The sequence below is a fragment of the Gouania willdenowi genome, unplaced genomic scaffold (assembly GCF_900634775.1).
Source record: "Gouania willdenowi unplaced genomic scaffold, fGouWil2.1 scaffold_54_arrow_ctg1, whole genome shotgun sequence".
Classification (NCBI taxonomy): domain Eukaryota; kingdom Metazoa; phylum Chordata; class Actinopteri; order Blenniiformes; family Gobiesocidae; genus Gouania; species Gouania willdenowi.
This window is the reverse complement of record NW_021145218.1, coordinates 235,876-307,964: the sequence shown is the minus strand read 5'-3', so window position 1 is coordinate 307,964 and position 72,089 is coordinate 235,876. Positions and strand designations below refer to the sequence as shown.

At 40.1% G+C, this 72,089-nt stretch overlaps 1 protein-coding gene and 2 long non-coding RNA genes across 7 annotated transcripts; 1 reads left to right on the top strand and 2 right to left on the bottom strand.

Annotated features, from left to right (window-relative positions):
- Positions 1-12,411: 12,411 nt before the first annotated feature.
- On the bottom strand, positions 12,412-27,277 carry LOC114460602 (serine/arginine repetitive matrix protein 1-like). 5 transcript variants are annotated; one of them, XR_003673685.1, is made up of 2 exons: positions 27,145-27,276; positions 12,412-13,097 (listed from the first exon to the last, which is right to left on the bottom strand). XR_003673685.1 is itself a non-coding variant. In XM_028442511.1 (2 exons), exons 1-2 carry the CDS (start codon positions 27,170-27,172, stop codon positions 12,426-12,428), a joined length of 708 nt encoding a protein of 235 aa, XP_028298312.1. In that variant the 5' UTR covers positions 27,173-27,277; the 3' UTR covers positions 12,412-12,425. The 5 variants fall into 5 exon arrangements, 3 of the variants coding, with proteins under 3 accessions (XP_028298312.1, XP_028298313.1, XP_028298311.1); XR_003673686.1 differs by lacking the exon at positions 27,145-27,276 and adding an exon at positions 13,205-13,446 and having other exon boundaries at positions 12,412-13,122; XM_028442511.1 differs by having other exon boundaries at positions 12,412-13,105; positions 27,145-27,277.
- A 4,075-nt stretch (positions 27,278-31,352) lies between these two features.
- LOC114460606 (uncharacterized) lies at positions 31,353-37,344 on the bottom strand. Its single transcript, XR_003673687.1, has 8 exons — positions 37,256-37,344; positions 34,534-34,603; positions 33,612-33,727; positions 33,487-33,529; positions 33,340-33,405; positions 31,718-31,893; positions 31,576-31,636; positions 31,353-31,500 (listed from the first exon to the last, which is right to left on the bottom strand). It is a non-coding gene; the product is annotated as an uncharacterized LOC114460606 (long non-coding RNA).
- A 1,389-nt stretch (positions 37,345-38,733) lies between these two features.
- On the top strand, positions 38,734-67,595 carry LOC114460607 (uncharacterized). The gene is made up of 3 exons (XR_003673688.1): positions 38,734-38,794; positions 67,119-67,312; positions 67,382-67,595. It is a non-coding gene; the product is annotated as an uncharacterized LOC114460607 (long non-coding RNA).
- The last annotated feature ends 4,494 nt before the right edge of the window (positions 67,596-72,089 follow it).

Below are 72,089 nucleotides of genomic sequence, written 5' to 3'. Positions count from 1 at the left end.
AGCTCAGAGGTTAGAGCACTGGTCTTGTAAACCAGGGGTCGTGAGTTCAATTCCCTCACTCACAGTTGAATTATGAGAATTGTGGAAAAAACAAAATCATGTTGATGGAAATCATAAAAGATCAATATTATTGATTTCATCTAATTCTATATAATTAATAAATAAATAAATGGGCCTAAATCAAACAATAAATAAACTACACATATAACACAGGACAAGTCAACAACAGCTGTGTTGCCAGGTTGGGTTTAGAGTTTTTGAAGGAGACGATGTAGATACATTTATGACAGTTTATGGTAGAATTAGAATATAATAACAGCTCTATCTGGATGGCTCTGTGACAGCTACACATTGTTGAGAGGAAAAAATAAATAAACAGGAAACAGAAGGGTCTCATTCATAGACTTATTAAAAAGTTTATTTCGTCACTTTAAAGTATTTAAAAAGCTAAATGAGCCTCTGTTTAGATAGTTTTAGTAGCACAGGCTACATACCTGAGCTAATGTCAGTAAACTCTACTAAACTTACATTATTAGTTTCATGCTTAAAGATGTTAATTTACAGGTTCTCTGTATGAAAACAGCTGCTGGTTTAAGAGTAAATTAGTGCAGAAAACAAGCTTTTGGTCTGTGAAACCATTAAAGATTGAGAATCAATCATTTCAGCAAAACAGATGATATTATCAGTTAAACATCTTGTAATAAGTGCAGGTAAATGTAGTATCTATATAGAGCCAGGAGGCGGTGGTAGAGCTACAGTATAGATGTGCTGTTCCACAGGTTGGACCATGTGAATAGATTGTAAACTTTCCATGTGACCAGCAGTGATTAGAACTCAGTGAAGGAAAACCAGCAGAACAACAAGGATGCTTTAAAAGCACAGAGTCAGTTAAACTCAGACACAGAGTAGCTCATCTGGAGGACTGGGACCATTCCTGGAGGACTGGGACCATTCCTGGAGGAGGACTGGGACTATTCCTGGAGGACTGGGACCATTCCTGGAGGACTGGGACCATTCCTGGAGGACTGGGACCATTCCTGGGGGACTGGGACCATTCCTGGAGGACTGGTCTGATGTCAGCTGGAAAGTGATGGAGTGTGTGAGGCTGTGAGGGCTTGAAGCACTAGAAATAAAAAGTGTTATTTCTGTGTCCAGTAAATACATTTTGTTAGTTTTGTTTTGTTCTCAGAGGAAAAAACTTCAGGGTTCACTGTTCAGTTACTGTTTATTTTATGCATTAAACAGTGTCATAAATGTATTTACCTCCCTATAGGCTACATGATGGAGCCAGTGCACTACTGATACTATTGGAGTCATTTACAATCTCATTCTTAATTTTTTTTTTCCCAAACTACATTTTAGTCGAGTCATAAAAAGTTACTCAGAGATAATAAACAAATTTACACAAATCGAAAAAGAAACAAACTACAACGCAAAGCCACTCACTGTCACGTTAGCATGTGAAGCACAATACAACAACTTAACTATACACAATGTATCTATAATGACATATCTACAATTACACAAATATAAGCATATATACACACATAGATTTACACACATATTAAACCTGTTCTTTCTTGGTTTCTTTTAAAACACTAAAAACTTAGACATATCTCAATATAAACTGTCAATATAATCTCCTGTATAACATAGGAGCAACAAAGACACAAAAAGGTGATTTTACCTTTAACTGTAACAACAGATGAATTATATGGTATTTGTCCAAATGTTTCACTATGTTACAATGTTTTTGTTACTTATTCACTCGTTTCACGTGGCTTTTAAAACGTCTCCAGCTGGTTTACCAGGAGATTCTAAACATACATCACAATGCAATGAACTCTGGGTAATTCCCTTACAATACGTCTGTGGAGATGAAACTTACTGAAAAGGAACAAGAAGGGCTGAAAAAGTCAGTGGAAGTTCCCTCACACACTTGATGATGTTCTAATAGGAACAGCCCATCAGCCTTGAATCTCTACTTAATTATGCTTTCAAAAAATATATAGAATGTGAATTAAAACTCAATTTGTCTGAATATTTAATAATTAATATTGAATAAATAATGCATTTATCTATGCATTAGATATGATTTACCATCTTGTTTTTAATAAATGAAGCAGGTGATTAACTATAGATGAAGTTAGTGTACTGGTCATGTCCTACATTTTTTTTTCTCTAAGCAGCATAAATGAAAAATCATGGTTTTATTTAAATTTTTTTAACATTAAAGATCTCGTGTTCATCCGTTCTAGTTTTCTTATAAGTGATGTTAACATCTACCTAATAAATCAAAGATGGTCTCTTTGTCTGTGTGTGTGTGTGCGTGCGTGCGTGCATGTGTGTGTGTGTGTGGCGTCTGTTCAACCTGAAACTTTATCAAAGCTTGTACACACGCTAAGTGTGTGTATCTGTAATTTGGTTTTGCAAAATGTTTATTTAATTTTTCCCTCTTGGTATTGAGCGCGGTATGGAGCGTGCTACTTCCTGTTCCAGGTTCATGACGTCACTGCAGTTTGTCTCTGGTGTGAGAGTGTAGATGTCACAGTCTGTGTTTTCTGATGCGTGTGTGTGTGTGTGAGACTGCTTCCACTGAGGAGTGATAATAAAAATACAACAGTTTATTAATGTAAAGTTACATTGGGTTAACTGTTATTTATTGCAATGTATATTATAATCATGTTTTTTTGGAAAATAATTTATTTCTTTTCATATTGACTTTTATTATAATCATGTTTTTGGATAATAAACTATGTTTGTATTGACATTACTGCACCAGACACTATTACTTACTCAAGTTGTTGACTGAGATTGTCTCTCAGATTGTCAAACTGAACTTGTCATGGGAAATTAGTGAAAGGAAGAATAAATTCTAAAAAGGATTTTCTCCAAGAAAAGGAGCCATTCATCATTAGCCTTGACACACACACACACACACGCACACACGCACACACACACACACACACACACACACACACACACACACACACACACACACACACACACACACGATAATCACCCCTGCACTAACAAATGTTAAATAAATATTATTATTTGTATGAATTTATGTCTTTTATCAGATTCTACCTAAACCACCACTTTGGTACAAACTTTATTTATTAATTCATCATACACATGTCCTATGGGATTAAACCAGTAAAATCACACACGCTATTTTACTTTGTACCCACAAATATTCCCTTTCATAACACTACAGATTGGTTAGCACGTCCTCCCCACAGCAAGAAGGTCCTGGGTTCAAGCCCTGGGGTGGACTTGGGTCCTTTCTGTGTGGAGTTTGCATGTTCTCCCTGTGCTGCGTGGGTTTCCTCCGGGTACTCCGGCTTCCTCCCACAATCCAAAAACATGACTGTAAGGTTGATTGGAGTCTCTAAATTGCCCATAGGAGTGAATGAGAGAGTGAATGGTTGTCTGTGTCTGTGTTGCCCTGTGATGGACTGGCGCCCTGTCCAGGGTGTACCCCCGCCCAGCGCCCTATGAGAGCCGGAGATTGGCACCGGCAGACCCCCGTGACCCTGTTAAACGGGAATAAGCGGGTATGAAAATGGATGGATGGATGGAACACTACAGATTATGTAGACAGTTTTTGTAAATCCAACCTTCAAACACATATTCTCATTTGTCCATATTTGACAACTCTACTTAAACTCCCACATGAATACATACTTCTGACAGACACTGTACTCATCAAATCAATTCAATGAATCATAAACAATAAGCACTTTATTAATAGAAAGCTTTATTACTGATATGAAATATGTGATTACAAATTCTAAATTGTTTTTATGAGGTTTGAAGAATATTACAATTTTTTTCGTTTGTGTTTTTTTTTTTTTTGCAAAAAAAAGGTTACATTTTTTTTTCACATTTTTTTACTATGAGGGGACCTGGGAGTTTTTCATTTTTCAAAGTGGGGTACAGTGGGGTACCTGTTGAAAAATGTAATCAGTAACTTACTCTAAGAATCACTATATTATAGTGATGTAACTGATTACTTTTGGATGACTTCAATACCAAACATGCAAATAATGACACAAAAGGATTCTTATTATTTGATTATTACTATTCTCTTTAAGCACTTTTTTAGGCGTATGCAGTGATGCACGTATTCTCCGGTCCAGGTTCCTGACACGCCCACCGCACGTAAATCAACCAAAAGTACGTCATCTGTGAATGAAAGAGGTTTGAAGCGAAGGAGGCGGAGCCATGATGTCATCATTTTTGGGGATGTCTAGAAATCACTGAACATGGAGTTTTCCCAACACTTGTAAATGTCATTGAAATCAGTGAAAATGATAAAGTGCACTTTTAATTTGAAAGGCCTTCATTGATAAACAATGTAACAGGTTGATTTGATCAGATTATTGATCAGATTACTGCAGGGTGAGGATTGGACACATTTTTCTGTCTGAGCCACAGTTAAAATCTCTCTTTTTCCCCTCATATTAACACCAGATTAACGTTTGCTTGTGTGGAAAGTCTGATTTTATTTACTTCTTACATTCCTGCATTCCTTTCATTCTAAGTTCACTGTCACCCACACATACTCAGGTCCTTCCTGACACTCCCATTTGTACAAATGCTCCATTCTCTCCCTCACCATACCTTCCATTTCTTCCTGTCACCACACAACCTCTCCACATCAGTCCAGTCAAACCCCGCCTCATTCATCATTCTCTTCATATACAGCATCGTTTTCTTCTTCTTCTCACATCCTTCCAACTTATTATTCCACCCTAACACCATTGCTTTCATCAGTCTATCATTTCCCATTTGCATCACATGACCCGCTCGCTCCAGCATTTGCTTCTCAATCTTCCACCTTATAGCAGCCTTTTAGAATAGATTTGTGGAAAAGTTCAAGTTTTCCTAGAAGTGAATATTTTTATGCATTGGTTGTAAATACAAATCTATCTCAGCTCTAGGTTTCCCTCCAATAATGAATTACATTTACATCATAAGTAAGGAAATATTTTAAATGGTTGGGATTAATTTTACTTCTAAATGTTTCAAATGTTTGATATTATTTCCTGGTCATTGATTAGTTTTCAGACTCTTAGTGATTAATGGTTTGATTGATTCATTTGCACTGTTTATTTTCAAAAGGAGAAGGTTCTGCACTTTAAAGTTCATTTCTCCTCACATTCCTGATTAAATTAGATTTTCATTTTGTCTCATCTATATTTACATTGCAGTTCTCTGCAGAAAACCATCTTACTGAGTGGAGATGAAATTGTTGCAAATGTACAGCCACTATTTTTTTTCTTCTTTTTGTTCTATAGGCTGAAATGGAAGCAACCATAATAATGAATCATCAGTCTGGTTTGTGCATTCAGTACATCTTTAGAACCTCTTAAATATTTCTAAGTTAATGCAGAATACTTTTGCCCTACGACGCCAAGAGGTCATCAATGATGACTTGCATGTCAAAGAGTTTCTGTAACGATGGCCTGGCCTTAAGATGGAATCACAGGTTAGAACATTTTCTTTAATGTGACCTATTGTTTGGAAGTATATGACCACCTCTTTCACTAGATATTTCAATCATCTGACAAATTCAGAGAGCATTCCATCTCTATGTTGTGTGTAAACTGTTGTTTATGTGACATATTATATTTTTGTCCCCTTCTTTACAGCTACAATTGTTTTTATTTTTTATAGATTTGTTTGGAATTTCACAGAATTTCACACCTCAACCTAAAAACTCATTTCTATGCTGAGTTAGACCAACATATCCCCGTCTTCAGGCTTTGATCAGTTTTGGATTGTGGTACTTTATGTATGATAACAATGGAACTGGGAGTTTTGGTGAACCTCTGTTTGAATTCCCATGACTTTAGACTAGAGCAGTGCTATATAATGAAATCATTACCCACTACAGACATTATAGGAGTTTTTGAATGAATAGCTTTATGCTTTTCCCAGTACAATCTAAAGCAAGAATGCTTTCACACACTCTTCAGGAACAAGATGATGCCAATATTCAACGTGCTGCTGTCCTCGGTACCCACCCAACGTATCTGCATGAAGATGACTCTGGATTTCTAAAGACATGTGATGTAAGTATTTATTTTCATACACTGTATAACATTAGTTACTTTCTTTAGGTGCCACAGCCAGATGAACCAGAAATCAACAACGTACCAGTTGATCTTCTCCTGTCTAGTGCTGGTTCAACAGATACTATTGGCTTCTTCCCTGACAAGGTTGCTGTTGTGCTTGAGGGTAACATAGTTGTGGAGTTCCCCACACTGGCTGAAGGGTATGTCGTGCTTTTCTGACTAATTTATGCACTGCACCTGAGTTACCATAAAAACTTCACCAATACTTGTGACTTCATCCAAAAGTCTTGATGGTCCTGGAAGATAATAAGTTGAGACCTAGAGTGTTGAGCCTCAAAAATGACCTTTTGTTGAATGAGTAACTGTGATTTGACTTTAAATCATGAAAGGATAACACACTTGGTTGTACCACACTGAAAGACTGTTTCTTTACATGCGTTTTTAACATGTTGTTCAACGTGAAGTTGAAATTGTTCCAATTTTAGACCTGTTTGTGAAGTTTACACATGGAAAGAAAGGTCAACCTTTTGCTACACTTATAGAGAAGTTGCTACATATTTTATATTTAAGTTTCTTGTGTTTATTTGGTTGTTTAACGGTATCCTCCACTGTTTTTATAAATGTGGCCTAAAACCTTTGAAATGTCCTTATTAGAAGATCTATTATTTTGTAACATATTCGTTTTATTAACTTTTTATATAGGACTACTTTACCATTTTTGAGTTTGTGCAGTGCCATGTTGAAATGACATCAATGATGATGAAAATCACTTCTTTCAGTCCATTGAGTTGTAAAGGAATGAAAGCATTCAGGATCATTTAGCAGCTTTTTCAGTCAAAATGACAAATTGTGCTGCTTTGGGATGCTCTAAAAATCATCCATTCATCCATCCATTTTCAGACCCACTTGTTCCTGTTTTACAGGGTCGCGGGGGTCTGCAGGTGCCAATCTCTGGCTCTCATTGGGTGCTAGGCGAGGGTACACCCTGGACAGGGCGCCAGTCGCTCTAAAAATCAGTAAAAGTTAAAAAAGTCGATGCAAACCTCTTTTGTTTACCAAACTATGATAAACAAAATCCGTGACCCGGAAAAATCTGTGACCGCAGGAGGCGACAGTTCCAACTCTGTTGATTCATAGACACCATGAAGAAGAGAAGAAGAGCTACGGGTGTGTGTAAATACAGGTCACCAGGACCTGCAGAATCCGGTTCTGCAGGTTGCCTGTATTTACCTGAATATATATATATATATATATATATATATATATATATATATATATACACGAAGAGGAGGAAAACCGGGAGAAAGAAAAAGGTAATGTAATGATGGTTGTACTGTATCAGTTTTTAGCTCAGTGTTCTGTTTAGTGCTGCCACACGCCTCTTAAAATACGAAATCTGTCCTTATTTGGCCATTGAATGGGGCGTCCCGTACTGATCCAAAACGGAACACTGTTTGTTCTGTATTTGCATAAGTCATGTCCGTCAGTCCGTCACACACGCACACACGCACGCACACACACACGCACGCACACTCGCGCGCACACACACACACGCACACAAAAACCTACTAAATCTGAGAATAATGATCAAAATAAAACACAAGAAATACCAAGGCCAGCAACTGTACAAACCCTAAACATGTCCAACTTTAGAGAGTTTTCAGTGTCAAACTGTGGATTGTCTGACATCAAACAGATTCAGTAGAATAGAGATACTTGAACACTTTTCACTTTTTTTTACATGCACAGTCTTTTTCCTCGTACCTCAAATTATTATTGATGGATAACTATTTAAAATACACCAAAAGGTGAAATTCAAATTTTAAAACAAGCAAAACTTCAGAAATAAATGAATAAAAGGCCTAAACTCAAGGTTAATGTTAGACGAGACACAGGGAAGAGTTTAGACGAGCCTGCAGACACTAACAATGTATAACAATGTAAAATATAGGAAAGTACAGCTGTAGTAGGTGAGGTGAGGTTGAGTACAGTAATTTTTTTTGGTTAGGTCTATCTCATTTGGGGGAGGGGGGGGGGGGGGGGGGGCGCCAAAGAAAATCTGGCCTTGGGCGCCACATTGGGTAGAGCCGGCTCTGCACATACTACTATTTAAACTGGACTTCTAACTGGTTAACATTTTTTTCCTGTTCTACTGCATTTATCATAGCTATTGTGAGGCTAATGCAAAGCTATTGCTACCATAATGTCTTTGCTAGGTCAATGCTAATGCTACATCTATCTATAAAAGCAAGGATTCCTGCATTTCAGGGACAGACAGAGCTGAGACTTTCAACATGGCTGCTGCTTGGTTCAAGGATGTGCAACATCAGATTTGCTTGGACTTTATTGACATCGTCCATTAAATATTTCTTAAATAGAGCTTTGCAGATTAACTCAGTGTTAAGAAAATTGTAGATGATGTCACAGGTTTTCTCAAATAAAGCAAGTTCCTTTGCTGCTGATGATGTCATAGGTTCTCTCAGAGTCCCAAGCCCGGATAAAGGAGGAGGGTTGGACGTTTTAGCTAGCAATTCCACCCCACATAACAAACTTTTAATTAAATTTGATATTTTAACATTACAAAACAAAATGTATTTATGTAATGTAGGTCTAAAACATACCTGTCAAGTATGGCCGGGAAACTCCCGTATTTTACCCCTCTTTTTCGCCATCTTCCCATATTAGTATTTTCCCATAAATATCCCATATTTTATTGTAATAATAATGAAAAGATGCCTTACTAAACTGAACGCCATCACAAGCCTCGTGAGAACTCCACCTGAAATGGCCTGAGTGTCAGTCCTCCCTTAGATACAGTATTTCTTACCCTTCCTTAGCGAGGGCCGATGATGGTCACAATTATACAATAAAATAAATTAATTTATCTATAAAAGCAAAAAAGGTCTCTGTGTGTGTGTGTGTATGTGCGTGCGTGCGCGTGCGCGTGTGTGTGTGTGGAGCGAATATCTCCCCTACACGTGTGAGTTCGACCTGTAACTTAGTCAATGGGTTCCAAATACCCCAAGTGTGTGAATCTGTTATTTTGGAGTAATTTGGTGTAGCAAAATGTTCAAAACGTTACATTTTAAATTACGGCCCTCTCAGTAATGAGCGCCGTATAGAACGCGCTACTTCCAGTAGTATGACGTCACACTGTCGCAGTTTGTTTGGGTTCAAAGAAAAAAAAAGGTCAATATTAAAAAAGTTTTTGTACTGCTAAAAGTGATTCAAGTTAATATTTTATGGTTATTTAAAATTATTCCCGTGATTCCAAACTTCCTTTAAATCGTGGGTCATGGACTTCACTTCCTCCTCCGTCTCATGACTGTGGGCGGCGGGTTTGCTGACGGCCATTAGCCGAACATATCACAAACATTCTGCTTCTTCAGACAGAGGAATGTAACATTTTTGTGAATGGATGGGTCCACAACACGGCTCTACTATGATTATTGTTTGTTCTGTGCAAGTGTGAGTGTTTCTTCTTATATTATTCCATGTGTTAAGATGCTAGCAACTACAATGTAAGCACACACACACACGGCTAATGCGCATGCGTGCACTACACCAGGATATACTTGCGACTTTGGTGTTGTAAAACGTTTATTTTTGTGGTACTTCCATGTCTCTTTTTTTTCCTTTTTTTTTATTTCTCAACAACCTGTGACGGATTATGTGCATGACGCGCGTGTGAGGGATAACACGGAGATGGAGGTAGACAGTATTTATAATAAAAATATACTAAATGAGTAAAAGAAAACAAAAAACTATACAATACTTATACAAAAAGTACACAAAACAACAACAGAAATGTACAAAAATATACAAAAAGGCTCCAAAAACACACAAAATGTCTCAAAATAAATATTTATACACAAAATGACAACTGAAATGCACAAAGCTACACCAAAAAAGATACAAAAACACACAAAATAACTCCAGAATCACACTACCACGGCAACAAAAAACTATAATTACAAAAAAAATGCACAAAAAGACAATAGATACAACAATACACATGACTCCATACATTACAGAAAAATACACCAAACAAAAAAAATATAAAAATGAGTAAAAAAAAAAACAAACACATTTATCATGTTCATGCTGAATAGAATTAAACAGGTAAATCTCACTCACACTATTTTACTTTGCACCTGCAAATAAACCCCTTTATAACACTACACAGTAACAGAGTATGTACACCTCTTTGTACATCCAACCTTCATAACACATACTCATTTGGACATTAATGACAACACTACTTAAGCTCCTCCCACTATATGAATGCATACTTCCGACGGGGACTACACTAGTTCATTTAATTGCAAAAAAAAAAAATTAAAAAAACATGCATTGCTGATTTAAAAAGATTGCACTACAGGTAGTGTTGACCTTAGACAGCATGTGCAGACAAGGCAAAAAAAAAACAACTGTGCCAGGAATGTCTGGCCCACAAACCATAGCCTTCCAACATTATGGCCCACAGCAAGATGTAGTTGAATAGCCCTGCACTACATACTACACACCAGTGTGCTGTCTACTCACACACTCAATAAGGCTAACTGAGTTCATAAGTATTTAATTATGAATTATATATTTTTTTTATTTCAAAGCATTGTTTTCCTTTGTTTCTATCTCTTCTTTTTGTCAGTGACACTTTCTCACTTTTATACTTTATTTAGATTAACATCATATTTCCAACTGCACACAGGTGTCATTTATTTTTCATTGTCAATGATTATAAATTTTCCTCATTGTGGGATTAATTATTTTATAGCTTATAGTCTGTACTGTACAGACTTTATTGAGTTTAAAGCCCTCTTCCACCAAAAAAAATAATGTTTTTATTGGTGGTTTATACTGAGATAAATAAAACTGTTGTGAAATGTTTATTCATATTGTGTTATTTTGTGCATATGTACATTTTACTGTCAATACATTAATGAACAGTTGTGTGATGTGGTGTTTTCCCACAAATGAGGACACAAGTCACTTTTATTTCATAGTTATAGTTTTTATTTCATAAATCTATAAAAGTAACTCTGTAAACAACAGGTAAAGTGTGATCTGATCATATTTGATAGTCTGCTGATTTATTTCATTGTTCCTAATAAACTATTGCCTAACTTTAACTTTACCTTTTAACTTTACGCTTTGTTTAAACAAACTGTAATAGATGAGGTGTTTTATTCACATATGAAACATGTATGTTTTATCATTTCTATCATTTGTTGAACTCTTTAGAAATCAACCTGCTGTGCATGTGATTGGTGCACATTTATCTCTACATCAGCAACTTCTGATTGTTCTTCAGATCAGTTTTACATAAAAATATCAAAACATGTCAGGTCTGTGACACAACAACAGATTGATCACTTAAAAGTTATTTTTTTCAATTTAGTTCACTTTAGCTTTCACAGTCATGACAAATCTCTAAACATAAACAAAATAAGCAAATTGATATAATATTTACAGTATGTTGGTCTCACTGGAGCTAAACTTCAGAATCTGAAGAGAAAAAAACACATTTCACACATTTCCTGAACCAGGGATACAGAAACGCATAGATCACAGGGTTAAGCAGAGAATTGAAGAAAAACAGGCAAATAACAAAAATGTAAGATGATAGACTTTTCTCTCCAAACCCTGATGTAAGTGAAACAAGGTAAAATGGAGTTAAACACATTAGAAACACAACAACCACTACACCCAGAGCTCTAGCAGCTTTCAGCTCTGACCTGTTAACCTTCAGTGAACTCTGAAGTGTCACCACTGTAACATGAGAGCGCATGGCCTGGGCCTGAGACACAGCCACCATAAACACTCTCACATACAGGACCACTATGATGCTGACTGGAATGAAGAATGTGAAAATTAACTTCACCAATTGTGTTTGTGTGATTAATGTACATTAGTTTCCTCTGAAACAATATCATGCCCCTGTAAAAAATCCCTTTTAATAATGATAAACAGTTTTAACTTCAAAATAACAAATATAATGTAATTTTCTAGAAACAACATACTCAGCATTTATTAAAAACACTCAGTGCTGAGATCTGATTCTTATTCTCATACATTATATCAATAATCCTTTCATAGGAGTGCTGTAAACATAGTAGAAGAATCAGTGAAGCTGAACACCTGTGACTCATTCTCCATTTATTCGGATTCTATTTATTTTCACATTAATTTTAAACCTTTTTACTGGGATCCATAATTAGGGCCCGAGCACAACAGTGCGTAGGACCCTATTGTGATGCACCTCGTTTTTATTATTATTAATATTCTTCTTCTTACTAAAACGTTATCACATTTTTGAGGACCTACACACATTAAAAATCACAGAGTGCTGGGTGGGTTCATAAATTTAGGCCCGTCAGGTGGGAGCTCGGCCCCTCTGTTGATGGCTGGACCAACGTGTAGGGCACAATTACATTGGGGTGGTGTGGTCAAGCGTGTTGGGGCGATGGGCTTTTGCGGGGCATTCGGGGTCATTGCTGGGTTTACCCGGGGTATGTGGAGGTGTCTCTCCTCTTCGGGTGTGGTTGGGTGCCTGGCTCGTCTCCTGGTGGTCTTTGGGACGGTCTCCGCGGTATATGAGCCCTGGGCGGCCTGGCGCACCAGTGTGGGGAGTGGGTGCGCTTGGGAGATGCAGGTGTCTGTACCAGGGTTGCATGGCTCTTCGGGATGATTTTTTTTGCTGGGAGGTGGTGCTTGCTGTTCTGGTGGGTGGTTTGCGCTTTCAATTGCTGTCTCGTTGTCTGCCGGCAGATGATTGGCTCCGGTCACCCTTGGCTGGGGGCTGCTGCACAACGCCAAGTATGTGCCGTTGGTGTGACTCCTTCTCGTGGCAGCGGCTGTTGGTCGCGCACCGGCGGGGGGGGCGTCGCCCCGTGGCTCATGTTGTTCGGCAGGTGGCGGAGGCTGGGCTGCTGTCCTTCTGCCGCCTGGGGGGAGGGCTCTGGGGGGCCTTGTCCTTGGGGGTTTCCAGTGCCGGGGTGCCCTCAGGGTCTGGTGGGCTCAAAAAAAAAATAATCTGGATAAAATAACCCACACTATTCCTGTTCCTTTAATTTTAGAGGGGTTATTTATCATCAGAACGACTAGTTCAAACCTACTTGAAAATACAAATGCTGAGGGACCCAAGATGTTCCCCCTCATACAAGTTAAAATATGAGGGTGACCTTTCATCAATCTTTCCATCTACTTCAGAACAAGTTCACATGGTACCAGAACTTGTTCACCTGTTACCAAAAATAGTTCACATGGTACCAGAACTAGTTCACATGGTACCAGAACTAGTTCACATGGTATCAGAACAAGTCCATCAGGTACTTGAACTAGTCCATCAGGTACTTGAACTAGTCTACCAGGTACCTGAACTAGTCCACCAGGTACCAGAACTAGTACACCAGGTACCTGAACTAGTTCACATGGTATCAGAACTAGTCCACCAGGTACCTGAACTAGTCCACCAGGTACCAGAACTAGTTCACATGGTACCAGAACTGTCGACCAGGTACCACGACTAGTCCACCACGTACCAGAACTAGTTCACATGGTAAGAGAACTAGTCCACCAAGTACCCGGTGTAGTTCACATGGTACCAGAACTAGTCCACCAGGTACCAGAACAAGTTCACATGGTACCAGAACTAGTCCACCAGGTACCAGAACTAGTTCACATGGTACCAGAAATTGTTCACCTGGTAACAGAACTAGTCCATCAGGTACTTGAACTAGTCCACCAGGTACCAGAACAAGTTCACATGGTACCAGAACAAGTCCACCAGGTACCAGAACAAGGTCACATGGTTCCAGAACTAGTCCACCAGGTACCAGAACTAGTTCACATGGTACCAGAACTAGTTCACCAGGTCCCAGAACTAGTTCACATGGTACCAGAACTAGTCCATCAGGTACTTGAACTAGTCCACCAGGTACCAGAACTAGTCCACCAGGTACCAGAACAAGTTCACATGGTACCAGAACTTGTTCACCTGTTACCAGAAATAGTTCACATGGTACCAGAACTAGTCCATCAGGTACTTGAACTAGTCCACCAGGTACCAGAACTAGTTCACATGGTACCAGAACTAGTCCACCAGGTACCAGAACAAGTTCACATGATACCAGAACTAGTTCACCAGGTACCAGAACTAGTTCACATTTTATCAGAACTAGTCCATCAGGTACTTGAACTAGTCTACCAGGTACCTGAACTAGTTCACATGGTACCTGAACTAGTCCATCAGGTACCAGAACAAGTTCACATGGTACCTGAACTAGTCCATCAGGTACCTGAACTAGTCCACCAGGTACCAGGACTAGTCTACCAGGTACCAGAACAAGTTTACATGGTACCAGAGCTAGTCCACCAAGTACTAGAACTAGTTCACATGGTACCAGAACTACTCCACCAGGTACCTGAACTAGTATACCAGGTACCAGAACTAGTTCACATGGTACCAGAACTAGTCCACCAAGTACCAAAACTAGTTCACATGGTACCAGAACTACTCCACCAGGAACCTGAACTAGTCCACGAGGTACTTCAACCAGTCCACCAGGTACCAGGACTTGTCTACCAGGTGCCAGAACTAGTTCACATGGTACCAGAACTAGTTCAACATGTACCTGAACTAGTCCACCAGGTATTAGAACTAGTTCACATGGTACCAGAACTCGTCCACCAGGTACCTGAACTAGTCCGCCAGGTACCTGGACTAGTTCACATGGTACGTGAACTAGTCCACCAGGTACCAAAACTAGTCCACCAGGTACCAGAACTAGTTCACTTGGTACCAGAACTAGTCCACCAGGTACCTGAACTAGTTAACATGTTACGTGAACTAGTCCACCAGCTTCCAGAACTAGTTCACATGGTACCAGAACTAGTCCACCAGGTACCAGAACTAGTTCATCAGGTAATTGTACTGGTCCACCAGGTACCTGAACTAGTTCACATGTTACCTGAACTAGTCCACCAGGTACCTGAGCTAGTCCACCAGGTACCAGAACTAGTTCATATGGTACCAGAATTAGTCCAACAGGTACCTGAACATGTCCACCAGGTACCAGAACTAGTCCACCAGGTACCTGAACTAGTCCACCAGGTACCTGTGCTAGCCCACCAGGTACCTGAACTAGTCCACTAGGTACCTGAACTAGTCCACTAGGAACCAGAACTAGTTCACATGGTTCCAGAAGTAGTCCATCAGGTACTTGTACTAGTCCACCCGGTACCTGAACTAGTTCACATGTTACCAGAACTAGTCCACTAGGTACCTGAGCGAGTCCACCAGGTACCAGAACTAGCCCACCAGGTACCTGAACTAGTTCACAAGGTACCTGAACTAGTCCACTAGGAACCAGAACTAGTTCACATGGTACCAGAACTAGTCCACCAGGTACTTGAACTAATTCACAAGGTACCAGAACTAGTCTACCAGGAACCAGAACTAGTCCACCAGTTACCAGAACAAGTTCACATGGTACCAAAACTAGTCCACCAGGTACCAGAACTAGTTCACCTGTTACCAGAACTAGCTTACATGGTACCAGAACTAGTCCATCAGGTACTTGAACTAGTCCTCCAGGCACCAGAACTAGTCCACCAGGTACCAGCACTAGTTCACATGGTACCAGAACTAGTTCACCAGGTACCAGCACTAGTTCACATGGTACCAGAACTAGTTCACCAGGTACCAGCACTAGTTCACATGGTACCAGAACTAGTCCATCAGGTACTTGTACTAGTCCACCAGGTACCTGAACTAGTTCACATGTTACCTGAACTAGTCCACCAGGTACCTGAACTAGTCCACCAGGTACCAGAACTAGTTCACATGGTACTAGAACTAGTCCACCAGGTACCTGAACTAGTTCACATGTTACCTGAACTAGTCCACCAGGTACCTGAACTAGTCCACCAGGTACCAGAACAAGTTCACATGGTACCAGAACTAGTCCAACAGGTACCGGAACTAGTCCACCAGGTACAAGAACTAGTTCACATGGTACCAGAACTAGTCCACCAGGTACCTGAACTAGTCCACCAGGTACCAGAACTAGTTCACATGGTACCAGAACTGTCGGCCAGGTACCAGGACTAGTCCACCACGTGCCTGAACTAGTTCACATGGTACCTAAACTAGTCCACCAGGTACCAGAACAAGTTCACATGGTACCAGAACTAGTCCACCAGGTACTATGACTAGTCCACCAGGTACCAGAACTAGTTTACATGGTACCTGAACTAGTCCACCAGGTACCAGAAATAGTTCACATGGTACCTGAACTAGTCCACCAGGTACCTGAACTAGTCCACATGGTATCTTAACTAGTCCATCAGGTACTTGAACTAGTTAACATGTTACCTGAACTAGTCCACCAGGTACTAGAAACTAGTACACCAGGTACCAGAACTAGTACACCAGGTACCTGAACTTGTCCACCAGGTACCAAAACTAGTCCACCAGGTACCTGAACTAGTCCACCAGGTACCAGAACTAGTTCACATGGTACTAGAACTAGTCCACCAGGTACCTGAACTAGTTCACATGTTACCTGAACTAGTCCACCAGGTACCTGAACTAGTCCACCAGGTACCAGAACAAGTTCACATGGTACCAGAACTAGTCCAACAGGTACCGGAACTAGTCCACCAGGTACAAGAACTAGTTCACATGGTACCAGAACTAGTTCACATGGTACCAGAACTGTCGGCCAGGTACCAGGACAAGTCCACCACGTGCCTGAACTAGTTCACATGGTACCTAAACTAGTCCACCAGGTACCAGAACAAGTTCACATGGTACCAGAACTAGTCCACCAGGTACTATGACTAGTCCACCAGGTACCAGAACTAGTTCACATGGTACCTGAACTAGACCATCAGGTACCAGAAATAGTTCACATGGTACCTGAACTAGTCCACCAGGTACCTGAACTAGTCCACATGGTATCTTAACTAGTCCATCAGGTACTTGAACTAGTTAACATGTTACCTGAACTAGTCCACCAGGTACTAGAAACTAGTACACCAGGTACCAGAACTAGTACACCAGGTACCTGAACTTGTCCACCAGGTACCAAAACTAGTCTACCAGGTACCTGAACTAGTCCACCAGGTACCTGAACTAGTTCACATGGTACCAGAACTAGTCCACCAGGTACCAGAACTAGTTCACATGGTACCAGAACCGTCGACCAGGTACCAGGACTAGTCCACCACGTACCAGAACTAGTTCACATGGTAATAGAACTAGTCCACCAGTTACCAGGTGTAGTTCACATGGTTCCAGAACTAGTCCACAAGGTACCAGAACTAGTCCACCAAGTACCAGAACAAGTTCATATGGTACCAGGACTAGTCTACCAGGTACCTGAACTAGTCCACCAGGTTCCTCGAACTAGTCCACCAGGTACCAGGACTTGTCTACCAGGTGCCAGAACTAGTTCACATTATACCAGAACTAGTTCAACATGTACCTGAACTAGTCCACCAGGTATTAGAACTAGTTCACATGGTACCAGAACTAGTTCACATGGTACGTGAACTAGTCCACCAGGTACCAAAACTAGTCCACCAGGTACCAGAACTAGTTCACTTGGTACCAGAACTAGTCCACCAGGTACCTGAACTAGTTAACATGTTAAGTGAACTAGTCCACCAGCTTCCAGAACTAGTTCACATGGTACCAGAACTAGTCCACCAGAGACCAGGACTAGTCCACCACATACCAGAACTAGTTCACATGGTAAGAGAACTAGTCCACCAGGTACCAGGTGTAGTTCACATGGTACCAGAACTCGTCCACCAGGTACCAGAACTAGTCCACCAGATACCAGAACTAGTTCACCAGGTATCAGAACTAGTCCACCAGGTACCAGAACAAGTTCATATGGTACCAGAACTAGTCCACCAGGTACCTGAACGAGTCCACAGGTACCAGGAATAGTTGACATGATACCAGAACTAGTTCACCAGGTACCAGGACTAGTCCACCAGGTACCAGAACTAGTTCACATGGTACCTGAACTAGTTCACATGGTACCTGAACTAGTCCACCAGGTACCAGAACTAATTCACATGGTACCAGAACTAGTCCACCAGGGACCAGAACTAGTTCACATGGTACCAGAACTAGTCCACCAGGTACCAGAACTAGTTCACATGGTACCAGAACTAGTCCACATGATACCAGAACTAGTCTACCAGGTACCAGAACTAGTTCACATGGTATCAGAACTAGTCCATCAGGTACCAGAACTAGTCCACCAGGTACCAGAACAAGTTCACATGATACCAGAACTAGTCCACCAGGTAACAGAACTAGTTCACATGGTACCTGAACTAGTCCACCAGGTACCTGAACTAGTCCACCAGGTACCAGGACTAGTTTACCAGGTACCAGAACTAGTTCACATGGTACCAGAACTAGTCCACCAAGTACCAAAACAAGTTCACATGGTACCAGAACTTGTTCACCTGTTACCAGAAATAGTTCACATGGTACCAGAACTAGTCCATCAGGTACTTGAACTAGTCCACCAGGTACCAGAACTAGTTCACATGGTACCAGAACTAGTCCACCAGGTACCAGAACAAGTTCACATGATACCAGAACTAGTTCACCAGGTACCAGAACTAGTTCACATGGTACCAGAACTAGTTCACCAGGTACCAGAACTAGTTCACATTTTATCAGAACTACTCCATCAGGTACTTGAACTAGTCCATCAGGTACTTGAACTAGTCCACCAGGTACCAGAACAAGTTCACATGGTACCTGAACTAGTCCACAAGGTACCAGGACTGGTCTACCAGGCACCAGAACAAGTTCACATGGTACCAGAGCTAGTCCACCAAGTACTAGAACTAGTTCACATGGTACCAGAACTACTCCACCAGGTACCAGAACTAGTTCACATGGTACCAGAACTAGTCCACCAAGTACCAGAACTAGTTCACATTTTATCAGAACTAGTCCATCAGGTACTTGAACTAGTCTACCAGGTACCTGAACTAGTTCACATGGTACCAGAACTAGTCCACCAGGTACCAGAACAAGTTCACATGGTACCAGAACTAGTCCACCAGGTACCAGAACTAGTTCATCAGGTAATTGTACTGGTCCACCAGGTACCTGAACTAGTTCACATGTTACCTGAACTAGTCCACCAGGTACCTGAGCTAGTCCACCAGGTACCAGAACTAGTCCAACAGGTACCTGAACATGTCCACCAGGTACCAGAAATAGTCCACCAGGTACCTGAACTAGTCCACCAGGTACCTGTGCTAGCCCACCAGGTACCTCAACTAGTCCACTAGGAACCAGAACTAGTTCACATGGTTCCAGAAGTAGTCCATCAGGTACTTGTACTAGTCCACCAGGCACCTGAACTAGTTCACATGTTACCAGAACTAGTCCACTAAGTACCTGAGCGAGTCCACCAGGTACCAGAACTAGCCCACCAGGTACCTGAACTAGTTCACAAGGTACCTGAACTAGTCCACTAGGAACCAGAACTAGTTCACATGGTACCAGAACTAGTCCACCAGGTACTTGAACTAATTCACAAGGTACCAGAACTAGTCTACCAGGAACCAGAACTAGTCCACCAGTTACCAGAACAAGTTCACATGGTACCAAAACGAGTCCACCAGGTACCAGAACTAGTTCACCTGTTACCAGAACTAGCTTACATGGTACCAGAACTAGTCCATCAGGTACTTGAACTAGTCCACCAGGCACCAGAACTAGTCCACCAGGTACCAGAACTAGTTCACATGGTACCAGAACTAGTTCACCAGGTACCAGCACTAGTTCACATGGTACCAGAACTAGTTCACCAGGTACCAGCACTAGTTCACATGGTACCAGAACTAGTCCATCAGGTACTTGTACTAGTCCACCAGGTACCTGAACTAGTTCACATGGTACCTAAACTAGTCCACCAGGTACAAGGACTAGTCCACCAGGCACCAGAACTAGTTCACATGGTACCAGAACTAGTTCACCAGGTACCTGAACTAGGCCACCAGGAACCAGAACTAGTTCACATGGTACCTGAACTCGTCCACCAAGTACCTGAACTAGTCCACATGGTATCAGAACTAGTCCATCAGGTACTTGAACTAGTTCACATGTTACCTGAACTAGTCCACTAGGTACCAGAACTAGTTCACATGGTACCAGAACTAGTCCACCAGGTACAAGGACTAGTCTACCAGGTACCAGAACTAGTTCACATGGTACCAGAACTAGTCTACCAAGTACCAGAACTAGTTCACATGGTACCAGAACTACTCCACCAGGTACCTGAACTAGTCCACCAGGTACCAGGACTAGTCTACCAGGTACCAGAACTAGTTCACATGGTACCAGAACTAGTCCACCAAGTACCAAAACTAGTTCACATGGTACCAGAACTACTCCACCAGATACCTGAACTAGTCCACCAGGTACTTCAACCAGTCCACCAGGAACCAGGACTAGTCTACCAGGTGCCAGAACTAGTTCACATGGTACCTGAACTCATCCACCAGGTACCAGGACTAGTCTACCAGGTACCAGAACTAGTTCACATGGTACCAGCACTAGTCCACCAAGTACCAGAACGAGTTCACATGGTACCAGGACTAGTCTACCAGGTACCTGAACTAGTCCACCACGTACCTGAACTAGTCCACCAGGTTCCTCGAACTACTCCATTAGGTACCAGGACTTGTCTACCAGGTGCCAGAACTAGTTTACATGGTACCAGAACTAGTTAAACATGTACCTGAACTAGTCCACCAGGTACCAGAACTAGTTCACATGGTACCAGAACTCGTCCACCAGGTACGTGAACTAGTTCACCAGTTACCAGAACTAGTTCACATGGTACCAGAACTAGTCCACCAGGTACCAAGACTAGTCCACCACGTACCACAACTAGTTCACATGGTAAGAGAACTAGTCCACCAGGTACCAGGTGTAGTTCACATGGTACCAGAACTAGTCCACCAGGTACCAGAACTAGTCCACCAGGTACCAGAACTAGTCCACCAGGTACCAGAACAAGTTCACCAGGTACCTGAATGAGTCCACAGGTACCAGGAATAGTTGACATGGTACCAGGACTAGTCCACCAGGTACCAGGACTAGTCCACCAGGTAGCAGAACTAGTTCACATGGTACCTGAACTAGTCCACCAGGTACCAGAACTAGTTCACATGGTACCAGAACTAGTCCACCAGGTACCTGGACAGTCCACCAGGTACCAGGAGTAGTCTACCAGGTGCCAGAACTAGTTCACATGGTACTAGAACTAGTTCAACATGTACCTGAACTAGTCCACCAGGTACCAGAACTAGTCCACCAGGTACCTGAACTCGTTCACGTTCCCTGAACTAGTCCACCAGGTACCTGAACTAGTCCACCAGGTACCAGAACTAGTCCACCAGGTACCTGAACTAGTCCACCAGGTACCTGAACTAGTCCACATGTTACGTGAACTAGTTCACATGTTACGTGAACTAGTCCACCAGCTTCCAGAACTCGTTCACATGGTACCAGAACTCGTCAACCAGGTACCAGGACTAGTCCACCACGTACCAGAACTAGTTCACATGGTACCTGAACTAGTCCACCAGGTACAAGGACTAGTCCACCAGGTACCAGAACAAGTTCACATGGTACCAGAACTAGTCCACCAGGTACCAGAACTAGTCCACCAGGGACCAGAACTAGTTCACATGGTACCAGAACAAGTTCACATGGTACCAGAACAAGTTCACTAGGTAACTGAACTAGTCCACCAGGTACCAGAACTAGTCCACCAGGTACCATAACTAGTCCACCAGGTACCATAACTAGTCCACCAGGTACCATAACTAGTCCACCAGGTACCTGAACTAGTCCACCAGGTACCTGAACTAGTCCACTAGATATGAGTAAATAATATTTGCGTTGTAATATTTTAAATTTACTTGCAAATTCAGTGATATTCTTCAATATAGTGTGCAATTAATATTTGTGTATTTTTTGAGTATTATTTACTTACGTTATTCAGAAATATTCTTAAATTTGCAAGTAAATATACAATATTAAAATAACTAAAAAGAAGCATTATTTACCTACTTGATTTATGTATATAACACAATGAGTAAGTACATTTAAAATATTACAAAACATGCAGTGAATAATTAGGGGTATGAGTAACTAAATTCACAATAAATTAAAACAAACATAAAACAACAAAAACATAGGATGAAAAAACACAAAAATGACTTCAAAAATGCATGAAAGACCACACAAATACACAATATCAAAACAAAATACATAAAATTACAACAAAACAACAAAATATAGGACAACAAAAAAAACAAAAATGACTAAAAATATGACAACTAAATAACACAAAATTGTGGCAAAATGTCATTAAAAACATGCAAAATATGATGCTTTTTTAAGTAATATTAAAATAACGACAAAAATATTATTGCATACTACATTGAGGAATATCACAGAATTTGCAAGTAAATTTAAAATATTACAACTCAAATATTATTTACTTACATCAATCAAGAATATTCTAAAATTTGCAAGTAAAATTACAATAACACAATGCAAATATTTTTTACTTACTTTATTCAGGAATATCCTTAAATTTGCAAGTAAATCTACTATAATACAACGCAAATATTATTTACTAAATTTATTCAGAAATATCCTTAAAATTGCAAATAAATTTACAATAATACAATGCAAATATTATTTACTTACGTTATTCAGAAATATTATTAAATTTGCAAGTAAATATACAATATTAAAATAACTAAAAACAAGCATTATTTACCTACTTGATTTAAGTATATAACACAATAAGTAAGTATAAAATATTACAAAACATGCAGTGAATAATTAGGGGTGAGTAACTAAATTCACCATAAATTAAAACAAGCATAAAACAACAAAAACATAGGATGAAAAAACACAAAAATGACTTCAAAAAAGCATGAAAGACAATACAAATACACAATATCAAAACAAAATACATAAAATTACAACAAAACAACAAAATGTAGGACAACAAAAAAAAACTAAAATGACTAAAAAAATATGACAACAACTAAATAACACAAAATTGTGGCAAAATGTCATTAAAAACATGCAAAATGATACTTTTTTTAAAAAATAAATATTAAAGTAAAGACAAAAATACACAAATATTAATTGCATACTATATTGAGGAATATCACTGACTTTGCAACTAAATTTAAAATATTACAACGCAAATATTATTTACTTACATCAATCAAGAATATCCTTAAATTTGCAAGTAAAATTACAATAATACAACACAAATATTATTTACTCATGTTATTCAGAAACATCACTGAATTTGCTAGTAAAATTTCAATATTACAACACAAGTATTATTTACTTCATTCAGGAATTTTACAGAATTTGCAAAAAAAAAAATGCATTATTTCAACACAAGCACTATTTACTAACTTCATTTAGGAATATTTTTGAAACTGCAAGTAAATATACAATATTAAAATAACTAAAAACAAGCATTATTTACCTACTTGATTTAAGTATATAACACATTAAGTAAATACATTTAAAATATTACAAAACATGCAGTGAATAATTAGGGGTATGAGTAACTAAATTCACCATAAATGAAAACAAGCAGTATTTACTCACTTGTTGCAGGAATATCACTGAATGAGTCGTTAAAATGTAGAAAATGACAAGAAAGTCATTTTGGTCACAAACCTTGTTCACTGAGGACATCTACTGGTCAATCTTTACGGGGTGTTTTAAGGATATTAACACTAGCATGACCAGAGTGGTGTCATTTGACACCTATACCTTTAATGTCCAAGCTGGTGTCAGATGGCGGGTGTGAACAACTCAGCTTGTGACCATTGTTATGTTACTGAGGCCACTACTCCCCCCTCAGCTAGGGTGGGGGGTGGCTAGGTAGGTTTCAGGACACAAAGACCTTTTGTATTCTCCTTTGTGTTTCCCATACAGCAGCTACATAGAGGTTGCAACTTATATTTCAACTTTTGCAACAGAAAGTAGTAAGTAGTAATAGTGAGACGGCAACAGTTTGTTTGCATTCTTGGTGAAATTTATTTAATAGAGATTTTGTGAACATTTCTGGCACTGCCACACCTCCTTTATGCATTTGCCACATGCAAACTTGTCACAATACATACAACGCTTGGTGGCACAGTTTTTCCTGCAGCAACACTTCACCTGGCACAATGCCCTTTTCCCCACATCAGGTGTGGGTGGTTGTTGCTGAAGGTTTTGCTCATTCACCTCCTTGGCTGCCATATGAGACTGGGCAAGCTCATTTGCAAGCTCCAGCAAGAAGTCCACCCTTCTCTCCTTGACCCCAGTGCATGCCTGATAAAGCACATGTGCGTTCAGCGCTGCAATGTCAATCATGTTGTAAAACACAGCGACTGGCCAACGCCGTGTTCCTGAACGCACAGTGTACTTTCGAACCATCTGGTCCATGACGTCCACACCGCATTTCATGCTGTTGTAGTCGGTGACTGTGTTCGGCTTTTTTTTCCGAGTAGCCTCAGTCTCCACCACGCTGTGCACGCTACTGAGGAGGCAGACAGTCTTCTTTCGTTTGGGCACATAAACAGTCAGTGTGGCACCAGAGGTTGAAAACACTTGTGTGCTGAATTCCTCACGGGCCAAATTCTTTTTAGCTGAATCTGGAAGCTCCCGGCGAATCTTATTGACTGTGCCAAGGAGGGTGGTCTTCCGGCTGTGCAGTCGACGTGCTAGTGACAATGAAGTGAAAAAATTGTCGGTTGTAACAGTTCTTCCTTTGTCCATAAACGGTTCCATAAGCTTCATCACCACATTTTCAGACAATCTCTCCCCAGGTGGACGACTGGGGTCTTTGCCAAGATATGGGATGATTTTGCACACATACTTGGATTTAAGGTCACATGCCACACAGAACTTGATACCAAACTTGTCCGGCTTCATTGCAATGTATTGCAAGAAACAGCAGCGAGTCTTAGTTGGAAAAAGTTGCTCATCTATGGTGATGTGCCTGCCTGGGTTGTACGAAGTGATGCAGTTGGCAACAAAAGACCCCCAAACGTCAGAGATTGCAGCAAACCGGTCAGTCGCAACTCGTTCACCGCGTGTGTCCTTGTCGTCGAAGCGTAGATGCTGAATGATGTCCTTGAAACGGTTTCGAGCCATAATCCTGTTGATCAGGGGCGGTCCCAGTTTTGCTGACCATGCGTCATGCAGCGATGGAAGGCGGACAATCCCCCACAGAAGCAGGATTGCAATGAACGCCATTAGTTCAGGTATGGCAATGAACCAGTTCTCATGTTGTGTCTGGAGTGCATGCTGGACAGTCCACTCCTGAATGGTCCGAAGCATTTCCACAGTTATGAAGCAGAAGAAACTCTGTAAGCGACTCGTCACCTTTCTTCTGGCCAAAGCAGTTGGCTCTCCATCTGTGACGTGACCTTCAATTGGGCTGTGATGGAGAGGCCTTCCGACCTGTTCTTCACGCCACACTGTGCCGTCTTTTGCCGTCTCTGTCAGCCACTCGTGTGTCTCCAGGCGACCTCTCTTTTCTGAAGGTGGCGAATCCTCCTCATGTATAGGGTGATCATATTTTTGAGATGTGATTAATAAAACATTAAAAACACAACTGCCATAATCAGCAAACAAAAAAAAGGATGTTTAGAAAATTTTACCGGAAGAAATTTCAGAGTCAGAACTCAGCTGAAGGGATATTTCTTCTCCATCGGAGTCACAGGGGTTGGCGTCATTTAGGATCATCTCCAAAGCCTGCTGAGAGCTGTAAACTTTTGACATCCTTGCTTCTCAGTCGCCAGAGTCAGTGAAATATCTGCCCTGAGTTGGCTATTTTTTCACCTTGAGGTGATAAGCCTTTTCAAACTTTCACTATGGTTCAGTACTTCCGCATTGGGTCAAAGGTCAAGAGGGATAATGTCAGCATAACTGATGGTGTAAACAGAGATTGAGATTGTTTTTCCCTGTTGAAGCATTGATTCTTTGTGCATCTTGTGCACTTTCTTCAAATTTGTAAAATAATAGCTTAATAAAATAATTCATGGACCTGGTTAGTGAATGGTGGACCTCGTGAATTTACCTTTTTAAAGTGAGAACTCAAACAGTCCTTTTCACACTCGGAAATCTTGCTTTACCATAAATAGCAACAATACATTTCATTTATAAGCACAAAAACAATAAAGGTAAATAGTGAAAATACAGGAGTAGGAAACAGGAGCTTGGTTGCTTTATTACTGTTTTTCTTTTTCTAATTTTATTTATTGTGGTTTATTAATTGATCACAACACACATGGCTCATATTAATTTGGCCATTCTTATCCAATAATTCCATATAATGTTATTTGGATTAACAAACATCTACCTGGGAGAAACTGGTTTCTCAACACTGGCCATCATTTACACCAACCCCCAAAGTTTGTCACTGCCCAGCTGCACATTCCGATCGAAAGGCTTTATTTACATAAGAGAGGTGGCCCCACTGAGTTGCAAATGAGTGTCATTTGGCGGCCTCTGGGCAGGGCAACAGGAGTAAGAAAACCTTGGGCATGCTAGTGTTAAAGCTACTTTAGTCGTTTAGTGCTGTTATTACTACTGTAGTCTAGATTCTGCACCGCTTTCATCTCAGCCTGAGTTACCATGACTACCTGTCAAACATTGAGCTGTTCTGCAAAGCTGCATTTAATGACTAAATGTGTACACTGACACAAAAAGAGGTGCTTGTGTTCAAAAATAACTCATTAATAACTATAATAAAGACAACAATGTGCTTCTAAAAGCGTGGCGTAGTGTTTGATACATTTATAATGCACAGTAATGGCTACAAAAATAGGGAAATATATGTTTTACACGGTAAACACTGCTTTCAGTTCAATAAAGATAAACTAGCATCAACTACTGCACAAGACAAGACATAAAGACACTTTTAAATGATGCTACACGACCAGAACACGGTAAAAAAAAACTCACTGTGACACACAACGCTCACTGGGGACATCTGCTGGTCAAAATGTACGGTGACATTTACAGATAGAAACTCCAGGTTCTGAATCTCTACTAAAGTAAGTCTTCTGAGCAGACTGTCATCTTGTCTTTCATGTGCTCACACGTCACAGCTCGTGGCCGTTTGCGTTCTTCAAGACGTTACGTCATGACGTGTGTTATGCTGCGTTCAATGAACCTCGGAAACTGTCATTTCTGATCCAGGTGCAGCAGGTCAAAAAAAAAACAAAAAAACATGGCTGACCTGGACAGTATTTACCATAAAGGAAGAACTGTTTGTTTGTGTAATAAAAATATGATTTTACAGAATAGTAATTATTATATTGGTGCAATAAAGCATGACAAAGGCACACAAATAACAAAATAAAATAAAATGAAGTCATTTTAAAATGATTAAAAGAAAAAAACTTGAATCCGAGTTTAAAGAATTAAAATTCTTCATTACAATCATAGAGATTACAGTTAGATAATGAATTGATGACAAAAACGCATGAAAGACAACACAACAAGGCATTAAAAATGATTCACGTTGTAATAAGGCATTAAAACATGACAAAGGCACTGTGAAGTCCAAACCATCCAAAAAAGAATTAAAAATATTGACTTTCTTATTTTCTTTCTTTTAAAGAAAATCATTTTCTTTTGCTGGGCTGTCTAGTTGCGTGGGGCAGGGCCTTAAAAGGGCGGTGCACCATCAGGTCGGGTTGGATCAGCTGCGTAATGGGCAGAGGACATCACCTCAGAGCAGCAGGGCGCACAGCGCGAGCAGAGCCATCCAGCTGACATTAGAGTGCAGTGTATGAGAGAGGAGCAGAGACGGTATGTTAATCATTGGGTTAATGTACGTTAAGGATAAAATACTCTGGGTAGGCGTGAGTTTGACAGACAGGTCAGCGCGTGTTTGACAGGCAGGCGTGTACAATGCACTAACTGTGCAGCAGATGGAATGGTCTGATCAGTGAGACGTCATCCTTTCTTAGTAGAATATTTGATTTGAGTAGTGTTTAAGTTAATAAAAGAACTATTTGGTTAAATAACTAAAGTAAAATGATCAAAAGTAAGTCTTTAGTTAAAGATAAAGAAAAAGTTCCAGGTGATGTCATAAGTTGAAAATTATTATAGTTGGTTTAAAGTGATTGATATTAATACTTAACACTTAGTAAAATGTGTTTATAATTTAATTAATAAATTAACAATGAATAAATAAGTAAATACATTAAATAAATAAATAAATAAATAAATAAATGCAATTCAATTGAAAAAACAAGTGTTTCCAAGTTTAAATAAATTTCAAACTAAGGATTTATAATAACTATTTATAAATTAAGTACATTTTAGGTTTGATTTTTAGTTGTGTATTGGTTTATTAGGTGAGTATAATTTGAGCATACTGTTTAATATTACAAAAGCATTTAGTTTAAATCAGGAAAATGGATCAAATTAACTAAAAATAACAGTGCTGGTTAATTTAGATTTTTTTAATTTAAATGCAGATATAAAATCCCAGCATGAGAAAATTGTTAATTATGCTTTGATTGTAACTTTCCCTCTTCTTCCTTTGTCCAGGTTAACAACCTGTTTGACCTGCTGAACCAATGGACAGTTAAAATAAACTCTCAACCAAGCACAGAGTTGTTCTCAGCGTCCTCTGTCTTCCTCTCTGGTCCTTCAAGTTGGGCCGTGGTGTTACAAACACATACAGACTGGACAGACACACAAATAATAAAGTAAAATAAAATAGTCATTTTAAAATGATGAAAAAAAAAACTTAAATCCTAGTTTAAGGAATTAAAACTCTTCATTACAATCATAGGGATTACAATTAGATAATGAATTGATCCATTTAGATGAACTTTTCCACAGCATTGTATTTTTTATCACCATGACAACTGATGAATTACTGTTTTAAAAAATATAACAATTACAATCAGACACAGGAGATACTTTTACTTTCTGACCTTTTGTTAAACCATCAGGAAACATCCACTAATACACACAATGACATCACAAACGCACAAAAAGGAAAACAAAATGCATACAATTATGAGAAAAGACATAAAACAACAAAAACATAGGACAAAAAAAATAACTTCAAAAAAGCATGAAAGACAACACAAATACACAATATCTAAACAAAATACATAAAGTTACAGCAAAAATTAATTAAAATATGACAACTAAATAACACCAAATTGTAAATAAATAACGCAAATATTATTTACTGACTTTATTCAGAATTATCCTCAAATTTGCAAGTAAAATTACAATAATATAACGCAAGTATTACGATTATGGCATAAATATAATGGTAATTGTAATATTAAAAAATCTGTTGCTGTTGTATTTCTAATCAAATTGTAATTGTGTTCAGATAATTGACATTGTAATTGTCATGAAAATTCTACAAAAATTGTCAATTACAATTGAACGCAAAACTGGGGAACCATGTTACAGTTCTATGTACAGTTCTACACATCTGTAATTAACAATTATTCAAATATATTTAATATCACAAAAAATGTTGGTCACTGTAATTGTAAATTAATTGTAATTGAAAACGTAATTTTAACTGAAAAATGTAATTGAGCCCAACCCTGGATCAGGGGTTCTGAACTGGTCTCACCATGGGACCCACATATTACCACAGTCAGTTAGTTTTTCAAAAATAGCAGCTGAAAACACACATATATATATAGAACATTTTTAAATATAAATCTATATCATGTGCAACATACATTTCACAGAATGTCTGTCAAAAAAAGTTTCTTTCAAATTAAGAGACAAGTCAACATGAGAGACATTAGGTATTTATTTATTTATTTTTGACTAGCTGTCTGCGACCCAACCAGTACAGGTTCAAGACCCACTTTGAGTTCCGGACCCACCAGTTGAGAATAGCGGACGTAGATTATCCAGTGTTTACCAGTTATATAAATAAAGAGAATTTTCAAGCCTTTTTCTTTATCTACAAACCTTTTCAAAATAAAATAGTAACATGCTGACTTTGTGATAAATAGTAAATAACACCGTTTAAATAAATCCAGTGATGTTTGGTTGAACCTGAGGAATTATTTACATTTTATTTTTTATTGAAAGATATTTTAACTTATTTTGAAAAACAGGTGTTGCCGCTGGGTGGCGCTGCTTTATATACTTGGGTTGGACGGACACGCCTCCGTTTCTTCTTCTCCACTTTTCTCCAAGTTTGGAGCAAACATTCCTTTACACAGGTGGTCGTGATGACGTAGACAGCCTTCATCATCATCATCATCATCATCACTGTCCGTCTTACTCATACTCAGCTTCATTTCCCTCCATAATATTTCTTCTTCTAGTTTAACGGTAGTCATCATCCAGCTCTGTCCGTCCTCCATTTCACTGCTTTGTTCCTGACTCTAGCTGGTTGCCAGATACAACCGACGATTCTCCGCATGAAATATGTTGAATATCCACAGAAATGCCCCAAAAACCATCCGTTCATCATCTAAATAAAACATAAATATCACCTTTAACCTACGTTAAACTGTTTAATCACTAAGTTAGTTATTTTATAATCTCACAATCAGCGGGAAAATACTCAACCTGGCAACCACTCAACTGTTGCGGTGACGTCACAACCAACTTTTTTTTATAGACTTTATGACAAACCAGACAGAATAAATGTGTTTAATGGTGATTTAAGAGTGAATAAAGTAGTTACAGTCTGAAGGATTTGGTCTGTGGATGATTTCATGGATTTCAGAGATAATTTGTTGATTATAAATTAATTTATGATTAAATTATGATGGTTTGTTCTCTGAAACAACAGCAAAAAATCTAATTAATAAATATTTAATGAGCAGTGAAAGTAAAGTCACTGTAGATCACATTAAATCAACAGTTGCTTTTACTTTATTTGAAAAAAATGTTTATTAAAAAAGAGAATTAAATTATTTAAGCAGACATTGAACCATAATGTTTTTCTTCTTCCTTTGAAAAGAAATATATTTTAAAAGTTATTAACTCTGATTTTAGTGAAAATATTCGGAAAAAACGGTTTTAAAAAATTAATTCGGAAAACGGATTTCAATTTTTTAAAAATCGGAAAAAGAATTAAAAAACAATAATAATTCGGAAAACGGCTAAAAAAAAAAAAATTATTTGGAAAACTGATTTATTTTTTTTTACTGACTACAATGCTCCTTTGTAATCTATCAAAAACACTCACTACCAACAGTATTCAGGTCAAATATCTGATCAAACGCTTCACTTTGACTTTATTTAATACAAAAATACAAAGATGTTTTACTTTAGGAACGACACGTCTGGGATCTTTCCCACCGTCTGAAACAGAAACAGTTGCTACTTTAGACATCAGCACATTTAAACCATGACGTAGATTGTTTAGAGTCGTGTCACCTTTAACTGAGTGAAGATATGTGCTGCTTTGTTCAAGTCCCACTCGTTGTCCTGCAAACACCTGCAACACACAGACAGCGTTTACCAGTGAGCTGTGACATTCATCCTAGTCTGGTAGACGTCATTAGGAGAGGACACCTACTTCAGGGACCATTCCAGGTTCATGTCTGACTTCAGGGAGAAGGTGCTGAGCATCTCCTGCTGTGGGGCAGTGAGGGTGGGCACTGGTCTGGAGGAAGGGGGCGGGGCACAAAAGCTCTGCTGATCTGCTCCGTTGTAGCCATTCTGATGAAGAGCTGGTCGTTGATGATGCACAAACTGTATGAACTGTAAGTATGAACGAGGACCACAGGGTTCAAAGGTTAGAGACTTTCTATGGTGTTAATATTACAGTAATATAGGTCACACCAAGGCTGTGTCCCTATAGTCCCTCCTATCTCCTTTCCTATCCACTGTCCTTTAACACCTGGAAGTGTTTAAGTGGTGGCTGTGATAAAAGAGCGTTTTCTGAGGAAAGGAGGCGTGGCCGTAGGATTATTACATCACCTAGTGGAAGTGCGTCTGATCGTCAAAACAAACGTGATCACCTTTTCCTAACTCCTCTCCTAACACCTTTCCTTAACTCCATGACATCTTCCACAGGGTTAAGGAAAAGTGGATAGGAAAGGAGATAGGAGGGACTATTCAGACACAGCCTAAGCCTTAGTTCATCTTTAGTTTGACTGTGAGCAGGGTTTGGGGTCAATTACATTATTCAGTTACAATTACATCTTCAATTACTCATGTTCAATCATGATGACAGTTACATTTTATCCAATTACAATTATTTTTTTATCCTCTGAAAGTCAGTTACAATTACATTCTCAATTACTAAAGTCCAATTACAATTAATCACAATTACTGATCCTGAAATAAACAACCTATTAAAAGTTAACACTAATACACTAAATATCTATCATCTCATTTATTTCCTATATATTAGAAATAAGCTTCCTAATCAATGAAAATATAGGTTTTAATATTTTTAAAATGATAAAATATGTGAAAGTTTGATATGAAACATATTGTTAACTACATGTGTATAGAACTGTACATATAGAACTGTAACATGGTTTACCAGTTTAGCCTTAAATTATAATTGACAATTTTTAGAAAATTTTCATGGCAATTACAATTAAATAGTCAATTATCTGAACTCAATAACAATCTAATTACGATTATGACAGCAACAGAGTTAAAAAAAAATGACAATTATAATTATGCTATAATTGTAATTAATGATCAATTAAGCAATTATAATTATAGTGTTGCTACAATACAAACAGATGTTGGTTTGATATATTTATTAAAGTTGTTTGTTATTATTATAATTATTATTATTATTGATATGAGAAATAAATATGGTAATAACTGGAATATTTTGAGATTATATTATTTAATATTTACTACCACACAAAAGTAATAAAAAGTGGTATCGTTGAGTACCGATACTGATTTACGAGTAATGAGTATTGGTTTAAATGTGAAAGGTGCCCATCCCTAGTAATCTCTACAATAACAATGGTTGTTGTGTAAAAACATTATTGTTTATCATTTTATTTTATGGACAAATAAATATACATTAGGTAAATATAGGAATACACAGAAAACACATGTGGTGAAACAGTATTTACTGTTTGTTCATTCCAGTCATACTAGTGGAGGCAAGCATTATCTGAAGCTACAGCTGATAATGAGCACTTTGGTTTTACGTGTGTAACTTACCCAGAATCCACTGCTGGAACTGTGATGAAAACCTTGTAGATTCTTTAGATTTATCATCTACAACAACTGAAAAACCCAGGAAAGCGTTAGTGAGAATAGATGAGTTGCAGTGGATCTTCTTAAAACCATGACGACTATGATACTGACCTTCTTTGAAGACTCCGCCCACTGTGAATGACAGCAGCGTATTCTGTGAAAACAAAGCAGTTTGGCTGAGAGTGAACAACATAAATGATGTAACTCAGTGTGTGGCAGATCAGACGTGAACTCACTGTGTAGGCGTTTACGTCCACGGTGAAAGAGATGATGTCATGCTGGGTTTATGGCAGCTCGTTGAGGAACGTCACCACATTCAGTCATGTGTGCTTCAGCAGATGGAAACGCATCGCTAGGGCAGTTAAAAAACAAGACAAACATCAGGTGGGCTCCATCATTACTAGGGTTGGGTATCGGTTACTACTCGCTACTTTTTCAACACTTCTGGTGCAAAATTATTACTTTAAACTAACTTCAAAATATCAAAATGACCTTTTATTTCCAGAGTCAAATTTAACACATTTAACTCAAAACAACAAATAAACTATTATTAGATAAACTTAACATCAGCGTTTCCCACACATTCATTTATTTATGGAGGATAATGTCACGCACCTTCTTTCAGGCCATGTTTTGTGTATGTGCTACGGTTAGAAATGAGGTCATTGATCAATGATCTGAGCAGCAGCAACAACGTCATGTGTATCAAGTAATGTGTGACACCGACATCTTTGTTCTTATTGGGCCCGCTTACTAGCGTTTCCATGGGAACTGCTCCCATTCTCGTTCCAGGTTTCGGCACCAAACCCTAATCATTACAAGTCATACGTTGTAATGAAACAACACAATTCTTAAGATCTTAAATATTTAAACCACATTTTAAGTAATAATAATAATACATTATGAAACCAACTGTAATCAATGAATAATAATTCTAACCACAAAAATGTAAACTGTATATAAAAGTATCACCTGGTGCTTCCAGCCTGTTAACCCAGTAACACAAACCATTTAGATTGTGTTTTAAAAAGCAGTGATTGATAAATACTTCCACTATATAAAACAACACATTCACAATCCAAGGTGTTTCCTTTGAGATGTCAAAGGAAGTGGTCAACATTGTGAATAATCTAAGGCCAAAAGATGTGGTGTGGTTACCTGTGTCTGTGTGAATACTGTTCAGATCCAAAGCTTGTTGTGATCCATCAAAACGTTTAGACATGCATTGCTAGAAAAGAGATAAAAAAACATCTTTAAAACAGTTTAAAAACATTCTTTTAAATCAGGGATGATCATAGTTAACTATTTAACCATTAACAGACAACAACTTTGACCAATTAAAGCTCTTATTAAATAAATATTAGCTCTAGTCCAGATGGCCATCCTTGACTATTGTAGGAAATTTAAATTATAAACTCAGATCTGCTTTTTTTGATGATGTGGACATAGACTAGTTTTTAATTCACTCTCCATGTTTAAAAAAGGTGTCATAACTTGTTTTTTTTTCTCCATACATTTATGTGTATAGTAATTACAGGTAATTACCTGTTTAAAGGATGATGTATCATGCCTTATATTACACTTTATATGATTAAAAATGTTATTTAAGCATTGGATTGACACCTCAAGTTAAATGTTGTTTGTATTTAATGAGCAGAGAAATGTTGCACTAAGTGTTCTACTAAATAAATGGAGAGTAAAGTTATTTGTCTGGTCTTTTTCTTTTTTTTCTGCTGATCAGAAAAATGATCTGATCCGTGAATCAAAACCGTGATACGATCAGAACCGTTCGTTTTTTGATCCGTTGCACCACTACTAGTCAGCATGTCAGCATTACAGACACCAAAGAATTATTAAGTGCTTAAACAGGTCAGAAATACGCTCCGTAATATCACCCAGGCCTAATGTAACCAAAGCAGTAACGTTTTATCTTATAAAGGATATGATTGTATAAACTGTGTGAAATGAGGCGTTTAAACACTGTTTAAAGTAGGATTTTATTATTATGAGTGTGTTACTCAATAACAAACAAATCACTAGACTGATATGATGCCTTGTTATGTAGCAAGTGATGCTAATGCTACACCACTTTAGTTAAACAAAGTAAAAAGACTGAGACTAAAATAACTTTTTTATGAACATTATAAATTCAGTTAATCACATGAAAGTACATTATCTTACTAAGGGTTATATTAAAAGCTCATTTACAATACATTTCAATGTCCAGTACAAACAATGACAAATTAAGTCAAAATAGAATGCAATTCTATATTTATTCATCTTTTGTTATCCAAAACCATATGTAATTACTGCTTATTACATTTCCAGATGACTGATTGTAATACCAGAAATTTACACATACTGCAGCTTTAATGTGCTATAGGTTTCTATGTAAATAGCGCAAAACTCAGTTACTCTCCTGTGCCTCTAGCTATGGCTGGACAAAAAAAATCGATTTAATCGATTCATCGAATTTGTAGATAAGAACAATTTTTATTTAGCAAATTTTAGTTAAAAAAATTATTTATTTATTTATTTATTTGTTTACCCTTTGAGTAGGCTGTGTGTGTGTGCCACATGTTTAATTTTTTTGTCGGGGAGTAGATTAGAACAGCACCGCTCAATCCACCACTTTGTATCCCTGTCTTTATATTATATTTGTATTTTTTGGCACTTAAAATATTTGTACATTATGTAAATTATATTAAGAATTGGAAAAACTGTAATTAAAACTTTTGACCCCAAACTTAATGAGTTAAAAACATGTTTAACTCATTTAGAAAATGTGAAAGCAGCTTTAAATATATACTTTTGTGAATGAAAAATGTAGTTCTACAAAAATAAAACTTTACTTCATAACAAACTTAACCTGAAAACCAGAATCCAGACCAAAAATGTAATCCTGTAATGAAATCTGTAACAAATTTGTGTGCTTATGTTACGGGCCCCGGCTGGCACGGTGTCCACGTTAACAAAGAGAATGTCTGTAAAGTACATGTAGAGTATAAGAGTAGGAACCACGCTGCACAATCGTCTTTTCCCAGATTGCGTATATTAATTCTCTCTTTGAAGCTCATTTATAATAATACAGTTCAGTGCTTTCAATATCCAGTACAAACAATGATGAATTAAATCAAAATAAAGTGCAATTCCATGTTCACTCATCTTTTGTTATCCAAAACCATATGTAACAACTGCTTATTACATTTCCAGATGACTTATTGTAACAACAGAAATTGACACATACTGCAGCTTTAATGTGCTATAGGTTTCCATGTAAATAGTGCAAAATTCAGTTACCCTTCGGTGCCTCTAGCTATATATATTAAAGGTATTGTAGACGATGTTTAGCTTCCGGGTGGATCATCAAGACTATTGGTCCTCCTAATTGTCAATCATGTTTACTAAAGGCCGTCGTACGTGCTCGTGCCCGGTGCGCACCGGGTCCTTTGAAAATAGATTTTCACTTACCGGTGGCGAGTCTGACATAGTGGGAAAAGTGCAAATCTTCTTTTGTAAGGTAAGCTTGTATGACCGATGTCCACACCAACTTGTAAACAGAGCTGTGCACGAGGAAAACGGGGCTCGTGCACGCTCTCCAGCACACGTAGCCGTGTTGCGCATGCGCGTTTTTTTGTTGTTTTTTCCAAAATGTGGAGAGGGCGTTTTTTTTTTTTAAACATCGTCCACAATAGCTTTAACTATAGCGGGAATTACACTAAATATCGCGAGACTACCGTGGCGAGGCGGCTCGGCTCTACCGCTGTTAAAGTCTATAAAACTGACGTCACAAGTTGCACAACTTATCAAAACAAAGTGACTTATAAGTAATACAAAGCCTAAAGCTTTCATTAACAGTTGTTTTAAACCAAGCACTAACCTGTAAAGTACATGTAGAGTGTTAGAGGAGGAACCACGATGCACACTCGTCTTCTCCCAGATTACGTATGAGCGGAAACAGGAAGTGAGTCCACACTAATGTAACCGGGGAACTGCAATCTATAGTGCCGAAGGTTCCGCTTCTCTACAATAGTATTTTTACAGGACTACTTTTACTAAGTACACAATAATAATAATAATAATAATAATAATAATAATAATAATAATAATAATAATAATAATAATAATAATAAGTGGCATCAAAACAATTACTTATAAAATAATATCAAATGTAGTTACATCTTTTGAGTGTACCATACTTTCATGTAAACAAAACAAAAACAAAACAAAGCTCAACTGTCTTACTATAAATATAAATATACCTCCTGTCCTCCATGTTTTATGTGATTGTGTTTTCATGTTTCTTGGACGGAGATGAAACTGAAATGCAAATTTCCTCTTGTGAGACGAATAAAGGATCTCATTTAATAAACATTTGATGTAAGAAATCATTACATGTGTAGATATTATTTAACAGTTTAAATTGACTTTCTTTGGCTTTCAGCAAACACAAATATATCATCAGAATATTTTTACTAAAATCAGAGTTAATAACTTCTAAAAAAAAAGAATTTATTTTCAAAGGAAGAAGAAAAACATTATGGCTCAATGCCTGCTTAATTAATGAAATTTCCTTAATATATATATCTGTATAATAATAATAATAAAAACAACAACAACAAAAAAAATTTAAACAAGGCAAAAGCAACTGTGGATTTAATGTGATCTACACAGCGACTTTATTTTCACTGCTCGTACAATATTAATCTAAAATATATATTGTTTCTGAGAACAAACAAATAATAATTTATTCATAAATTAATTTATACTCAACAAATTTCCTCTGAAATCCATTAAATCATCCACAGACCAAATCCTTCAGGCTGTAACTACTTTATTCACTCTTAAATCACCATTAAACACATTTATTCTGACTGGTTTGTCATAAAGTTTATAAAAGGTTGGTTGTGACGTCAGCGCAAAAGTTGAGTGGTTGCCAGGTTGAGTATTTTCCCGCTGTATGTGAGATGATAAATAACTAACTTACTGAAGAAACAGTGAATAACGTTGGTTAAATGTGATATTTCTGTTTTATTTGGATGATGAACGCATGGTTTTTACGGCATTTCTGTGGATATTTAACATATTTCATGCGGGGAATCGTCGGTTGTATCTGGCAACCAGCTAGAGTCAGGAACAAAGCAGTGAAATGGAGGACGGACAGAGCTGGATGATGACTACCGTTAAACTAGAAGAAGAAGAAGAAAAAGAAGAAATATTATTGAGGGAAGTGAAGCTGAGTATGAGTAAGACGGACAGTGATGATGATGATGATGATGAAGGCTGCAGGAGGAAAGCTGTGCTGGAGGAGCTTCGTCATCCCGACCATGTGTGGGACGGAATGTTTGCTCCAAAGATGGAGAAAAGCGGAGAAGAAGAAACGGAGGAGTTTTCAGATGTGTGCTCTGTGAAGGAAGAGGTTAGAACACTCCGTGTGTTTCCATTCATTCACTCACTCACTCACCACATTCATCCGCTGTTACACACACACTGGAGACTAGTTTAACTGGTGACCCACTTCATTCACACTCACATTTCTCTATCAATATGTGACGATGTAAAGGTGGAACAACCTGTGTGTACTCAGTGGAACACAGAGAACAAACTACAGAAAAACACACTTTATGTTAATGAGCTAAGGAGTGGGCAGGGACCGTCTACAAAGTCACACCCCCAAAGGAAGCGTCAACAATAACACCAATAACCCTGTGGACAGTCTTTATTAGGGCTCTCTATTTACTATAGCAAATATAGTTAAGAAGATACTTTATCTGATTTATGTTTTCATAAATATCCAGTATTAATGTCAATAATTAGTCATAACTTAAGAAATAACTGTAGTACCATGAGACCAACATCTAAGTACTACAGAAGAAAAATAACAAAGATACAGTTTATTGTTTTTTATTTTATTATTATTTTATTTAAAGTTTGTAAATAACCAATACTGTAATTAATAGTCATTTCATCTATTATCCTGTAAACCAGGGTCTCAACTGGTCTCACCCTGTGACCCACATTTTGCCACAGTTATTAAATCACAACCCACTTTTTTTAGAACTCAACCAACCAAAGTTAGTCTTTCAAAAATATCTGTCAACAACACACATGTATAATATTTTTAAAAATATAAATCTATATATTTTACTGTGCAACATGCATTTCACAGCTTGCCTATCAAAAGAAAAGTTTATTTCAAAATAAAAGACAAGTCCAACATGAGAGACAGCTGTCTGCGACCCACTTTTGGAGCCTGACCCAGGGTTTGCCCCAGAAAACGTGCTGTCTGGGGGTAGTGAAGCCCACCAACAGCCCATTGTGTTTTTGTAAAAAAAAAAAAATGTTTAAAGTTGAGAGGATTTTTGAAATAATGACTTATGTGTTATTATAAGCCATTTATTAATGATACTTAAACGTAGAGTCTTACAAAAAGTCACAATCTTGAAATACGGTTTTAACACAAAAAAAAAAAAAAAAATACAGTTAAAATAAAATAATATCAATTGTTTTCACTGAAGTTAAATCCTAGTGAATGGTCACATTTCAAAGTAAAATAAATGAACAGTGAAATGTAGTGCAATATTTAGCAACACTTGTAAAAAACAGAAACTATTACACTTTTTTGAGAAAGTAAAACAAAACGTAGCAAATTTTCCCTTCTCATTTTTGACTAAAACTGGTTGCTCAGGCCCCCCAACAGCAGCACTAGCCATGCTGCAGCCGTGCTGACATCAGCTAACTCAGTGTTATGATGAGGCACTATAAAATTCATTTTATTTTTTCCCAAATTTCGTTTTTTTTTTTATTTTTTTTTTTTTCCAAGTTCCATGTTTTCCACTTTAATTTTTTAAAATTCCGGGGGGTTTTTTTTTAGAAATATTATTTTTTATTTCAGAAAATAAATTATATAATACAAAATAAATACTAATACATAAATAAAAAAACATAATAAAAAAAATGTATGTCAAAAATGAAGTAAGATACATTTAAAAGGTAGATTTAAGTTGTAATGACAATGATTATTATGACTTAGGGCTGGGCGATATATCGAATATACTCGATATATCGCAGCTTGTAGTCTGTGCGGTGTTGAAAATGACCATACCGTTAAACTCGCGGACTTTTTTTTTTATTTTTTTTTTTAATTATTTTTTTTTCTTCTCTTGTCCTGTCCAGCATCGAAGATTACTTAGGTTATCAAGTTAAGCTTATTTTATTTTTTATGCTTGTTTGTAGATTAACTTTTACATACTCGCGGACATAACTCTTCTCACACCCTTTCTCTCTCACAGAGAGACAAAACAAACGCACCTAGTTACCACAAACGTCAGTCTGTCGCGCATGCAACGTCATAACGTCTTCGCCCAGCAGAAAGGTAGCAGCAGCAGGTGATAACGGTTACAATGGAGGAGGACGAATTAATGAAGAAAAAAAAACAGCACAGGATCCATCGTCTGGCGGTGGTTTGGTTTCAAGAAGGAAGATGTTGAACAAACAACGGTGAAATGCAAAATCTGTCGCAAAAGCGTCTCTTCAAAATGTAGCAGTACATCAAATTTATATCACCATTTAAGAAACCACCCGCTAGAGAATGAAGAGTGCTTGAAACTCCGCTCGACAACATCTCAGAGCGGTGCAATATCAAAGAAAATTCCGAAGCAACCAGCACTCACGCAACTGAGTCTGGCCTCCTCTATTTCCAGGTCAACACCGTACGACAAAAACAGTCAAAAACAGAAGGAGATAACGTGCGCAGTAACCCACCACATCGCCAAAGACATGGTCCCGGTTAATGTGGTGGAGAAGCCCGGGTTCAGAAAGCTCATCAACACGCTTGACCCAAGATATAATCTGCCGGGTCGCAAATATTTTGCAGAGAAAGCGCTGCCTGAGTTGTACATTAAAGTGAGGGAAGAGCTGGCCAGTCAGCTTGTAAATGTGACCCACTTCTCAACAACTGCCGACATATGGAGCAGCCGAACATGTGAGCCATACCTCAGTTTGACGGTCCACTATATAGACAATTGGGAGTTGAAAAGCAAGTGCCTTCAGATGAGTTTTCTTCCTGAGGATCACACTGGCGGGATCATCGCACAAGGCCTGCAAGATGCTCTCATGTCATGGAACTTAAATGAAGCTCGTCAGGTGTGCATCACCACTGATAACGGCGCTAACATCGTCAAAGCTGTGAGCCTGAACCACTGGACACGTCTACAGTGTTTTGGCCATCGCCTGCATCTTGCAATTGGTGAGTGTTTACCACTGTGATAAAATATTAATTATCTTTATTAATATATGAGAAATGTTGTAATAGCCTACTGCATGATCACAACACAGAACTTAATAATCTTATATCTATGCAATTAATGTGCGAGAGAGCATGCGCAGCACCAACTGAATGAAATTGAAGAGTACGTACAGCAATATGCAAAAAAAGATGCAAGATTCGTGAACTGCTGCGACCACATTTGGACAGACATAAACCATCCCCTCCTGATGGATATAATTTACTTTGTACATATTGAACAATTTAATATTATTATTTCATATTCCTGTATTTTATGTTAAGACATTTATCTGTGCTTCTTGTTGATGTCACGCTTTGGCAATGTTAACATATGTTTCCCATGCCAATAAAGCTGTATTGAATTAGAGAGAGAGAGAGAGAAATATTTTTTTTAAAAAGTGCATACTATACTAGCTTAGGCACCTTAGAGTTTTTATAGTCTTACATGTTCTTTCTTTTTCTGCATTAGTGTGTCAGTAGACTGCTCTTTATTGTGCATTTTTAAATATTTTGAAACTTATTTTTTGATAGCATCTTCACTTTTACACAGTACTATATGAATAAATAATTACCAAGAATTAGTTTGGTGTTAGGCTGAGTGGATTTCTTCACAATTACTATACCCTTTTAAATTATTATTTTTAAATGTTTGTTTTAATTCTCAGAGAGAAGCATGAAGGACCCCCGTATTGACCGTGCTGTTGCTGTGTGCAAGAAGGTAGTGAGCAGCTTCTCTTTCAGTTGGAAGAGGAGGAGAGACCTGGCCACAGCGCAGCAAGAGCTGAATCTCCCTGCACACCAGCTCATCAGTGAGTCTCCTACCAGGTGGGGATCCCGAGAGAAGATGATTGAGCGGGTACTGGAGCAGGAGCAAGCTATTTCTCAAGTCTTAGCTGCAGACAAGAAAACCCGGCATCTCGTTCTCACCTGGCAAGACCTGGAAGTTCTAGAGTCAGTGCACAAGGCTCTCAAACCTCTCCTGGAATTCACCGACGCTCTATCCGGTGAGAGCTATGTCACAGTGTCCTATGTCAAGCCTGTTCTCCATCTCTTCCAGTCCAGCCTCTTGGCACGTCAGGAGGATGACACCCCACTGACCCAGTCTATCAAAGCCTCCATCCTGGATTACCTGCGGGAGAAGTATTCTGATCCTTCCACTAACGACCTGCTGGACATGGCAGGCTTAGTGGATCCCAGGTTCACGATAAAATACTGCACAGAAAAAAAGGTGGAGGACATCAAGAGCAGAGCCATAACCGAGATGGAGGTAATGCTCTATGAGACTGACCAGGGCACAACTGAGTTGGCTGCTTCACTGCCTCAAGATGCAACAACGGTATCACAGCCAGAAGAGCCACTAAGGAAGAAATCCCTGGGCAGCCTCTTTAAAACTGCAGCAACATCTTCCGCCACACTGTCGCAGAGAGAGCTTATTGAAAAAGAGTTGTCGGCCTACTTGCAGTCTGATAGTGCTGACAGTGAAGCAAATCCATTGCAGTGGTGGAACGACCATAAGGAAATGTTCCCAAACCTGAAAAATGTGGCAAAAAAATATTTGTGTGTGCCCACCACCAGTTCCCCCTCAGAAAGGGTATTTAGTACCAGTGGTAATATAGTTACATGCCATCGAGCATCTCTTAAACCTGACGCTGTTGATAGGCTTGTGTTTTTGGCACAAAACCTCTAAACAACCTGGTATTCACTGGTTGTTGTTACAAAAGGCACAAAATACAACTACATATTTTTTTTACTTTTTATTTGTGCCATATATTTCATACAGAAGAAACCAAAACTAAAGCTGCAAACTTTTCCATAATGGACCTGATTCACCTTTTGTGAATTGTTTTATGTTTAGGTATTGTCTTTGAAGCCATAGGATTGTAAAATTAAAAAACTAAAAGGAGGGTCCTTTTTATAAATACCATACACTTTCTTTTCCACCATTTGATTTCCTATTATGCAGCTATTTTTTATTTTACTGATTTTGAAATGACCTGTGACATCCTGCACAAAAGTGTATTATATATATTTTTTTAAATATCTTAGTGGCATTATGCACAAAAGGTGCACTTAAATTTAGTGTTGTTTTGAAATGTCATCTTAATGACAACATGCACAAAAGGGCACTATTTGTTTTTAAAATATTGTAGTGGCATTATGTACAAAAAGTGCACTTTAATTTTGTGTTTTGAAATGCCATGTGAGTTGCATCCTGCACTAATGTCTTGTTTTGAAATGTCTCTGTGACAATTTTGCACAGAACGTGCACTTTCTGTTGACAATTTTATGTTTGAGCCACTCACTGTTTAATAAATACAGTTATGTCAACTTTGACTTAGTTGTGATATCCCCTTTTTTGCATGAAAGTTTAAAATTGACATATATGAATGCAGTATGATCAAGAATGTTTTAATGTAGACATATAGAATCATCATACTGGTGTGATTTTGTGCATCAAAGTGTTAATTCAAGGGTAATGCAAAATATCGAGATATATATCGTGTATCGTGACATGGCCTAAAAATATCGCGGTATTTATAAAAGGCCATATCGCCCAGCCCTAATTATGACTGCTCATTTTTTTTATTATTTATGTGATTTAAAAATGTATGAGAACAGCATTAATGTCACAGTCACCATATTTCCCCTCAGGGATCAATGGTTTGCTGAATCTGTGCAAACCATTGTTAGTTTATTATTTATACTAACATTTATTTCACACAACGTGACATGTTAATTTTAATCCTTTTATAGTAAAGTGTTAAATCTGACCATAAACAAATCTGTGACTCTCTGTGGTTTTATGACAGTAAGACGTGTTCTTTGTATTTTGTCTATTCTTTATATGGAGTAGTTAGCTATAGCTTTTAGCTCAGTCTGTGTGTCGGTGTGTTAGCTTAGCATAGTTAGCTTCAGTTGAGTTTCCAGTTCATAATCGTTGCTACAGGTACATCTCTGTCCCTGTGTTTGTGGATCTGACGGAGGAACTTGAATAGGTTCCCTTTGTTGGATGGTTGTTTGGTTTTAACCAAGTAGTGGTCTATGATGTATCGCTGCACGGTAGCTTCAGATAGCTGAGAGTAGCACCTCACACACACAGACGGTGGTGTCTGAGGAGGGCGGTGGCGGTGCACGTCAGAACGTTCCGCTCCAGAGAATAATCAGTTGTTGACAACAAACAGGGGCAGTTTTGGCCCGTGGAACACGTTTTTCTTGGGGGGGCATTCTTAGCTAAATTGAGGGACAAATGGCTCGTGGTACTCGCTAATTTCCGACATGGAAATTTATTGTTTATATTGAGGGATGACATGTTCTTACCGGTGAGAATGTTTTTGACGATGAATCATAAACGATAAAATATCGCACATTCCTAATTGCCACATGTGGAGAAAGCTAAAGTTGTTAGCTTCACCACCGACATCTGTAGCTCAGACCATCGACCACTGTCCTTATTGAGCCCAGCTGTGCACTGGGTACACGCTGACTATTGAGAATGAGGAGTTGTCGTCACGGCCTAGAGCTCCTCCCCCGCCGCCATGTTGGCAGAAGTCCCGCGGCAAAACAGATTGTTTACATGTGTTTTTAACGCGGTAGTAGCGGAGGTATTGTTTTTGTATTATTATTGTAATTTGTGATGTAGTGTCTGTGGAGGGTGAGTGGGGGGATTGGAATTATATACTGTAAGTGTCTGCTTCATCCATCTCCTTTTTAAACCATGCACTTGTTTGTATGCCTGTAAGTTGTTTTGTGTTGTGTGCAGGTTTGAAATAAATTCTTTACTTACTTACTTACTTACATCTTGCATTCACATTTTTAAGTACCCTTGCCCATTGCCCATTGTGCCCAGATCTTTGTCCACTTTACAGCTCCAAACAAAAGCAAATTACAACTAAATAGCTAAACATACACAGCTTTAGCCTACATTGAAACATGTTGGAAACGTTTATGTACATTGAACATCTCATTGCAATGTGGTGTTTACGAAACATGCAGTTAATTACTTTGTCATTTTGGTCAAGAAGTGTCTGCTAAATGCAATGTAATTACAACACACTAAAACACATATGTGAAGAAACTTACTTTTGCCAGTACAACGCTGTTTTCACCAGCTGGAGGCTTGTAGATGACCAAGTCCTGGACCCAGCCGCAGCAGAAAGTCTCGTAACTTTCCAGAGACTTGTGGCTTTTGAACTCCTGCATTGTGTAGTAACTTACACCAAAAACTACGTAATTTACGATGTCCATGTATGTGCAGGGAGGTAAAAGGTCCAGGTCTCTGTGCCATTTTGCTGCAGATAGCTCGTACGGGTCGATGTTGTGAATGTCCACTAGCTTCTCCAAATACCTCTTTTTTGCGCTTGGTATCAGTTTGTTCCTGTAAGGTCCCTTTTCTTTCGCCTTCTCTTTTTGCATTGCTTTTCTTCTTTTTCCTTGTCGTATTCCTCTATGCAAAAAGTAAGGCTCTGGCGAATGCGTGAAATTCTGGGGGCGTCTACCACCATCATGGCTGACGGGCTCAGACCCCCCCCAAAACAACCCAACTCATCACGTGACTCCTCACTCTCAATACATTGCAGAGAGTGGTGTTACATGCACGTGAGATCAGAGGTTCAAACACTGCTGATGCAATCAAAAACACCATGGAGGAGATGCTGCATGACTGGAAGATTGACAAAAATATGGTCCCCCAAGGCCTATTGGATTTATTTTGATTATTTTTCAGGGTCTTATAATTTATTTTTTATTTATTTTATTAAATTGTAGAATACTGCAGATATGTTATGTTTAAGGTTAACATTGATGACTATTAAATGAGTCAGTTTTTCTCATACCTACTGTTGGTGACTATTGTTCTCTGTTTGAGTGACATCACTTGATCAAGCCTTTGCTAACATTTAACACTACAAAATAAGTAATTATTATTTTATGTGATTAAAGAATAAAAAAATAGTACGTATGATTAATGCTAATATCAGATCAATATCGGTATCGGCCGATACGCAAGGATGCAATATCGGAATCATATCAGAAATGAAAAAGTTGTATCGGGACATTCCTATTAGACATTGTAGTTACATGTAGCCCAACATTAACACAGAGCCTTTAATACATCACAACTGTACTTGGTCCACGTTATAAACATCATTATTTGGATGGAATTAAACGGTATAATCACAGCTTCAATGCATTTTGTGTTTTAATTAGGGCTGCACCATTTTCACAAAAAATCTAATTGCGATTTTTCTGACACATATTGCGATTTCAATTTGATTTACAATTTTAAAAAAATATTTCATACAATTAAAATGCATATGAGTTTTGTTTTTGTTTTCCAAAATCTTTTTTTTACATCATTTTTTTAAAACTCCGTTTCTTTTTTTTTTTTTTTTTTTTTTGAAATAATTAACTTTTCTGAAAATTTTAGTTTTAAACTCCTGTGAGGAAACAAAATACTAATGAATAAAAAAACTCTATAATTCCTTTTTTAGCACAATTGTTTTAGTTTTGTTATTATGTAAAATAATTTTGTAATATGTTGCTCAAATGAATACATGAATGAAAAATAAAGTAGATACAATTAAATGGAAGATATAAGTTGTACTGTGAGGAAACAAAAATAAATACTAATATAAATATAAATAAACAAAAATGTATGTCAAAAATAAAAATGTAATTTAAAATAATGAGTAAGATACAATTAAAAGGTATACATTAGTTGTACTGACATGGATTATTCTGACTGCTCCTTTTTAATTTAATATTCATGTCATATAAAGATGTAGGAGAACAGCATTAATGTCACTATATTTCCCCTCAGGGATCAATGGTTTACGGAATTTGATCAGGTTTATTGATTAAGTTTTGATCAACTTAATTTAAATGAACCTAATTTAAATGATCCTGATGACATCATTCCAGACCGTAATGATTAAACAAAAGTAAATGTGCAAGACATCATGTGTAAAAAGTGTTTTTTTTACCACTAGAGGCTAGAATATTTACAGTATCAGAAGTTATCAATAATCTACAATGTTTCAGACTCTACAATCACTGGTATTGATGGTCTAGTCCACAACAACAGAACAACTTTATCCAGATCTTCTGTAGCTCTGATGAGATGTTTAAGCGCTCTGAGCAGGTGAAGCTTATTAAAGCTGAGTCATGGGGCAGGGCGGGACGCTCTGGGCTGGCGAGGGTCGCCTCCTGGACCGCTGGGGGATGTGGCTGGTACCTGGCTGCACCTGGGGAATGGGGGGTCCCGCTGTGCTCCGTGTGGCCGGCATGGTTTGGAGGGTGCCGTGGGGTGGGTTTCCGGCTGTGCTGCTCGGCGCATCCCTGGGGCCTGCAGTGCCGCGTGTTCGTCTGCGCCATCTACCCTCTCCGGTGGCCCGCCAATGCGGACGGGCCGGGCTCATACCAGACAGGCCTCCTACATGGACACTTCACGTCACTCACTCCCAGCTGGTCTTGCTCACCCACTTGTTACACCACACACACATACCCAACCCTTGGGGGGCTGGATGGTGTGGCTAGGAGTGGAGGGGGCCGCCGCCTGTGCTACTAAGTAGTGGCGCGCGGGCGGCACTCTCACATCTGGCTGCCCTACTAATTCCTCCATATTTAAGTACACCTCAACACACCACCCCCCGGAGGGTGCGACCACCACTTCCACCCTCCGGAGCTATTGCACCACATACACATATATACACATAGGTCGGATGGGGAGCAACGCTCCCCTCCATCCACCTTTTTTTGATAGCACTTCATACATTCACTAAATGCACACAGTCACTCAGGGGATAGGGAAGTGCCTCTCCATTGGGGAATGGAGAGGCACCATAGCAGGGTGGTGGGTCGCTTCACACATTTGGACCTATCGGGTGGGGACCCGGCCCCTCTATTGATGGCTGGGCTGTTGTGTAGAGTACAAATACATCAGTAGGATGCGGTTGGGTGTGGCGGGGCGGTGGGTCTCTGGGGGTAGTGGAGGGGTGTTGCTGGGGGCTCTCTTTGCGAGGTCTCTCCGGGCGGTGCCGGCCTGGTGGGGCGTGGGGGTGCCCCTTCCCTTCGGGTGGGGCTTGGTGCTTGTCTCGTCTCCTGGTTGCCTTGGGGGCGCTCCCCGCGGTGTGTGGGTCCGGGGCAGGCGAGGTGGGTGCGCTGGTGGGTGCTGGCGTTTGGGGCGGGGTTGCTTGGCGCTGCGGGTTGGAGCTCTTTGCTGGGGGGTGGCTCTAGCTGTTCCGGTGGTTGAGGTCGGTATCGGCCGCTTGGTAGGTCTGTCCTACTATCTGCGGACTGGCGGGTGGGTGAGTGGCTGCTGCTCCGCACCGGTTGTGTGCCGTTGTGGTGCCTCTTCCCCGCGATGGCGGCAGCCGGTCGCTTGTGCGCCAAGGGGGGCATTGCCCCGTGCCTTGCGCTGTCCGGTGGTGGGTGGAGCCTGGGCTGCTGTTCTTGTGCCGGCTGGGGCTGTGCGGTCCTGCTGGGTTGTGGCCGGTTCGTGGGCTGGGGTGGGTGTGCACCCTACCATGTGTGGCACTGGGTGGCCCCGGCTTGGGCGGCGCCCTCTGAGCCGAGCTCTGCGGTGTGGCTGGGCCCTTTGGTGGGGGGGGGCTGCCTAGTGCTAATCGCGCGGGCGACATCAAGGAAAGGCAATCTGGCGCACTCTGGGGTGCTCGGTCGGTGCGCCTGGGGGCCAGCAGGGCGACTTGCAGCGTCCCCTTGGTGCTCAAGGCGGCTATGGGCGTGGTCGTCGTCCCTGGGGGGGCTGCTCTGGGTGCTACTCTTGGTGCTGCTTCTGTTCCGGCTCTTTCTGGCCTGGGGTCCGGTCCCTGCTGGCTCTGGGCCCACCGGCTGCCCGTTTGGCGCGGCTCTGGCCGTCTGCTGGGAGTGGGCCTTGGCTCCTCTGCTGCGGTTGGGGTCGGTGGCGGGATGCGCTGGGTGCTCGGCTGCTTGGGGCTTCCTCGGATGTATGTGTGTGGGGGGCGGTGGCTGCTTCTCGGCCTGGAATCTCGGGGGCGTCTGGGGGCTGCTCGGCCATGGGGGGGTGGCCTGGGGCTCCTTGGCCCCCACTCTATCTGCTGGCCTGGCTGCATCTGCGGGCCCAGGGCAGTTCCTGGGTTTGCGGTAGCGGTTTTTGCACATATACTGGTCTACGATACACTGGCACGCCTTGGGATGTGGGATAAAACTCACACTGGGCTTAACTTTAGACACGTTAATCCCAAATACCTGCTTTAGGTATTACAGGTATTACCACTCACTCCTTCCCCCTGTCCACAGCCACCACCATTATAGCTAAGCTTCACACTTATCACCATACATAATATGCACATGCACTGTTAAACTTCACTTCTCACTCTCACTGTAAAATAATCTATTCTTCCTCACCCTTTTTATTTTCTGCCTTGAGTCTCTCCTCCCTGCTCCCTTTCCCCTCCACCTAGGTGTAACACTGCTCTCCCTTTTTATATCCTCCCTATAATAAATGTTTCTTACCCTTCCTTAGGGAGGGCTGGTGATGGTCAAAATTAATAATAAAATAAATCAGTTTATTTCATTACAATAACAAAACATGCATTGCTGTCTCATAATGATTGCACTTCTTGTAGTGTTGACCTTTGACAGCATGTGCAGACAAGTGAAAAAAAAAAGCCAAGTCTTGTTTTCACGGAGCACAGCAGCGCTATGGGAAACAGACAGAGCGTCTCAGACATGTTAAAGTTAAACAGGCACTGGTGGCTCTGATTTAGGCACCAGTGATGATTTGTGTAGTTTTTTGCCAGGTTAGACGGTGTTTAGGTGGTGTTTGAAAAGACCACGAAGAGAGTTGGAAGGACGATTCTGCATAAAAAACAATCTTTCCTTCAGGGCGACAGCGTTTAAACCCAATTCTGTCCATTTCCGCGTTCAACAGTAGGTTCCGTTTTTATTGTTCGATTTTGTGATGCCATCACAGTGGATTTTATAGGGCCCTAGTGTAGTTGTTAGCGCACTCAGAGACAAAGGCACTCCAAACGCTCCAAGACTCCAGAAGAAAACACCTCTCCCAACACTCTCAACCTTCTCTCACTTCTCACCTGTTCTGTCCACTCCACCTGAGGTCAGGTGTAGTTCTACAATTAGACACTAGATGGAGCCCCAACATAAGTATTAGGTCTAAGCTCCTCCTTTTACTACTTTGACTGAAAATCTATCACACCTGTGTGTTTGGACTCTCAGATAATGCAGTGGAGGAGCTCAGAGATGTTGTTAGTGTCTTCAGATTTATTGAATTATTATGGTTTATTTTCAGCTCCTAAAAGCACGTATTTAAGTTAGAATATAGGTCATGTTAAAGTACACAATCTGATTCCATGTTTATATGTATTTTGACCCAAATGTAAGTTAACTCTACAGCCATAGTGTTTGGCTTTACCAGTTTGTTTGCTTAGTGACATCTTAGTCAAAATACATTAAGGTACTATTTGATCCAATCAATATATGTATCATACCTGTCAAGTATCCCGTTTTGGCCTGGAAACTCCTGTATTTTACCCCTCTTTCCCGCCATTGTCCCGTATTAGTATTTTCCCGGAAATATTCCGTATTTTACTGTAGTAATAATTAAAAGATGCCTTATTAAACTGAACGCCGTCACTAGCCTCGCGAGAACTGCCACCTGAAATGGCCTGAGTGGCAGTTCTCGCAAGATTAGTGCTGACAGCGGCAACAAACCCGGAAACAACTCGGAACAGAGATGATGAATGAAGACGTTCTGGTGAAAAAAACAAAGAACTGGTGTAAATACGTTGTAAAATGTGACATAGAGTTTACCTTCCTAAAGACCATCAGGATCTGACACAGTTACACGTTCTGTTAGATTAATAACTGAGATTTTAGCGTCTACCACAGCGTAAGAAACGACATAAGTCACCATCATCAGCCAATCACAAGCTACACAAATATACACTGTTTATAAAGTGTTAAATAATGTAAAGTCTGTAATAAATGTGTCGAATAAGTCATTAGTGAATACCAGAGAACCACATGAGTGAGTATGAGAAATTATAATAAAATATATAATGAAAATAAAATGTTAATGTCTGACTTAAAGACAAGCAATGTGAAATTAACCATAAATATGTAACGTGTTGACTTGTATATAAACTGTAAGTATATTAAATAAACACATGTGCTTCATATACACATTTATGTTTTTATTTAGGCTGTTTTATAATTTAGGAATTAGGGCTGGACGATATATCGAGATTCAAGATGTGTCGAGTTTTCTATTTTGGCGATATAGAAAACTACAATATTTCATATCTATATATGCATGTATATATTATAGCTTATGTATCAAAATACTAGTTTTAGGAGTCGCTGTTTTTACTTCTCAGAACAACATGTAAAGCTCAGTTAGATGGTTAATGAGTGCACATATTGATCTGCTGTTTGTTAATAATTGCCACTGTGTGGCATTTTCCACCAGCAAATTTAACCCAGAATTGTCTTTCTGATCAGACTTTATTTGATAAAATTATCTAGATTTATATCGTTTATCACCATTTAGAGAAAATATATTGAGGTAGTTGAGTTTTGCTCCATATCACCAACCCTAGTAGGAATGTTCACAGTATTTCAATGCTACCAGATTCTAATCATATCATTGTATTTAGTAAGTGGTTGACAAGTGGGTATTTTAGATTTATTCTACACCTATCTTAAAATATAAGGGATGCTGGAGCTTGGTTGGGCAGGTGGGACGGTTGGTAGTGGGCACCAGAAAATGTACCTTATTTTCAAATCCAAAAATTATGTATGATATACTGTATATTGTGATTTTATAGTGTAGTTTAGGGTAAAACGAAGAAGAATAAAATTAATAAATATGTTTATGGGTAAAATACATTGTTAATAAGTTAGACTTTAATAAAAATGGTTAAAATGTGTACACCAAAGCACATGATTTGATTTTACAAATAGAAATAGTTATTGTTGGTATATTTAAAAACATTAAATAGCAGAACATTAATTTATTTAATAAATAAAATATTTAAAATAGGAAAAGCTCAGGTGGTTCATTTGTTTAAAAACATTTGATTAGAACTCATTCTTCCTTTCTCTCTTTTTCATCCTTTTCTTTAAGGTTTTCAACCTGCTACAAAACCTACAACAAAACTGAATAAACTTTTAAAAGCTGAGGTGATCTCACGTCTTACTTGTGTTCCATCCATGTTCTTTCAAGCTGGACAAGCATTGTAGAAAATAAGCTTAACAAGTATCTCGTATGGTATTCTGCAAATTAAATACGGTTTAAAATTAGATTTAAATTAATTAATTGAGAAAAGAAGTAAAGAAAGTTTTTTACAAATTTCCATATTTTTTTTTTCTTTTTTCCTTTTTCTTTTTTCTTTTTTTTTTTCTTGTCTGCACATGCTGTCAAAGGTCAACACTACAAGAAGTGCAATCATTATGAGACAGCAATGCATGTTTTGTTATTGCAATAAAATAAATTGATTTATTTTATTGCTTAATTGTGACCATCACCAGCCCTCCCTAAGGAAGGGTAAGAAATCTTTTATTATTGGGAGGATATAAAAAGGGAGAGCAGTGTTACACCTAGGTGGAGGGGAAAGGGAGCAGGGAGGAGAGACTCAAGGTAGGAAATAGAAAGGGTGGGGAAGAATAGACTGTTTTCCAGTGAGTGTGAGATGTGAAGTTGTAGAATATATTGTACTTATTATGTTGTGTAATCAAGCCAGTATAGTGATATGTGTAAAGCTTAGCTATAATGGTGGTGGCTGTGGACAGGGAGAATGAGTGAGTGGTAGGACCTAAAGCAGGTATTTGGGATAAACGTGTCTAAAGTTAAGCCCAGTATAAGTTTTATCGCACATCCCAAGGCGTGCCAGTGCATCGTATACCAGTATATGTGCAAAAAACCGCTACCGCAAACCCAAGAACTGCCCCGGGCCCGCAGATGCAGCCAGGCCAGCAGAAAGAGTGGGGGCCAGGGAGCCCCAGGCCACCCCCCCACAGCCGAGCAACCCCCTAGACGCCCCCGAAATCCCAGGCTGAGAGGCAGCCACTGCCCCCCACACACACATCCGAGGATGCCCCAAGCAACCGAGCACTTAGCGCATCCCGCCACCGACCCCAAGGCCCCCCGCCAGCATCCCACGTCCCCACACTGACCCACACCCAAGCACCCAACCCCCGAGGGGAGGGCCCAGAGAGCCCCCCGCCCAAGACTCCAGCAGCGGAGCCAAGGCCCACGCCCAGCAGACGGCCAGAGCCGCGCCGAACGGGCAGCCAGCGGGCACTCGCCGGCGTGTCCAGAGCCAGCAGGGACCAGACCCCAGGCCAGAAGGACCCGGAACGGAAGCAGCACCAAGAGCAGCGCCCCCATGGACAGCGACCACACCCATAGTCGCTGAGGGCACCAAGGGGATGCTGCCCCCAGGCACACCGACCAGGCACCCCAGAGCGCGCCAGATCGCCTTTCCTTGATGCCGCCCGCGCGATGAGCCCTAGAAAGCCCCCACCCCACCAAAGGGCCCAGCCACATAAGGCGCCGCCCAAGCCGGGGCCACCCGGCGCCGCACCCACAGGCATGGTAGGGCACGGCCCGCACCACCCGCCCCGGAAGACTCCCGCGAGGACCGGCCCGGACAGCCGGCCAGGCCCGCCGGACCCCAAGGGCACCACCGCAGGACAGGGAACCCCCAAGGGCGAGCCCCCGGGCCAAACCCCAGCGCACGACCAGGCCACATCCTAGCAAGACCGCACAGCCCCAGGTGGTGCAAGAACAGCAGCCCAGGCCCCGCCCCCACCGGACAGCGCAAGCAACGGGGCAATGCTCCCCCCGGCGCAAGGGCGACTGGTGGCCGCCACCGCGGGAGCGAGGCACCCCAACGGCACACAACTGATGCGGAGCAGCAGCCCCGCGCCAAGTACGCAGAACCCACCCACCTGCCAGCCCGCAGATAGCAGGACAGACCTACCAAGCGGCCGATACTGACCTTAACCACCGGAACAGCTAGAGCCGCCCCCCAGCAAAGAGCACCATCCCGGAGTGCCAAGCAACCTCGCCCCGCAGAGGCCAGCGCGCCCACCCCCTACACCGACGCGGCAGGCCACCCCAGACCCACACACCGCGAGGTGGGCACCCCCATGCCCCACCAGGCCAGCACCGCCCGGAGAGAGCCCGCAAAGAGAGCCCCCAGCAACAGCCCCCCAGAGACCCACCGCCCCGCCACGCTCGACCGCACCCTTCCGATCCCCACACGGCGGCCCAGCCATCAACAGAGGGGCCCGGCCCCCTCCCGACAGGCCCAAATGTGTGAAGTTACCCACCACCCTGTGGTGGGAAATGGAGAGGCACTTCCCTATCCCCTGAGTGAATGTATGTGTTCATCTAGGCATCCAGCCTATGTGTATATATGTGTATGTGGTGCAATAGCTCCGGAGGGTGGAAGTGGTTATCCCACTCTCCGGGGGGTGGTGTGTTGAGGTGTAATTAAAATTGGAGAGACTAGTAGAGCAGCCAGAGGTGGGAGTGCCGCCCCCTTGCCACTACTTAATAGCACAGGCGGCGGCCCCCTCCACCCCCAGCCCCACCATCCAGCCCCCCAAGGGTTGGGTATGTGAGTGTGGCGCAACAAGTGGGTGAGCCAGACCAGCTGGGAGTGAGTAATGTGAAGTGCCCATGGAGGAGGCCTGTCTGGTAGGAGCCCGGCCCATCCGCGTGGCAGGCCACCGGAGAGGGTAGATGGCGCCGACGGGCACGCGGCACTGAGGGCCCCAGGGACGCGCCGAGCAGCACAACTGCAGACCCCCCACGGCACCCCCCCGGACCATGCCGGCCGTACGGAGCACGGCGGGACCCCCCAGGTGGAACCAGGCACCAGCCACATCCCCCAGCAGCCCAGGAGGCGAACCCCGCCGCCAGCCGGCCCAGAGTGGCCCGCCCCGCTAGAGCAGGCGGCGGCCACACCAGGGCCAGCGCAGGCCCGCACGACACCACAGGTGGGCGGCCCCGGCTCCCCCGACGAGAGAGGACGCCACCAACCACCCAGGCAAGGCCACCCTGCCGGCCACAGACCGACAGGCAGGCGAACCCATGCACCCCCAGCCAGGCACCGCAACCCCACACCAACGTCGCCAGCAGAGCACCCCCCTCCCACGGAGGCCACCCCTAATCACCCACGCGCCGACACGAGACACCCCCGACGCCAGCACAGCCCGGAGGACAGCGGGCACCAGCCCCACTCCACCCAAGGTGGCGCGGCACCCCGCTGAACCGTGGCCAGTCCCATGCATACGGCGGGGGGCGCCCCGAGACGCCGAACCCAAAGACTCACCCCCGGGACACCCTCGCCCAGACACGGCACCCACGGGGCCCGGCGCCCCTAGCCAGCAGACCAACCACTCCCGCAGCGGATCTGCCAGGACAGGGGCCACCGGCCGCGCCCCCACACACACCCACCCAGCACGACCCAGGGGAGGCCCCAACGCGGGCGAGGTCCCACAACTCACCCTTCCCTCCCCCCGAAGCTACACAAGTCGGCCCCTGCGTTCCTCTAAGTGAGCCCCCGGGGAGGGAGGGGGGCGGGGCGGCCTGGGCCACCGCACCAGCGGCACCCTTAGCGAAGGCACGCCCCAGGGAACCAGGCCCAGGCGCCCAGACTGGCCGGCGGAGCAACTCACTCTATATTTTATTTTGTTTGGTGTATTTTTCTGTAATGTATGATTTTTGGAGTCATTATGTGTATTTAAAAATAAAATAAAAATTAGGCCAAGATTCACGGCTCTGCCCTGCAAACACCATAAAAGTTAGCAAAAATTCATGGTTCGCTTTTGGTGTTCCACTTCTCTAGATGATCTGCAGTGACTTTGAGCCCTGTCAGTGAAACGGCCTAGGAAAAGTGTGTTAACATAGGACATTTGTTTCATATTAAATTCTCTTCACACTGTAGGGGGCGCTAACGCGCCAATGTCCATTTTTTCACATTGAGCTGGTTTAGGGCTGGAGGTTTAACAACTGATTCACAAATGTTTGTTTGGTTCCTTCTCTGTGTTTAATCTCTAACTGTTCTACAGGACTCTGGAAGCCAGAACAAAGTGACACCTCAACGTTCTCAGGACCATGAAGCTCAGCCACAACAAAGAAACAAATCTAAGAGAAAAACTTCAGAGCAAAGAGTTCAACAGCAGAGCCAAGCTGGAGTTAAAGCTAAACATACATGTGACCAGTGTGGGAAGGCCTTTACCAGGAAATCAAACCTCACTGAACATCAAAGAATCCATTCTGGGTCAAAGCCATTTAACTGTGACGAGTGTGGAAAGAATTTTACCCAGAGTTCTACCTTAATAAATCACAAAGTCGTTCATACTAGAGTTCAAATGTTTGAATGTGATGAATGTGGAAATACTTTTCGTCATTCTGGAAACCTCAGTCAACATGTCCTCATTCATCGTGGAATCAAAGCTCACAGATGTGAACAATGTGGAAAGACTTTTGCACAAAGATCATCTTTAACGAGTCACATGCAGACTCACTCCAGAGCAGAGTTGTATCACTGTGACCACTGTGGGAAAATATATAAACAGAAACAACACCTCACTGAACACCTGAGATCTCACACTGGACATGAAGTGTGTCCCTGTGACCAGTGTGACAAAGTTTTTATAACATATCAACAGTTAAAATGTCACCAAATCAGCCACTCATCAGAAAAACCTCATAAATGTGACACATGTGGAATGTCTTACAAGTGGAAATCTCACCTTAATCTCCACCAACGAGTTCATGAGAAGAATGTTCTCAGATGTGATGAGTGTGGGAAGACCTTCAGCACTTCATCTGTTCTTCACTCACATCTCTGTGTGGATGGAGACATGGAGCAGGAATCATCTTCAGATCCCAGCAACACACGGATGGTGACGACACCTTCTGGTTCCAGTGTTGGACTGAAGAACCCAGAGATCAGGCTGCACAGGATTCCAACATAAACCTGCTGTCAGCTGGAAAATGGACACCAACAGTTCAAGAAGTTGTTGATCTTTGAAGGTGTGGTCTGAAAGAAAAGATCAATACAATGATCAGTTTGAAAAGAAGCAGGAAGAAGTTTCCCTTTGTTCACTTTCTTTACAGGATATACATTATATAGCTTCTGTATTCATACATGATGTATATGAAGAATGATTTACATTATTATTATTATTATTATTATTATACACTAATGACAGATTCTATATCAGGGCTGTCAAACTCATTTTAGTTGAGGGTTCAAATACAGATCAGTTTGGGCTCCAAAGGGCTGCAGATTATAGGAAGACTAGCCCGAGTTTATACTTCCACCTATAAATGAAATGTAAAGTATGTAAATCACCAACAATACAATAAGTGACAGATATCAGTTCCTGTAGGATCTTAGTGAGTAACTATACTTTAAAATTGGAAAATGTTGTTGAATAATTTAGGAAAAATTTGCATAACTTTCAAAAATGAAGAGTTCCTGCAACAATTTGTGTTTAAAATAACTCCATCATGTGATGTCAGCATGGGAAAACTGTGAACCCTGCTAATATTGTGGAGTTTCCTTAATATTTGTTTATAGAGAGGCTGAGAAATCTACAACTGAATTAGAGAAAGCGTGTGACGTGTCTGGCAGATTTTTGACTGCCGGCACGTGTGCCACGCCCAGCAGAGCTGTCAGATCCACCAAGCCAGCCACGCCCACACCAAACCAGCATGTCGCAGCGAGCCCAACAGACCTGACCGCCCCACCAAGTGTAACGAACCCCCCACCGATTATTTTCTCTGTAGTAAGGTGTCCCAAGTGTGTGAGAGCATGTTGCCCCCCTCGTCCCTGTTCATGGCCTTCTTCGCACGCTTCCTGATTTCAATGGCCTCTTTATCCAACGTTTGTGTTTGTTTTCTTCTGCCCCGATGATCCTCTCCCCGTCTCAATCTATAACGTGTATGTTTCTCTTGCAGTGGTCTGATATTGCAGATTTGAGGTTTTCCTGTAGTGCTGTTTCTTTTTGCGATCCTGTGAGTCGTGTTGCTGTTTCCTTCTCGCATTCCTTCTGGTGTTCTTTTTTCCTTGTGTGAAATGGTCTTCCTGTTTCCCTGATGTATGTGTTATTGGAGGAGTAGCATGGTTTTTGTTTTCCCCTTCGATTTTGTCTTTTGGGTGTACCAGGAGCTGTTGATGACCCACTTGCGGTACTGGCAGCATGTGAGTGCCTGCTGGATGTGTTGCTCCTCCTGTTGTCTGTCTTCCTCTTCCGTAATGAAACTGGTCCTTTCGTATAATGTTCTGACCACAGAGTTTGTGTATAGTTGGGTGTTCTGAAGTCCAGTGCAGGTACTGGTCGGTGTGGGTGGGCTTTCTGTAAACTGTGATTTTTATGCTGCCGTCGTTCTTGTGGTGAATGTCAATGTCCAGAAATGGCAGTGTTTTATAGTGCTCCTCATGCGTAAATCTGATGTTTCCTGTGGTGTCCATGGTGTTGAGATGGTCGGTGAGGCGTTGGGTGTGTCCAGTCTTAATTTTCTCCAGTATGTCATTGACGTATCGTTTCCAGAGGGTGGGTTTGAGAAGTGATGGTGCTGTGATAATGGCTCTTTGCTCCAGGTCCTCCATAAAAAAACTGCTCATTATGGCTGTGAGTCCTAGAAGGGGTTTAATAATTTCCACCAATGTTTTGGATAAGTTGTATGTTATTGAGCCGATACTGTCTACTATGGGTCGCAGAGGGTTGCCATAGATATGGGGGGTGATGCTTGCTGTGGGTACGAGATGATTAAAAGCTTCCTTTGTTATTTTTATCTCCATTAGTGGTTTTAACACGTCTTTCAGATTTTTTTTCTGTGGGTTTTTTTTTAAATTTCATATATGTTACGCCCGGCGGGGCGGTCAGGTCTGTTGGGCTCGCCTTGACATGCCGGTTTGGTGTGGGCGTGGCTGGCTCGGTGGATCGGACTGCTCTGCTGGGTGTGGCGCTCGTGCCGGCTGTCAAAAATCTGCCGGCTGACCACTGTTTGGAATAACGGCTTTTAAAATAACGGCGTTATGTAACGGCGTTTGTTTTTCAGTAACGGGGTAATCTAACTAATAACTTTTTACGCCGTTACAACGCCGTTATCGTTACTGAACGTTAAATGTGGTGCGTTACATGCATTGATTGAATAAACTGTTATCCAAAAGCACCCCTGGCTTCTTACTCAGCTGTTGTGAGGAGGTGGGTTAAAAACAAGGTGAGCGATTATGATTGGCTAAGGCGACGTGCCAGCACATGCGACACACACGCACAAACACAGCAGATTTGATGAATCAGCAGAGATGGTGAGCGTGGAGCAGTCTGATGAAAAGTTGTCATTTTTAAGGTGACGATACAAACACTACTTTAAATTAATTATGGTCAAAGACAAGAACGTGTATGTGAAGTGTTCATTATATCCAGGAGTGAAGACTTTGTCCACATCCATTGTAAGCAACTCAAATTTAATGAAGAACCTCACAACGACACACGCATCTAAAAAATGTGAATTCTTTGACATAGAGCAACTTTTTTTTTTAATAGTAACGCAAATAGTTACTTTCCTTGGTAATGAGTTACTTTTATTATAGAGTAATTTAGTTACTAACGCAGTTACTTTTTTGAACAAGTAGTCAGTAATTATAACTAATTACTTTTTTAAAGTAATGTTCCCAACACTGCGGCTGACACACATGTTGTCAGTAAGACACTTCTGAAGAAGGCGAGAGACATCGCTGAAACTGTCAAGAAGAAAGGAAAAAAACATCTACTCCTACACTTAAAAAAGAACCATAACAAATAAATAAAACGTCTATAGTAGTAAATTGAGACATGATGAACGTTTTTGAGCTGTGAATTAAAGAAAACATGAATAATTGTAGAAATTATAAACTGTCATTTTTACTTTCTCCTGCAGGTTAAATTAAATCCTCTCAAGGGCCAGATTTGGCCCCCAGGCCTTGAGTTTGATACATTCTATATAAAAGATGTGTTTGTATACTGTACATAATAATCATTAGTAGTTTTTTATAGAATGTAGAGAAGGTGACTAACATTCTAATAGTAGTAATGATCAGATCCTAACTTGTAGATGAATATACATGCTGTGTTAATGCAGACCATCTTCATCATGTACCTTTGAATCTGTTTCTTTTCTCTGTGTTTATAAAGGGTTCATATTTTTAATGAGTTTTAAATGAGTATCTAATACATCACATAATAGTATTTTCTTGATTTTAGATGTGATGTGTTTTATATAAAGTATGTTTTTCTACAGTTGAAGTGAATGTGATGAAATGGTTCCTGACAGGGAAACCCTGCCTAAAGCCTGTGAATGGATCATGCAGTGTGCTGAATGAATATCAGGGGAAGGGGAGCCCAAAGTGTCCAAACACTCCCATTTTATCACCATATTTACATTTCTATCAACTCTGTGATTACAGCTCATAGATTTATTCTAACTCTGAAATGTTCTTTAATCTGTTCTTTAGCCTGTCCAGCCTTTCTTTAGAACTTACAATGTTCTATGTAACCATGATAAATCCTAAAGTTCTTCTTAAATCTTCCTTCTGACATAAAGTTTGAATCAATGTAAATGTAATGATATCAAATCTCCAGTGAAGCTTTGTTCCTTTAAATAAAGACGTGTTACTGTCTGTGCTGGATTTCTTTGAACAGAGAAACATGTCAGAGAGAGGGAGAGCTTTTCATTGGATAGCACATAATCCTCCATCAAACACACATGGTTCCCATGAGAAGAACATCCACTGGATGGATCTAAGAACAGGAAGTGAAGGTTCCTCTGGAAACTGAGTGTTTAGTGAAGCTGAAGGAGTTTAAAAATAGACTTTTAGAGTAACCGCTGCTTTCACATCCAGTCATGATGTCTTTCTAACAAATTCTGATAAAATGAGTCAAACAAGTGCAGAATTCTTTAGTTTGAGATTGTTCCTACATTAATAAGGCTTTTTATTTAAATTTAGTGTTGTATCAACATCTGAGACAGTGAAAGAGTTCATGTTTTGGTTCTAAAAGGATATGAATTATTCCCAATGAACAGCACTGATTAAAAGGGGGCGGAGTCTCCCTGTATGTGGACTCAGAGTGGAGGTGTGTCCAGGTTAATCACATGTCTAAGTGTGTAAATGAATATAATATAAAGTTGTATATACAGAACACCAGGGTGGTGCATTGACACACTGAAGAACACATTAGCTGACATGTTTCATAACTCTGATGATTCAATAAAATACAAAGTGTTTGGAGTGACTTCATTATTAATATTATGAATCCAAACAGACACATAAAGACTTGTGATGTTCTACATCCAATGTACAGCTGTGGCCTGTTCTTAGTCATTCTAAAGCCAAGCAGAGTCACATTAGACACTGACACATCCATCATTAACATTTGGACACATTCAGCTGATTGGAAAGTAGATGGAGGATTATTTAGAAGTGATATCAGTGAACAGCTTCCAGTTACAAACCAGAGCTGGGCTTAGATCTATCAATGTGATCATCCAAACAATGTCTATGATGTCTTTATGTCCACATTAGTGATGCTACATGAGAAAAACTGTCCTTTAAACAAAGAGCAGGAATCAGAAGCTTTAGAACAAGCCTTGGATTACTGAGGCCTTAGAGACTGTATGCACTAAGATAAATGTCCTGAATAAAAGCTTTATAAACCTAAAGAAGCAGAAGATAAGCATACATGATATAAAAACCAATGAGTGAACATTATGAAAAGTTTAAAATAATATGATATATATTAGGCAGTGGCTATCCGTACGGTTGACGTATCAATATACTGACATTTTATCTGTACACAGCGCCCCTAATTGGCTAGTTTAGGTCACGTGACTAAGACTAAACCTAACCCTAAGAATTGTTGTGATATAGAGTTATAACCTAACCCTAAGTACTTCGGTAAACGTTCCAGTAGCACCTGTATTCCAGTAGCAACCGTACGAATACACACTTTCTATATATTAACCTGAAAACTTAAAACAGAATAAGAGTAACATTAAAAAACATGGACTGATGTAATCATCAAAAAGAACAACAGATTATGTAAATAATTTGATAAAGAGTAATGATGTAGTGAAAGAATAACAGATATTAATCCTGAATTTAACAGGTATTTGGTGAATGTTGGATACGACCTCACTAAGGAGATTGTTGAGCCAAGAAACACAGATGAATTCCAAAAAAGTCGAGTCAATAAAACTTTATTTTCATTGTTTTTTCATTCTGTAGATTAAAAATAAATAGTTCACATTGTAAAAAAATACATCATGAAATGTCAACTTATTGTTTTGATATTAACTTTTTATTAATTCAAGATAATATAGAATATATAGTAAAATAAGTCAAATATGTCTTCAATAAATCATTCCAAAGTGGTTTATTTGTAATAAATAATCAAACAGTGAAAGTGTTCCATGTATTAGAGTGTTAATAAAAGCAGCTCTAACTACAGACCAGTATCATTGCTTCATCAGCTTTCAAACATTAGAGAAAAAGGCTTTGTTCATAGACTTGATAATCCATCCATTTTCTGACCCACTTCTTCCTTTTTCAGGGTCACGGGGAGACTTGATAAGTTGATTAAAAACACAAGTTGTTGAGCTATCAACAGTTTGGCTTCAGAATGTATCATAGTATGTGATTAAAAAGCTGTAAATGTGTGGTATCAGAGGAACAGCCCTCTTATTAAAAGTGATCAGAATGAGTTTGCTGCGTGGCAGCAGCCTGAACTTGTTGCTAGTTCAGCATGGACATCACAAGCTGAGCTGCAGGAGAAGAAAAGCTACCAAGACCTCCTGAAAACAGCAGTAGGTAGTGATCCAGCATTCTGTCCATCATCCATCAATAAACATTTCATTACTGCTAAACGTGTGTGTGCGTGTGTGTGTGTGTGTGTGTGTGTGTGTGTGTGTGTGTGTGTGTGTGTGTGTGTGTGTGTGTGTGTGTGTGTGTGTGTGTGTGTGTGCATGTGCTAAGGTTACGTAAGTATTGGATATATGCCTGTAGGTAATCAGATTACTATAGGATCATTATGAGGGGACTTACAGTATGTTTGTAAATGCTTGCACACACATTAAAGCACATTGCACAGAATGTAGTGGATATCTGGACAGTTGGTGATAAAGAGGAACTGTGGACTGACATCCCTAAACAGCTCTGAATGTTGGAACATGATCACAATTGTTCAGGGTCACATGCCAATGGAGCAGCTCACTGTGAAGACTGAAGGAAACAAAGAACCACAATGGAACCTGCTACTGTAGAGTCATTGCAGCCCAATATGTATCAGCTTTATTGATTAAAGCTGCTGTAGACGATCATCCTTTATCAGATAAGGAGTTGGTCTCATAGATCAATAAATCACTGAAGATCATTTACCAGAAAAAAGATGGAAAAGGTTGAATTTGTCAATGGAAAGTTTGTTTTGATGTCCACTGTAAAGACTCTCTTATTGACATTGTCAGAACAGATTTGTGGGATGTGGAGTCCTGTAGACCAGTGGTTCTCAACCTTTTCAGCCCACCACCCCCAAAATAATGGTTCCATAGAGCGGGGACCCCCACTGTAGCTGAAGGTGGTTGAACACAGACATGAACATTAAAGAACAATCATGTGGAGACAGGACCATCTATGAGGGGGAATAAAGGAGAGATTTTTGGGGTCCATCCATAAAGTCGGTAAAATGATGGTTTATTGTTCTATGAATCTGTGATTAACACATTTATTTATTCATCTTAATATTGATATCATTAGCCTCTGCTAACTAGCTTAGTCTCTGCTAACTCGCTTAGCCTCTGCTAACTAGCTTAGTCTCTGCTAAATAGCTTAGCCTCTGATAACTAGCTTAGTCTCTGCTAAATAGCTTAGCCTCTGCTAACTAGCTTAGTCTCTGCTAAATAGCTTAGCCTCTGATAACTAGCTTAGTCTCTGCTAAATAGCTTAGCCTCTGCTAACTAGCATTTGTCTCTAAAAGTAGTATAGGAGGAAGAGCTTTCAGTTATCAGGCCCCACTTCTCTGGAACCATCTACCAACCACGGTTCGGGGGGCAGACACCCTCTCTACCTTTAAGGTTAGGCTCAAAACATTCCTCTTTGGTAAAGCTTTTAGTTAGGAACCAGCTCATAGTAAAGATGCAATAGGCATAGACTGCCGGGGGGGGGGGGTCTGGCATGCTCGGTTGGAGAGAGGTTGGAGGGGGCGTTAAGAGAGAGGTCATTTAGGTTAGAGAGGGACCGGAGAGGGTCCCATTCCTCTTTCAAACACTCCTTCTATGGCTGCTTCTTCCCTTGTGTGTTTGCTCCTGTACTCCTTCTGGCTTTTGTCTTGCAGGTCCGTGGGATCCTTAGTGTGGAGTTACAGAGTCTCAGCGGCTCTGTCTCCACCCTTTCCTCTACACACACCCAACACAGCATAACGTGGATGGCTGTTCATCATAGGAATGGGATCCACACAAGGTTCCTGCTGCTTAACAGAAGGTTTTCCTTGCCGCCATGATGAATTCATGTTGGGTGTGGGATACATATGTATGTGTATATACGTATATATGCATATGTGTGTATCCATAAAATGAAGAGTCCGTCCTTAAGACTGCTCTACTGTAAAGTGCCTTGAGATACCATTGGTTATGATTTGGCGCTATACAAATAAAGATTGATTGATTGATAGCTTAGTCTCTGCTAACTAGCTTGACCTCTGCTAAATAGCTTAGTCTCTGCAAACTAGCTTAGCCTCTGCTAACTAGCTTACTCTCTGCTTAATAGCTTAGCCTCTGCTAACTAGCTTAGTATCTGCTAACTAGCTTAGTCTCTGCTAACTAGCTTAGCCTCTACTAACTAGCTTAGTCTCTGTTAAATAGCTTAGCCTCTGCTAACTAGCTTAGTCTCTGCTAACTAGCTTAGCCTCTGATAACTAGCTTAGTCTGTGCTAAATAGCTTAGCCTCTGCTAACTAGCTTAGTCTCTGCTTAATAGCTTAGCCTCTGCTAACTAGCTTTGTCTCTGCTAATTAGCTTAGTCACTGCTAACTAGCTTAGCCTCTGCTAATTAGCTTAGTTTCCGCTTAATAGCTTAGCCTCTGCTAACTAGCTTTGTCTCTGCTAATTAGCTTAGTCACTGCTAACTAGCTTAGCCTCTGCTAATTAGCTTAGTCTCTGCTAATTAGCTTAGTCACTGCTAACTAGCTTAGCCTCTGCTAATTAGCTTAGTTTCCGCTTAATAGCTTAGCCTCTGCTAACTAGCTTTGTCTCTGCTAATTAGCTTAGTCACTGCTAACTAGCTTAGCCTCTGCTAATTAGCTTAGTCACTGCTAACTAGCTTAGCCTCTGCTAATTAGCTTAGTTTCCGCTTAATAGCTTAGCCTCTGCTAACTAGCTTTGTCTCTGCTAATTAGCTTAGTCACTGCTAACTAGCTTAGCCTCTGCTAATTAGCTTAGTCTTTGCTAAATAGCTTAGCTTCTGCTAACTAGAGTAGTCTCTGCTAAATAGCTTAGTCTGTGCTAAATAGCTTAGCCTCTGCTAACTAGCTTAGTCTCTGCTAACTAGCTTAGCCTCTGCTAACTAGCTTAGTCTTTGCTAAATAGATTAGCTTCTGCTAACTAGCGTAGTCTCTGCTAAATAGCTTAGCCTTTGCTAACTAGCTTAGTATCTACTTACTAGCGTAGTCTCTGCTAAATAGCTTAGCCTTTGCTAACTAGCTTAGTATCTACTTACTAGCTTAATCTCTGCTAACTAGCTTAGCCTCTGGTAACTAGCTTAGTCTGTGCTAAATAGCTTAGCCTCTGCTAACTAGCTTAATCTCTGCTAACAAGCTTAGCCTCTGCTAACTAGCTTAGCCTTTGCGAAATAGCTTAGCCTCTGCTAACTAGCTTAGCCTCTGCTCACTAACTTAGTCTCTGCTAAATAGCTTAGCCTCTTAGTTGACTTTGTCACATTTTATTTGACATTAATAATTAATAATGGACATTTACAAATATTGTACATGATATGAGTGATAACACGTGTTATACAATAGATGTAACTTAATATTTTTACATGTCCTTTGGTGTACCATGGGTACATATAGTTAGTGAACCACTGTCCTAAGGTACCGAGGTTTTATATTTAGAAATAATGTAAAATTAATGGTTCTCACAGAAACTAGATTGTGTTCTGGGTTTTTATAATTTCAATTAAACATTTATTTTGTATTTTTCTATGAAATAAGTAAAGTGAGATTACACATATATATTTTACATGATTAACTATAAATAAATAGTTTTTATAAAACTTTTTCCTGTTTCACTTTGTACAGTTTAGAAGTTTACTAACATAATGTCACTAATTTAATGTTGTCTTTCTATTATTACACTTACAGCCAATACATGTTGTTCTCTAACTAACATGTGCTATTGTTCACAGATTGTGCTCAGGGATTCAAACCAGTGAAGATTCAGAGATACCAGTACACCTGTGTGGCAGGTACAGCCTTGTGCAGCCACGTGGCAGCTCTACCGTACCAGACGGCCCACTACTCCCAGCTGAGGATTACATCTGTTCTCCCAGTGTTCAGCTGTACAGAGACTGAACAGAAGTGGTACAAAGCAGTTACCATGGTAACCAACCTTTTAATCACACGTCTTTCTTATTTATGACATGACTTGTTTGTGTGTTGTTTTTCACAGAAGTAACTTATATAAAGGCATCAACTACACTCTACCAGACATCTCTACTCTGAAAGTTCAGGACGTGTATGATGGACTCACTGCTGATGAAGCTCCATGATCACTATGATGGACGTCTCCAGTGATGTTCTTCTGGTATAATCCATGTTTGGTCAGGTGTAAGAGGTAAGTGTGCTGTCATACCAGCTGCCAACAAGGACAGTCCCCAGGCCCCGCCCACATACAGTAGCCCCTCCTCCCCCACAGCTGCCACTCTCTGATTATAGGCTGGGACCCTCTACCTGTGCATTCCTCTGCTCTGAACATCAACACCATCATATGGCGTCTCTTGAAACATCTTTGGTGACATCACACAAACTGAGAACATCACAGTAGAGCAGAGTTCCAGTGCTGAGTGGCACCAACTAAGGAGGTGCTGCATTACCCCCACCATATTCAGAGAGGTCTGTCACACCAGGGGGGAAAGCTCTGCTGAAAACCTCACCAAAAGGCTTCTGAGACCATCCAGTCAGACTGATGACTATGGGGAGACATTTGTCTCAAAAACATTCACAAATAGATTCACAATTTTTACATGTGTTTTTCAAATCCACAAATATATTTACAATTTTGACATGTACTTCTTAGATTTTCACGTGTTTTTCAGATTTTCACATGTTTTTCAGATCCACAAATACATCAACAATTTACACACGTGTTTTCTCATTTCTGTGTGTATTTATCATGAATTATCATGTGTAAATCCTCAACTGTGATTGTGGATTGAGCAAAGTACGTTTGCGGATCGGCCCGGAAATATAAAGAGAACCAATCTTACAAATTAGGAAATATAAAAACAAGCAATAATAAAAATGTGGAAATATAATGAGAATCAAAAATCAAAAAAATGTACAAAAGTAGTATATTTGTTTTCCATTTTGTGCTTTTTCTGTTTTGTCTTTGTCTTTTCTGTTTGTGTTTTGACATTGCTTTTACTTCATGACTCAAGCTGTCGGTAAAAGCAAAGGTCAATTCAATGGTCATTCTGCCCAGGCTGACTAGTCGATACCTGATCACATGATTCCTCTTCTCTTGGAGGGAAAGTTAAAAATGGGAGACGTGGATGAATTGAGAAGAGGCGTTCAACGACAGTTATTTGCAATATCTCGGTATGTGGAGGAAAATTCTCCAACGGACTATATTTTAAGGTTGGTGGAAGATGTCATGGAAAGTCTTGGAGAAATATCTGCGCTGACAAATGCAGACATGGACGAAGCTGTGTGGTGCAATCTTGAGGAGGTAAGTGTAAAATACGATGCCGTCATGTTGTCGGTCAGCTTTGTACACAAGTTTTAAGAGGGACAAAAGCTACATCATGACTCTGATTCACATATTAGGCATTCAGCCCTAATTAGCAGCCACAGCCAAAGTTAGCCCCTGCTATGGGCAGACCTGTGTTCAGCTCACACAAACGGACAGATTAGAGCTCAGACACACAGTGTGTCCCAGAGCAGGGATTAGGATGATCCATGGTCTTCTTAAATCACAGGGTGTACAATTGCAAAGTGAGTATTGATGCTGGATTTTTCCAGATCAAAGATGCAATTTAAAATGTACCAAGTATATAATTGACCCAATGGAAATAAATGTAGAAGTGATACATCAATGAAATATTTCAATATTTTCTTTGAAATGCTGTTAATAAAGATTTCCTTTGCAGACAGGTTCCTGGGCCCTGGTAGTCCTCAGTGTTTAGAGCTATAAGGACAACTTCAGGGCCTGAAGACCTGTCAATGAAATAAAAACATTTATATCATTGTAATAACAAACCATGCATTGCTGTCTTAAAAAGATTGTACTTCTTGTAGTGTTGACTTTTGACAACATGTGCAGACAAGGTAAAATAAATAAATACAGTACATGATGTTAAATATGAATTTCATCTCTTTATAGATGCAGACAGGCCTGGAGTGGCTAATCAGGAGGACTGGGACAATTCCCAGTGGGCGGGTCTGATGATTGAGCTGTAAGGGTCGGTGTCACGGACTGAGTTTACCTCGTACTGAGATCAATTATGAGTATATATGTGTATGTAACCCTAACTCTAACCTTAACTTAATCCAATAAACGAATAAAACACGTATCTGTTCACTTTGAAAACAAAAATAAACAAAACTGAATTATTATTTTTTAGCAAAAATTCATTTTCCGTAGTGTGCGGTATTATCATAAATGATCTCAGTATGAGGTAAACTCAGTCCGTGACACAGGTGTTCTAACACTCAGATGATCACGCTATAGAAGTCACTGATCCTCCACTGGCAGCTCTTAACTTTTTTTGCTGACTCATTACATCCGTGCTCTCAGTCAGTTTCAGGGGTGTCCAAACTTGGTCCTGGAGGGTCGGGGGTCCAACAGGTTTTAATGTGTCCCTGTTCCAACACAGCTGGGAGACTCGTTAGCAAAGCTGCTTCAGGATATCAGACGTGTTGGAGCAGGAACACACTGACATCCTGGTATAGACATATAAACTACAGATACACACCCTCCCATTTGCACCCCACAGCCCATCAGCCTTGAATCCCTATTTAATTATGCTTTAAAAAAATATAAGAATCTGATTTAAAACCCAATTTGTCTGAATATTTAATACATTTATCTTTGCATTTGATATGATTTTCCATCTTGTTTTTAATATATGAAGCAGGTGATTAAATATACATGTAGTTAGTGTAGTGGTCATGTTCTAAAGACCTCATGTTCATCCATTCTAGTTCTCTATAAGTGATGCTGATATAAATACATTTAATGAGTTATGACAAATAGAAAATGTTTTTTCTTTGCAATGTATTAATATAGAGCTGTATTACTGTTCTAAAATATGTGATAATAGTCCAATTGTTTTAAAAAAAAGTTGCACTTTTTTACCCTTTTTTAATGAATTTATTTTTTTAGCATTATGTCACAATGGGGGGCTGAGAGTTTTTCATGTTTCTACATTAGAAAAGGTTTGTAACCATTGCCTTCATTGATAAGTGTAGATTCTGCTATTGTTGAAAAGGACGTGTTGTATAGACTAATGTTGGAGATGTGCACTCATCTTTAAATAATTCTACATTATTACCTGCACCAAATTGAAATGTTTTAGAACAATATATAAATAAATTTCATCAAAAGGAATGAAAACACAATGAGGTCTGATTCGCTTGCAAAAAAATTACAAAACAATAGTCCTAATGATTTCTGGAAAGAAATTAAGCAAATGAATAATTGTAAAACCTCGTTACCAACCAATATTGATGGTGTCAGTGGCTCAGAGGAAATTTCTCAGCTTTGGAGGAGACATTACTATGAGCTTTTTAACTGTGTCAAGAGCAACATTCTCACAGTGGGCACCATTGACACTAATGAAGATGTGACCATCTCCTCACAAGAGGTCCATGATGCAATAATGATGCTAAAAAACAATAAAGCATGTGGTATGGACAAGATATCTGTGGAGCACTTAAAATTTGCGAGCAGAAAACTCTGTCCCCTAATTGCCATCTGCTTTACGGGGTTTTAGTCCATGGTATTTTACCTGATTCTATTTTATCTGTTTTACTAATGCCAATTATCAAAAATAAATCTGGGAAAATTAACAGTTCAGATAACTACCGGCCTATAGCCCTGGCCAGTATCCTATCCAAGGTTTTGGAGAGGACAATATTGAATAGGCTGGAACAGTTTATCCTGACCTCCGACAACCAGTTTGGTTTTAAACCTAAACATGGGACAGATACATGTATTTTTGCTCTTAAAGAGATTCTAGACTTTTACAACAGACAAAATTCCACGATTTTTATGTGTTTTATTGATGCCTCTAAGGCCTTTGATCGTGTGAATCACGAAAAATTATTCTTTAAATTGCAAAATAGAGGGGTTCCTATGTCACTTATAAGAATCCTCATTTTCTGGTATTCACACCAGACAATGTACGTGAAATGGGGTGATTTTACATCTGCTCCCTTCAACGTATGTAATGGAGTTAGGCAGGGGGGTATTTTATCTCCATTTCTTTTTAATATTTATATGGATGAGTTATCCAACCAACTGAACAGTTGCAGAACAGGCTGTATGGTTGGAGATGCTGTTGTGAACCACCTGATGTACGCAGATGATCTGGTTGTCCTGTGTCCATCCAGTGCTGGCCTCCAGCAGTTACTCAGAATATGTTCCCAATATGGCTCTGACTTTGACATTAAATTTAATGGTAAAAAGAGTAACATAATGATCGTCAGAAGCAAGGAAGACAAAGAGTTATCATTTCCTGTCTTCTCTCTCTCTGGTACTGTCCTTAAAACGTGTGAGGAAGCTAAATACCTCGGACATTATTTGAGTGACGACCTATCTGATGATAGGGATATACAAAGACAATGCCGTATGATGTATGCACAGGCTAATATGCTGAAGAGAAAATTTAGTATGTGCTCTGTGCCTGTTAAGATAACTCTTTTTAAAACGTTTTTCACCCCAATGTATACTGCCCACTTGTGGCGGCACTACAAAAGGAGTTCCATGCAGAGACTTAAGGTGGCATATAATGATGGCCTGAGGATGCTGCTCAATGTGCTGAGAGGGAGCAGTGCAAGCCAAATGTTTGTGAGTGCTGGTGTTTCTACATGTCCTGCTGTACTCAGGAACCTTATGTTCAGCTTTATGTGTAGAATATCTAAATCTGAAAATGGCA

Coding starts and splice junctions, on each gene's coding strand:
- LOC114460602 (XM_028442510.1), bottom strand. CDS start 13,289: ATGGAAAGATTGATGAAAGGTCACCCTCATATTTTAACTTGTATGAGG. Junction 13,106..13,204: donor CTCAGCATTTGTATTTTCAA/GTAGGTTTGAAC, acceptor TTTTTTTTTGAG/CCCACCAGACCCTGAGGGCA.